Below are 72,089 nucleotides of genomic sequence, written 5' to 3'. Positions count from 1 at the left end.
TTTGTGTGGTTTCTTTATGGGAATCACAGAAAGTTGGTTGGACTTAGGAGGTATTCTTTCAGACCGTTTGGGCTAACTTATTCTCATTTTTGAGGGATAGTGTTGCGAACACTTGACCTTCCTTTTGGATTTTACATTTGCCTACGGGCGTTACTTTCAACTACTTTCCGTCACTGGAGGTTTACTCGTGACGTGGTTTGCTACTTACAGCGGGGGCTGTATTTATATTATACATTAGTTCTGTTATCTTTTGTTGGGAGTTTATTTCTTTCAGTCTTTGGTTCTATTATCAAAAAAAAAATATAATTCACGTTTTTCCGCTTAAACTTTCTTTTTGGTTACTAAAGTGACGCCACCGAAATCGGGGTGTTACATTGTGGTATCAGATCTTGTCGAGTCTTTCGGGAATCTTTGGGGAATAGGTCTTCTGTGCTAGGTTGTGTGACTCTGCAAAGAGTGAAAATTGATTGTCTGCAAGCGATTTTTCGCTTAGAATTGATTGAAGTTATTGCTTAATCATATTGTATAGCATGTTAGATGTTATCTTATGATGAGTACTAACTGTTTGATTAGTAGGATCCGGAGGAGGAAGATCCGAGGGGATGAAGCCATATGGTCCGAGTTTCTGATGATGATGATGATCTATGTTTCCTTTCTGTATTTTGATTACCTGTATCAGACTATTTGCTTGAGGGCGCTACGTCCTCTTTATGTGTTGTCTTTTTATTTGTAGACTTATGCGGTGGATCCGCCGACCAACTATGCATGTTATGTATGATCTGTGTGGTTCATATCATTATTCTCCGTAGTCTTAGGTTAGACGGTCGAAATGCCTGGGGATGAAAAGGGAACGCTTGAGTAATCCTTACTCTTGCGATCCCGACCTGACGAGATAGTAGTGTTGTTCCTTTGTTGTCATCAATTTTGTTAAAAACAACCTGATGTCCTAGCCGATGTTGTGACATCTGCCTTGGTGAAGGCCAGGACATCCGCCCCTGCTGGCATGCAAGTGGGTCCCTTATGGTTATGTTTTATGGTATGTTTTGTGCTTACTTGAAGGTCAAGTAACTGATTGTTGGGAGCCAATTGCGGGTTGTTTATTGTTGGAACAAATCTGTGATTAAAAGATTTGTTTCTATTTTATTTGTTGATCACTCATATCAGATCTTGGAAGATTCTCTACTGATATGAGTTGGATCAAAGTGTTCTTCAGCCCAAATAAACCCTAGCCGCCTCTGCTGAAGTATACATATATAGACAAAGACCTGAAGCAAAAAAAGATTGAGAGAATTACCTTGAAGATCAAGTGTTCTTAAGAGTGTAAGTTGTTCTTTGTCTTTGTTAGTTGTGAACTAGTCTTGCTCACTGATTCTATAAAGTGAGACTGAGTTATGTGTTGTGTTTGAGTGTCAAACAAACCTTGTGTTGATTGTTGTTACCAATCATTGTGGCAGTGATTGAGGAAAAGTGAGAGGGGCTCTCATACTTAGGTTGTGGTTCTAAGTAGAAGACCACTGGGTAGATTAGGTTAAGAACAATGAACTTGATGTGTTCATGTGTGTCTGTAATACCTAGATCTTGAGATAGTGGAATTCCTTTTCATTGGGCGAAAGCTAACCAGACGTAGGTGTAGTTTCACCGAACTTGGTTAACAACTTTCTGTGTCTTTTTTCTTTTAGTTGTTTTTGTGTTCATGCTTTTCAGTCATATGATGTTCTAATCGATTGTCCCAGCATCGTGCAGGACATTTGTTCTAAGGGATCTAGAATTTCAATTGGCATCAGAGCAGGCACCCCTGTTCTGTGTGGGTGAGCTCCAGGGAGATATTTTCTTGATCTCATGGACAATAAGGAGGGAGGATCGATCAACAGGTCACCAATCCTGGATGGCTCCAATTATGACAACTGGAAGGTTCGAATGATAGTCTTTCTCAAGTCTATTGATATCAAAACTTGGAAGGCTGTTGTCAAAGGCTGGAAGCATCCTATCAAAGCTCAAGCAGAAGGAAGTACATCTACTCCTGAAGAAAAACCTGAGGATGAATGGACAAGTGCTGAAGAAGAAGCTTCTCTGGCAAACTCAAAAGCAATGAATGCTATCTTCAATGCTGTGGACAAAAACATGTTTAGATTGATTAATACTTGCACTGTAGCCAAAGATGCTTGAGAGATTTTGAAAACAACACATGAAGGTACAACCAGGGTGAGGATGTCTAGACTCCAGATGCTTACTACTCGTTTTGAGAACTTGACAATGACAGAAGATGAGACAATTTCTGAATATCACATACGTGTGCGTGATCTGTCAAATGCTTCATTTGCTCTGGGAGAACCTATGTCAGATGAAAAGCTTGTGAGGAAAATGTTGAGGTCTGTAACCAGCAAGTTTGCAATGAAGGTCACTGCTATTGAAGAAGCTCAAGATATCAGCAGTTTGAAAGTGGATGAGCTGATTGGTTCTCTGCAGACTTATGAGTTAAAGTTGGGTGAAAAACCTGAAAAGAAGACCAAAAGCATTGCTTTTGTATCCAACACCACTGAAGGAGATGATGCTGATAGTGAAAGTGAGAATCTATCTGAAGCTCTGGCACTTCTTGCTAGAAAATTTAACAGAGCTCTAAGGAAGATAGACAGAAGGACTAGGCCAAATGTCCAGTACATTAAGTCAGACAACTCTAAATCCTACAATTCCTAGCGAAAGGTCAAAGAGGAGGACAAATCAGGCCAAAACAAGGGTGTTCAGTGTCATGAATGTGAGGGTTATGGTCACATAAGATCTGAGTGTGCAACCTACTTGAAGAAACAAAAGAAAGGCATGGTAGTGACATGGTCAGATGAAGATACTAAGGATGAGGAAGAGTTATCTGCCAACAAGGTTAATGCCTTCTCAAGGGCTGTCAATGACTCAGATTCCAGTGGTGATGAAATGACATTTGAGGATTTGGAAGAGACTTACAAACTCTTACATGTTAAATGGAAGGAAACTTGCAAACATCTGAAAGAGCAAGAAGATGAGATGGAACAAGTTAAGACTGAAAATGAAAACCTGAGGGAGACCATTGATAAACTGCAAGATGACTTGGATAAATGGAACTCAAAATTAAAGGATCTTGAAACTGTTGAAAAAGCCAAGCTTCTGTTAACTATAGCTGATCTTCAAGAGAAAGTAGCTACACTGACAGCCAAATTGGAAAATACCTACAAGTCAGTGCGTATGCTGAACAGTGGATCTAATATGCTTGAAGAGATCCTGGAAGAAACAAGCAAGCAAGGAAAGAGTGTTAAAGGCATTGGTTTCAGTTACAAGTCTGAGAATAGAGGAAATCAGAAAGCGTCAAGGAAGTTTGTAAGAGCTAAGGAAAACTCTGAGTTTAAAAACCCAGAGAACTATCGGATGTCAAGCCCGATGTCACAACATATGCATCAACATCCTACTACTCAGAAGGCTACTGCTCAAACTCCATGGAGATGTCATTATTGTGGTAGGTTTGGTCACATTAAGCCCTACTGCTTCAAGCTATATGGATATCCTCAGATCCAGAAGGTTCTCAAAACGTCTAAGAAAGCTTGGGTACCCAAAGGAGAAGTTTCATGTCTTATAGCACACACATCTTTTAGAGTCTCATCAAGTGAAGACTGGTATTTTGATAGTGGCTGCTCAAAACACATGACTGGGAATAAGGAGTATCTGGAAAATCTCAAGGAATACTCCAGTAAATCAGTCACCTTTGGAGATGGCGCTAAAGGAAAAATCAAAGGCATTGGGAAATTGGTAAACTCTGGATCTCCTAATCTGAACAACGTTCTTCTTGTCAAGGGATTGGCAGCAAATCTAATCAGTATAAGTCAGTTGTGTGATCAAGAGCTGAATGTGATGTTTAGCAAGACTGAATGCATGGTTACCACTAGTGATCAAGAGATTGTGATGACAGGTGTCAGGTCCAAAGACAATTGCTACATGTGGATTCCACAAGAGAAAGCCCAAGTGTCTAGATGTTTGATATCAAAGGTGGATGAGTTGAATCTATGGCACCAACGTCTAGGTCACATCAATCTCAAGAGTATGCAGAAAGTTATCTCTAAAGATGCTGTTCGAGGGCTACCAAAACTGAAAATAGAGGAAGAAAAGATATGTGGAGAATGCAAGATTGGAAAGCTGACCAAAACATCTCATGCAAAGCTTCAGCATCCAACTACAACAAAAGTCCTTGAACTTCTTCACATGGACTTGATGGGACCCATGCAGGTAGAAAGTCTAGGAGGTAAGAAATATGTTTATGTTTGTGTTGATGATTATTCCAGGTTCACTTGCATTGACTTCATGAAGGAAAAATCAGAAACCTTTGACATATTCAAAAAGCTATGCCTGAAACTTCAAACTGAGAAGAATTGCTCTATAGTAAGAATCAGAAGTGATCATGGAAGAGAGTTTGAGAACTCCAAATTCTCTAACTTCTGTGATTCAGAAGGAATAAGCCATGAATTCTCAGCTCCAATTACACCTCAGCAGAATGGAATTGTTGAAAGGAAAAATAGGACTCTCCAAGAATCCACCAGGGTTATGCTTCATGCAAGGAAGATTTCCAACAAGTTCTGGGCAGAAGCCATGAACACAGCCTATTACATTCACAATAGAGTAACCATTAGAGCTGGAACCACAGTCACTCTATATGAACTCTGGAAAGGAAGGAAGCCAACTGTGAAACACTTTCATATCTTTGGGAGCAAATGTTATATTCTGGCTGATCGTGAACAAAGAAGAAAGCTAGATCCTAAGAGTGATGAAGGAATTTTCATGGGATACTCTACAAACAGCAGAGCTTACAGAGTGTACAATTCTCGAACAAAGGTAATGATGGAATCTGTAAATGTCTCTATTGATGATCAACCAAATGAAAGAGAAGACACTGGTGCAACTGAAGATGATGATGGTCCACATGTCACAGCTGATGTCCCAACAATTGACCTCGACATTGAATTAGAAACCAGTTCTGATGAGCAAGATCACAAGATGACCTCTGCAAATAAAGCTCCATCGATCAGAATTCAAAAGAATCATCCTCAAGAGAATATTATTGGTGACCTCAAAGAAGGAGTTACTACCAGGGCTAGAAGCTATATTGCTCATGAATGTTTTATATCCAAGTTAGAACCCAAGAATGTCAAGGAGGCTCTGACAGATGAATACTGGATAAATGCTATGCAAGAAGAACTTGATCAATTCAGAAGAAATGAAGTATGGGATCTCATTCCTAGGCCTGAGGGAGTAAACATCATAGGAACCAAGTGGATTTTCAAGAACAAGTCAGATGAGAATGGTGTAGTAACTAGAAACAAAGCAAGACTGGTGGCTCAAGGATACACTCAGATTGAAGGAGTAGACTTTGATGAAACCTTTGCTCCAGTGGCTAGGTTGGAATCCATAAGACTTTTGCTTGGTGTTGCCTGTCTTTTGAAGTTCAGATTATTCCAAATGGATGTCAAAAGTGCCTTTCTAAATGGCTATCTGAATGAGGAAGTTTATGTTGAACAGCCAAAGGGATTCACAGATCCACATCATCCTAATCATGTCTACAAACTCAAGAAAGCCTTGTATGGATTAAAGCAGGCTCCTAGAGCTTGGTATGAACGTCTTACAGAGTTTCTGGTGAGCAATGGCTATTGCAAGGGAGGAATAGACAAGACATTATTTGTGAAAAATGAAAGAGGAAAACTCATGATTGCACAGATATATGTTGATGATATTGTGTTTGGTGGGATGTCGAACGCAATGGTGGAACATTTTGTCCAACAAATGAAGTCAGAGTTTGAGATGAGCTTAGTTGGTGAATTGAACTACTTTCTGGGACTTCAGATCAAGCAAATGGAAGATTCCATGTTTATTTCCCAGAGTAAGTATGCTAGGGGCATTGTCAAGAAGTTTGGACTTGAAAAATCTGGACATAAAAGGACTCCTGCTGCTACACATATCAAGCTGTCTAAAGACAATCAGGGAGAGGATGTTGATCAAAGCTTATATAGAAGCATGATTGGAAGTCTGTTGTACCTCACTGCTAGCAGACCTGACATTACCTTTGCTGTTGGTGCTTGTGCAAGATATCAAGCTGCTCCAAAGACCAGTCATCTCTTACAAGTGAAAAGAATCATTAAGTACATCAATGGTACTTGTGACTATGGGATTCTTTATACAAATGATACTAACTCTTCTCTTGTAGGGTATTGTGATGCAGATTGGGCAGGAAGTGCTGATGATAGAAAGAGTACATCTGGAGGGTGTTTCTTCTTTGGAAACAACTTAATCTCTTAGTTTAGCAAGAAGCAAAACTGCGTGTCGTTATCCACAGCTGAAGCTGAATATATAGCTGCTGGAAGCAGTTGTACTCAACTTATTTGGATGAAGCAGATGCTCAAGGAATATGAAGTTGAGCAAGATGTCATGACATTGTACTGTGACAATTTGAGTGCTATCAATATTGCCAAGAACCCTATTCAACATAGCAGAACCAAACACATAGATATCAGACATCACTTCATCAGGGAATTAGTGGAGGATAAAATTGTTACTTTGGAACATGTCCCCACAGAGGGACAATTGGCTGACATTTTTACCAAGCCCTTAGATGCTGCTACATTTGACAAATTAAGAGGAAATCTTGGGATCTGCCTCTTCGAAGGAGCATAGCAATTAAAGCCCCTTTTCTGTCTAACGGCTAGTTTCCTCGTAACTACCATTAACTGCCGTTGTGACATCATTGCTTCCTTCTCACTCAACTGCTATATAATCATCACCAATGGCTTCATCACAATCTCACAACAAGTTTCCAATCTTGCTCTAACAATCTCTGTTTCTCATCACTTACATTTTTCTCAATTTCTTGTATTTGTCTTTTTGCTTTACCATTTCATCATGTCTTCAAGCAAGAAAGAGTCTGTGAAGGGAAAGATAGAGAGAACTGTTGGTGGTGCTAGGGTTATGGGTTTGCACACAAGTTCTTCCACTCAATCCAAGAAGAACTCAAGAATTCCTTCCAAGAAGCACTACAAGTCTCGTGCAACCCCAATGCAAAACCCTAAAGCCCCTGTGCCTGAGGATGTTTCAAACACTTATGTCTCTGCAAATGATGAAGACGATGTCGCGACATCTTCTCATGGCTCCGATGAGACATTGTCTGATAAGCCTACCAAGGAAGTTTCACTCTCAAAGGATTCTTCCTCTTCATCCAAGAGTTCTGATTCCAAGGCTGCAAACTCAACAGATGTTTTGTCAGAGGAGTCGATGAAGACCTCTCCCATTGTTCATGATGTCTCTGATGATGAAGATTCAGAGGATGTGCCTCTGGCGAGTGTTGCTGCCAGAATGCTTAAACGAAGAAGAGCATCTGTTGAAGAAACCCCTGTTGTCCAGAAGAAGAAAGCCAAGATCACTACTGGGTCTTCAAAATCAAGGGCAACCGATGTGTCAAGGAAAGGCAAGCAGAAAGCTGTGGAATCGTCTGGGAAGAAAGCCAAGAAGACTACTGGGAAAAAGCAGAAAGTTTCCAGAATTGATTTGGAGACTGAATCAGATGTTGAAGGCGATGTCCTGGACATCACTACCTCTGAGAAGAAAATGTTCTCTGGTAAGCGTATTCCCTCAGATGTTCCTAATGTTCCTCTAGATAATGTGTCTATTCATGCTCCAGAAAATGCCTTCAAATGGAAATATGTCTATCAAAGGCGTGTTGCCAAAGAGAGGGAGATTGATTCTGATGTGTTAGCCTGCAAAGAGATCATTGCCTTGATTGCAAAAGCAGGGTTGAGGAAGACTGTGATGAACATAGGAAAATGCTATGACAAGCTTGTGAAGGAGTTTATTGTCAATCTCTCTGATGATGTTAATAATTCTGCCAGTCCTGAATTCAGGAAAGTGTTTGTCAGGGGTAAGTGTGTGAATTTCTCTCCTGCTATCATCAACCAAACTCTTGAAAGAAGTGTGGTTGAATTTGTTGAAGAAGAACTTTCTCTGGATACAATTGCTGAGGAATTGACTGCTGGAAGAGTAAAGAAGTGGCCTGCTAAGAAGCTTCTGTCAACTGGGGTTCTGAGTGTGAAGTATGCTATTTTGAATAGGATTGGAGTGGTGAATTGGGTTCCCTCTAACCATACTTCTGCTGTTTCTGCTATGCTTGCCAAGCTTATCTATCGCATTGGGACTGAAATTGCTTATGACTTTGGCAACTTTGTGTTTTCCCAAACCTTGAAGCATGCAGAGACATGTGCTGTGAAACTCCCCATCTCTTTTCCTTCTTTACTGACTGCTATCATTCTGAAACAACATCCTAATATCCTCACTGTTGATGATGTTCCTGTGCCCAAAGGCACTCCCATCACTTTGGACCAACGGTTGTTCCTGGAACCTCATGTCCTGGACATTGATCTGCCATCCAGTAGGACATCTGTTCCTGCCTCTATGTCTACCTCAGGAACTCACAGTGTCATTGCTGAACTTGAGGCCATTTCCAAGGAACTTCAAGAGACCATCAGGATTGCTGCTGCTAGGAAGATTAAGGTGGATGCTCTCATCCAAACTCTCAAGGGGGAAGCTGGTCAAGAGGGTGAGCATGCAGCTGATGCTGAGAAGGAAGGATCTGCAGAAAATGATGAGGAAAACTCCTCTTCTTCTGGTGTTTAGTGCATGTCCTAGTCTGTGTACTAGTTGACTTTTATTTGGCTGTGCTTAAATTCTTTCCACCTTTGCCAAATTTGTGCTAAAAAGGGGGAGTAGTAGTGTGTTGTTTGTTTCATTCTGTGTTGTAGTGTTTTTTTTTGAAGACTTGGTATTCTGGTTATGTGCTGTAATAAGTATGAAGCTTTGTGAAGACAAGTTCAGGAGATCTTCTATGTTCAAGTGCTTCAAGCTAGCTTCTGTTCAAGTGTTACCAAGTGTGGTTGTTTTAGTTTGTACTGCTATGCATATAGTTTCTATATACTTCAGGCAGTGTTTATTTGGATGCATCTTTTGAGGGGGAGTTCCTCCATGTTTTGGCTGTTGTGGATGCATTGGTTTGAGGGGGAGTATTTCTGCTGCTGACTCTGATGATTTTGATGTTTTTTTTCCCTCTCTGGTAGTGAAGTTGTTTTTAGACAAAATTTGACAAAGGGGGAGATTGTTGTTCCTTTGTTGTCATCAATTTTGTTAAAAACAACCTGATGTCCTAGCCGATGTTGTGACATCTGCCTTGGTGAAGGCCAGGACATCCGCCCCTGCTGGCATGCAAGTGGGTCCCTTATGGTTATGTTTTATGGTATGTTTTGTGCTTACTTGAAGGTCAAGTAACTGATTGTTGGGAGCCAATTGCGGGTTGTTTATTGTTGGAACAAATCTGTGATTAAAAGATTTGTTTCTATTTTATTTGTTGATCACTCATATCAGATCTTGGAAGATTCTCTACTGATATGAGTTGGATCAAAGTGTTCTTCAGCCCAAATAAACCCTAGCCGCCTCTGCTGAAGTATACATATATAGACAAAGACCTGAAGCAAAAAAAGATTGAGAGAATTACCTTGAAGATCAAGTGTTCTTAAGAGTGTAAGTTGTTCTTTGTCTTTGTTAGTTGTGAACTAGTCTTGTTCACTGATTCTATAAAGTGAGACTGAGTTCTGTGTTGTGTTTGAGTGTCAAACAAACCTTGTGTTGATTGTTGTTACCAATCACTGTGGCAGTGATTGAGGAAAAGTGAGAGGGGCTCTCATACTTAGGCTGTGGTTCTAAGTAGAAGACCACTGGGTAGATTAGGTTAAGAACAATGAACTTGATGTGTTCATGTGTGTCTGTAATACCTAGATCTTGAGATAGTGGAATTCCTTTTCATTGGGCGAAAGCTAACCAGACGTAGGTGTAGTTTCACCGAACTGGGTTAACAACTTTCTGTGTCTTGTTTCTTTTAGTTGTTTTTGTGTTCATGCTTTTCAGTCATATGATGTTCTAATCGATTATCCCAGCATCGTGCAGGACATTTTGTTCTAAGGGATCTAGAATTTCAAGTAATGAGTAAAAAAAAAACCTCCCAAAATTTCGTTGCGTGTTCACTCCTAGGTGATGGAGTAAGGTGAAGTCGTCACTTAAGGAGGGGGACGTGACAACACACATCCAGTTGATGAGGATGGTGTGAAGATTCCTAGAGATAAGATGAATGCTGATCAAAAGAAAACGTATAAGGATCATCACGGGGAAAGAACCATTCTACTCAATGCCATCTCATATGAAGAATATGAGAAGATTACTGATCGAGAATCTGCAAAGTCTATCTTTGATTCTCTAAAGATGACTCATGAAGGAAACGAAGAAGTCAAGGAGACAAAGGCTCTACCTCTAATCAGGAAGTATGAAGCTTTCATGATGGAACATGATGAATGTGTATAAGCCATGTTCTCTAGATTCCAGATGATTATTGATGGTATTAGAGTGCTTAACAAAGGCTACACCACTGCTGATCATGTCAAGAGGATCATCAGAGGCCTTCCTGAGAAGTGGATGCCCTTGGTGACTACCTTGAAGTTGTCCAAGGATCTGAACAAGATAAGTTTGGAGAAACTTATCGGCATCCTGAAGAGTCATGAGATATATCGTGCTGATCATTTACCTCAGAAGAAGTCAAAGTCCATAGCTCTAAAGTCAAGACCTGAAAAGGCCAAGGCGCTTCAAGCTGAACAAGAATCAGAAGAATCTTCTGAAGATTCTGATGAAGATGAGCTCTCATTGATTTTTCAGAAGGCTCAACCGCATCTAGAAGCAAAGGCAGAACAAGTACAAAGGATCAACAAAGGCCAAAGGAAGACAAGAATCTTCATCCGGTCAACACAAGTCCTCATCAAAAGAAGTCACTTGTTTCGAGTGCAAGGAGCCAGGACATTACAAGAGCGACTGTCCTAAGCTGAAGAAAGAAAAGAAGCCTAAGAAGCATTTCAAGTCTAAGAAAGGTCTCATGGTGACTTTTGATGCATCAGATTCAGAAGAAAAAGATTCTGATGGTGAAGTTGTTGAAGGACTCATGGCAGTTGTAAAAGACAAGGAAGCAAAATCAAAAGTTGAGTCAAAAGTTGAATCAAAAGTTGAGTCAGACTCTGAAGATAAAAATGAGATATCCTTGATTGCTTCACTGAAACACCAATCATGGTATCTGGACAGTGGATGCTCGCGACACATGACAAGCGAAAAGCGTATGTTCCAAGACCTAAAACTTAAACTTGGAGGTGAAGTTGGTTTTGGAGGCAACGAGAAGGGTAAGATCGTTGGTTCTGGAACCATAGGTGTTGGTAAGAGTTCATGCATTGATAATGTTCTCTTAGTGGATGGTTTAATGCATAATTTATTGTCAATAAGTCAATTAGGTGACAAGGGTTATGACATTATTTTCAATCAAAAGTCTTGCAGGGCTGTTAGTCAGACAGATGGCTATGTTCTATTTAACAGCAAGAGGCGGAACAACATCTATAAGATCAGATTATCTAAGTTGGAAACTCAGAAAGTAAAGGGTCTTCTTTCTGTTATTGAGGAGCAATGGGTATGACATAGACGGTTAGGGCATGCTAGCATGAGAAAGATTTCTCAGCTAAGTAAGCTTGACCTTGTCAGGGGCTTACCCAGTATGAAGTATTCTTCAGATGCTCTTTGTGAAGTGATGACCCTATTTTAGTGGTTTTTTAGAGTCATTTCTTTGTTTGTTTTGAGTATTTTTGTTGAGTCTCATGTAGTGTTTCATGCATTCTCATGCATTTTTATCTTTCTTTGTGTCTTTACATTGTTTTGGTAATTTTGTAGTTTTGTAGGGACTTTTCTTGCATTTTAAGTAAGTTTAGGGCTTGCATGTTTTTTCCTATGTTATTTGAGGGTCCTCTTTGCTAATAGGCTCTTGGAGCTTCTGGATATTTCCTTGGCTTGGTGGCTAAGTTGTCAGGTTTGAAATTGAAGGAGAAGGAAGGTCAAGAAGCTTGGAATTGAAAGAAGGCTTAAAGAGGCTTGAAGAGGAGTTAAGGGGAAGATAAAAAGGCTTTCCAGCGAGCTTAGAGCGCCTAGGCGTGCTCCATTGGCGCCAATTGCATTTTCCACGATTTCTGGAATTGGCGCCTAGGCATGCTCAATTGCCTAGGCGTCAATTGCCTTCCAGAGGCATGTTTTGGGCATGGAATTGGCGCTCAGGCGTTCTGAATTGGCGCCTGAGCGCCCAGACTCGTGTGTTTTGTCTATAAATAAGGTTTTAGCCAATTTCTTTGGATCACTTAGTCATTTTACTCATTTTGGATCAAGTTTAGAAGCTGAGGAGAACCTTGGGGCTTGTGAGAGGTTTCCATCTTGTTATTTTTCTCAGGTTCTTTACAATTCTTGTAGGGAATCACTAGCCATGAGTGGCTAGTTTATTTTTTGCTTTGGGTTTAAGTGATTCTATGAAACTCTAGTTATAATTCCTATCTCTATGTCTTTGCTCTTGATTCTACCTTGAATTTCAATTCCATTTGCATGCTTAGCTTGAATAAACTATACATTTCAGGATAAGTTTAACTCTGATACCTTAAACTCTGAGTGTATTCAGTTTATTGTTTAAGAATTGTTCATCAAAATCCAAGGTTTTGTCATCATAAAAAATGGGGAGATTGTAAGACCAAGATTTGGTAAGGTTGTACAACTCTATGTTTTGATGATAACAAGTTTATATTTGTGTATGAACAATTAGGGTACTCTAACGTTTGTCTTTTAAGTGTTTGACAAACATGTTCTGATTTTGATTCAAAGATATATTCATCCGAAGATAAAGACCAAAGAGTAACCGGTGAAACACTTCTACAATCACTACGTTCTCCTGGACGGTAGTAAATGCTTCAGATGTTCCGAAGATTAAAGCTCTGATGTGGGCTCTGAAAGTTTCAAGTGTTGAAGTTCTGAAGACCAGAAAGTTCTGAGTGAACAGTCCAGAAGTTGAAGACTTGAAGATTCTGAAGACCCAGAGAAAACTGGCTCTCAAGACCAAAGTGCTTCTAATTCTGAAGACCAGATGTTCTGAGTGAACGATCCAGAAGCAGAAGCTATGAAGGTCAGAGGATCCAAGCTTCCTCCTGACTCTGATCAACTTGCTTCAAAGGTTTTCGAAGCGTCTCCAAAGATCAGAAGTCAACTAGGATAAGGCAAAAGTCATTATCAATAGTACAAAAGCAGTATATACTATTATGTCGCCTTACCTAACGAGGTTCAGCCACACCAGGCTCTGGAATTTCCAGATTTTCCCTTCAACAGTTTGATTCTTCCAACGGATACACCTTTCACCTTAGAGTATTTAAGGGGTGAAGATAGAAGAAATTGACTGAGAAACTATTGTGCAATACAAGTGAAAACTACCAGCGAATACCTTAGTAATATTTCTTCTTTGTTCTTATTGTGTTTACTCCTGCTTGTTTAGAATCAACTCATTGTAAACCCAAACCTTCTACAAATCTGTTTGTATTTCCTTGAGAGACCAGTGAGGTCAGGATTCTTGAGAAGCCTAAGACTTGTGTGTCTTAGCGTTGCTAGTTCTTAGATTTATTAGTCACTGAGCAAGGTGTGCTAGTGCTGTTGTAACAATCTTTGATTAGTGGATTACCTTCATTCTACGAAGGAAGAAATCACCTTAACGAGCGGACTAGATTAGCTTGAGGGATTTATCAAGTGAACCAGGATAAAACACTTGTGTGCTTTTCTCATCTCTTTATCTCTTGCACTGTGTTCTTGAAACCAAGAAGAGTTGTTAAAATCTTAGAGGGAAAGTTTTTAAACGTAAAACCCTATTCAACCCCCCCCCCCTTTTCTAGTGATTTTCATACCTTCAAACTTCTCACTATGTTTTCGATTTCAATGGGTCCTTTTCAGTGGGGTTTACACTAGGTGTTTTGACTAGGCTTTTTAAGCTCGTTTTTTGTGCAATAGCATTTTTTGAGGTTTTTACTATAGTGGCAGGTTTTTACCAACTTTATGCTACTATGTTATTGTACTAATATTGAGAGGAGCTATTTCTCAACACTTTTATCTTTTTTTCAAAAAAATAGATTAATTTTTAGAAAATTTAAGAATAACATAGGCTTATTTGTGGTTTTGGTTATACTAATCACTTCTTTCATTTATTAAAATATATATTTGTTATAAGCTAATCGAAGTGGCTTTCTTAATAATCTAATTTCATATTTTTTAATAATAATATTTTTTTAAAGCTGAAACAAACATTTGAAAAAAATTTCAATTTTTTTTAACTAAAAAGTGATTATTTAAAAAAAAACCTAAAACAAACGCACACATAGAAAATAACTTCGAATCAAACCTTGATGTTACAAAACTTTCAAATAATAAACTAATTTTTATCTTTAACTTATTAATATATCATTCTCTTATTATAACTCTTTTCTCCGTCCTATCAAGTATCTCCGTCTCCGAGGGTTAGCTCAAGTGGTAAGAACTTGAGACATAAGGGTTGTGTGGGAAGAAGAGTGAAGGGTTCAAGGATCGAAACCTGAGGATAACTAATTTACTAACATTACTAAAAAGTAACATCTATAAACTATATAAAGGGAGAGTTTTTGCAGCATTGAGGGCAAATCAGTCATTCAATACAGTAATGCACATGAGTGAATATTTTTCTATGGACATATATGTAAATTTGAGAATAAATCAATCTTAACCATTGATTATTTTCTAGAAATGCAATCACAACCGTCTGTTTCATTCCCATCTCCACTCTTACGTTTCAGTCGTTTCAACTTTCAAGCAACACTTCCTCTCCTCTTGCGCTTCCGCTGTTTCAAGCTACACTCTCTTGAACTCCCAAACCTCACTCTTTTCCCTCACCACACACCCATTTTTGCTTTCACCCATCAATATTCTCCGCCATGACAGCTGAGCAGCCGCCTGAGCCGCTGATATGGTTTGCCACGATGTTGTCAGCCCGCTCAATTTTGCATCCTGAGGAGTAGTCATGCTTCAGAACACGTCTTCTCTGTTCTCCGCTAGGGTTTATTCGTTTCCATTCTGCTAGGTTTGGAGTCGCTAAATGGGTGAAGGTTGTCGTCCCCTGTGCGTCGTTCTGAATATGGCTTCCTTCACCGGGAAACATTTAGCAAGGCTTATCTTCTAAGCAAAATACGAAAGGTTTTATTTTTTTTGTTTTCTATTTCAATTTCAGATTCAAATTCTCTTCTCCCTCAAGGAATTGGTAAGATCAGTATGAATTGTAGCTAGATTTAGGGCATTCTTTCATTTCATTACGCTCTGTGCCTCTGTCCAATGCCTCTATCGTATAGTGGACATAATTATTCGTTTAGGCCATGCTTTGATATGTAATTTTTCCATATTTTCTGCCATTTCAATTTGTTATTGCCATTGATGTGTAAATAAGGTAGCTGCAGTGGTTTTCCATCTTCCTTGCTTTTGAAAGTTCTGTTGAGATATTCCTAAATGTGTCCAACTTTTTAATTTTTAATGAATTCTTACTTTTTCTTTAACGAAACCATCACTCTTACGCCTCTCTCTTTCTGTCTTGAAGTGTGGAAGAACAAGTAAGAATACAGTTCATTGGAATCCATCCATTTGTGACCCTTTGGCTGGGACAAGCACTTGGTGGAAAAGCTTTTGCGAAAGTAAGTGCTTCATGCTGTTTGTGATACCATATGTTGAAAGCCCTTTGTAGTTTCTATTTTCATTCTTTGCTTTTCATACCATATCTAGCAAGTTAGTTCATGATAATATTAATCTGTGGACAACATATAGTGGTAATAATAATGTCAACTTCATTATTATTTTTTTCTAACAATTTCTTTCAGGGAGGATGTTTCAGTGTTGTTAACACTCTTTCTATTTAACCTCTTCCAGCATTGATTGCCATTTTGAACTGTAAGTTTATTTCTCTTCTGTTGTTGTTTGTTTGTTTTTTATTTTAATTTCTCTTTCTCTAGCTGGGTAGTTTTTTTTTTAATTCCTTCTCTATGTGGCACTTGCATGTTGTTATTTCTACGAAATCAGGTTAAACATAACATCTCTATGACTATTATGTGAACTGGATCATTTTGAATTTTTCGTTTAGCCATTTGCAACTGTAATTTGTTTCTCTTTTGCTGCTATTGTAACATTTTTATTCAAATCACAAGGTTATACTTCTATATTGTGATGTCACAAATACTTCTCTTGAAGCATATAGGTGAGAAAATATAATTGGGGCCTTTAGGCTGCAGGCAGTGTTCTCATTTGATCAATTACTTGGAGGTCAGTAGCACTATCTCTAATTACTGAATTAGTACTAAATACTTTCTGTATTATCAATCTGTTTTTACATCAAAGTAAGAAGTGCATGGTCTAGGGAATCAATGGAGTGCCAAAAATTAAGAATGGTTATAATCCTGCCACTTGGATGTTGGAGGTTACGTTACAAGCACAAGAAGCAGCTCTTGGAGTTAACTTCGATGAAATATACACCAGAATCCCATATCCATGTCATTGGATATCCATAATGGAAAACTTGATTCAGATGTTTGGAAGCAAACACTGCTCTTTAAGTTTTTGTTATTTTCTATGGTATATATCTACTCCTGACATGTTACTTTAATGTTGTATTTGCAGGCAATGGAATTTCTCAAGTCACTTGAGGTATGACAGTCACTTTAATACTCAAACATGTTGTTATCTTGGAAGGTAATTTTACTGCTGCAACTTACTCTGACACACTATAAGAACCAATTGATCACAAACTCAATGTTTTAATCAGACTCACAAAGATATCTAATAAATAAGTTATATTAAAGGAGATGATTGTCTTCTAAAAAATATAGACATTAGTCACAGTATAACAAACTCAATTTTGATTTGGTTAGTACTAATATCAAACTCATCTTTTTGTTATTTTGATTTCCATTCTATTGTTTTCATGCTAATTCTTTGTTTTGGTTATGTAGCTCAGGATCCAGATGGTGTTCTATTGAAGGTTGAGATTTAATCTCCCTGTCACATTGATTTGATATTATTTAAAAAGGAAGAGCCTTTCAAAAAGGAGGTATTAGATTCATCGATTTTTATTTTGATTTCCATTTTATATTATTGTTTTAATGCTAATTATTTGTTTTGGTTATGAAGCCCAAGACCCAGGTCGCATCCAACAAGAAGAAACCCCAAACGCGGCGAATGTATGTATTTTAATATGAGATTTCGCTTGGTGAAACTTTTAACTTTTAGTATAATTTTGTGTAGAAGCCTCTTAATAAAAGTGAAGCAGTTGTTGCTTCTAATGTGCTGGATAATAGTTTTGCTTTTGATCCAACCCTCAACAAGATTGCCAGAAATGAGGGGGGCCTATATGGAGAATCAGAAAATCCTGCAACTAGGAATCAAGAAATAGACATCATGGGATCTTTTGACCAAGATTCACCACCAACCCAGAGAAAACTAGGCTGGAGGAAGCAGTAACACATGCATATACCGCTTTCAAAGTTTACTTGGTAGGTGTTTATTCTTTTGAAGGGGTTTACTTGATTAAATAGTTAATTGTTATCACATCTGAGGGGGGAATATACATGTTTATGAGAGGAGAAATAGGAATGTTGCAAATTGTAAGAAGGGAATGAAGGTGTGAAAAACGACTAGAAGGGGGGGTTGAATAGCGTTTTGAATATAAAAACTTTCCCCTTAAGATTTAAAGTAAATCTTTTCGGTTTCTCTAAGATAGATGGTGCAGCGGATAGAGATAGAGAGAAGAGAGAAGCACACAAGTATTTTATCCTGGTTCACTTGATAAATCCCTCAAGCTAATCCAGTCCACCCGTTAAGGTGATTTCTTCCTTCTTAGAATGAAGGCAATCCACTAATCAGATAATTGTTACAACTGCACTTGAAACCTACAAGTGACTAACAATACACTGACTTAGCTATCACTAAGATTCACTCTCTTAGTCTTCTCTAGGATCCGATCAACCTTGATCTCCTAAAGGAATCACCACTAAGATTCACTCTCTTAGTCTTCTTAAGGATACTGACCTACCCGGTCCCTTAAGGAAAATCAAACAACTGTTTGAAGTTGGTTTTTACAAAGGTTTGCTTCTAAATAAGCTGAGTGTAAACTAAATAAGAACAGATGAAGAAAGTAGAAGCTTGAATCTTTTCTTGTATTGCAGCTCTTGGTTTCTCTCTCTTAGACTTTCTTCCTTCAGCCTTTTATAGTCCAAGGTGCAAAGGATATTTCTGTTGAGAGAATATGACCGTTGGAGGGCATTTCTGGAACTTCCAGAACCTGCTGTGGCTGAACCTTGGTAGGTAGGCTTGTCAGAATAGTACACTGCTCTTGTACTTCTTGATAGAGACATTTGCCTTTAACCAATGACTTCTGATCAGAGTTATGCTTCGTGTTGGAACTTGTGAAGCTTGGTGATCAGAGTCAGAGGGATGCTTGGATCCTCTGACCTTCGTAACTTCTGCTTCTGGACCTTCAGAGCTTCTGGACCTTCAGAGCCTCTGGTCCCTCAGAGCTTCTGGTCTTCAGATCTTCTGATCCTCAGATCTTCTGATCCTCTGATCTTCTGATCCTCTGATCCTCAGATCCTCTGATCCTTCTGATCCTCTGATCCTCAGATCCTCTGATCTTCAGATCTTCTGATCCTCAGAACTTCTGACGAATATATCTTCTGGTGTCAGAATCAGAACCTGTTTGTCAAAACACTCAAGATAAACATTAGAGTATCATAATTGTTCATCCACAAATAAATACTTGTTATCATCAAAACATAGAGTTGTACCACATGACCAAATCTTGATCTTACAATCTCCCCCTTTTTGATGATGACAAAACCATGTATTTTGATGAACAACTCTAAACAAATAAACTGAATACACTCAGAGTATAAGGTATCAGAGTTAAAACTTATCCTGATGTGTATAGTTTATCTTGCTCCTTCTGAATCCAAGACTCGAGCTTGATTCTGAGCTAAGCTCCCCCTGAATCTAATACTTAATATCAACCACGTTAGAAGTATCTAGATTCTGAGCTATAAATAATATAGGAGTTGTCAAGATACTATAAGTTCTCCCCCTTTTTGTCATAAGCAAAAAGAATGAAGGTGGGAAAAAAATAGTAAGAGCATAAGACGAAATACTCCCCCTCAGAAGGAATACCAAGGGATACTTGGCTGCTGATTAGTGTATCTTCTGATGAGAGCAGAAGTGTGGTTCTGGTGACATCTCCGTTCTGGACAAAATTTCTTCTTCTGATGACGCAAGTCAGAAGTTGTAGTAGCATCTTCTGATGTTGTTGCTTCTGGTTCGTCAAGTTCTGAGTCTTTGTTTCTTTCTGAAACGGTCATGCTCATCTCTGCAAGCTTTTTCAGCTAGCTTTGACTTGTCAGAGTCAAGCTTATCATTAATTCTAACATGAATAGCGTTCAGAATATCAACAGAGGGGTTCTTATCAAAAACCAATGATTCCTTGACCAAATCTTACTCTACTGATGCTTCCAAGAACAACTTCACCTTCAGGTTCAAGTTTTGGATCTTGGGACATATGTCTTTCTTTGGAGTTTCGATGGACCTATTGAAGATATCTGCAACATATATAATCTTATCCCTAGGTACCCACTTTCTGGGTCCTTTCTTGTTAGTTAGCCCAGAAGTTCTGACAACTTTGGGTCTTTCAACAGGATAATATAAAGGAATTTGAGCATGATATTTTGACATAGAGAAAGTTCCTTTCTTAAGAGATGATGCAGCAACTTCAGAAGGTTTAGAATAGACAATGCCATATATTCCATTTCTGCTTACGCCATAGATCATTGAAGCCATTAAGCTTCTGTCTACGCTTTTAGCCAGGAATCTTTGAAAAGACTTTTCATACTTAGATTCATTTCTACAATCAGAGGCATCACATGCAACTACTTCTTCTAACTTAGCAATCTGGTTCTTAAGCACAGAGTTAGAATTTACCAAAGCATGATTATCATTTTTCAAATTAGAAATAATTATCTCATGTTCAGAAGGAGTCTTGGAAACAACAGATAAGTCCTTTTTCAACTTTTTATGCTTAGACAATAAAGAGTTATACTTATCCATGATATCAGACAAAGCATGTTTCAGTTCAGAGGTTGAGAAAGAAGCGAATACCTCATTTTCATCGTCTGAGGTAGGATCTCCTTCTGATGCTGAGTCAGATTCAACAGCATCCTTTGACTCTGCTCCTTTGTCTTTGACAATAGCCATGAGTCCTTGGACTTCACCATCAGAGTCAACATCCTCTGATTCTGATTCATCAAAAGTCACCATCAGACTTTTCTTTGGTTTGAAATGCTTCTTTGACTTTTCGTCCTTTGATGAACCTTTGTATTTGCTCTGCCTGTGCTTCCAGATGCAGTTGAACTTTCTGGATATCAGAGTCAGCTCATCTTCATCAGAATCTTCTGATGCTTCTTCAGATTCTTCTGCTCCAGCTTGGAGAGCTTTTGACTTCTCAGATTTAGCCTTCTCAGAGCGCTTCAGCTCATGACATTTCAGTATGCTGATGAGTTCTTCTAAACTCATATGCTCAACATCTCTTGTGAGCTCTATTGAAGTCACCAAGGGCATCCAGCTTTCAGGAAGACATCTGATGACCCTTATGACATGATCTTTAGTTGTGTAGCTCTTGTTGAGAGGTCGTATTCCAGCTACGAGCAACTGAAATCTGGAAAACATATCCTCAATGGATTCGTTAGGTTCCATGATGAAGGATTCATATTTCTGGATCAAGGACAGCGCCTTTGATTCTTTCACCTTCTTGTTTCCTTCATGTGTCATCTTTAAGGATTCAAGGATACACTTAGCGGAATCACGATCAGTAATTTTCTCATATTCTTCATATGAAATGGCACTTTGCAGAATAGCTCTTGATCGGTGATGATCTCTGAACTCCTTCTTTTGATCTTCACTCATCTTCTTCCTTGGGATCTTTACACCATGTACATCAACAGGAGGGGTGTAGCCATCAACAACAAAATCCCAAAGATCAGGATCAAAGCCAAGAAAGAAGCTTTTGATTCTGTCTTTCCAGAAATCAAATCTCTGACCATCAAAGATAGGTGGTCTTGCACTGTATTGATATTTGCTTGTAGTAGTGGTGGAATCCATGAGTTTTTCACACTGGCCCGGATCTACTGAACACTGTTAGGTGTGGTAATCAGAACTTGCGCTCTGATACCAATTGAAGGTGTGAAAAACGACTAGAAGGGGGGGTTGAATAGCGTTTTGAATATAAAAACTTTCCCCTTAAGATTTAAAGTAAATCTTTTCGGTTTCTCTAAGATAGATGGTGCAGCGGATAGAGATAGAGAGAAGAGAGAAGCACACATGTATTTTATCCTGGTTCACTTGATAAATCCCTCAAGCTAATCCAGTCCACCCGTTAAGGTGATTTCTTCCTTCTTAGAATGAAGGCAATCCACTAATCAGATAATTGTTACAACTGCACTTGAAACCTACAAGTGACTAACAATACACTGACTTAGCTATCACTAAGATTCACTCTCTTAGTCTTCTCTAGGATCCGATCAACCTTGATCTCCTAAAGGAATCACCACTAAGATTCACTCTCTTAGTCTTCTTAAGGATACTGACCTACCCGGTCCCTTAAGGAAAATCAAACAACTGTTTGAAGTTGGTTTTTACAAAGGTTTGCTTCTAAATAAGCTGAGTGTAAACTAAATAAGAACAGATGAAGAAAGTAGAAGCTTGAATCTTTTCTTGTATTGCAGCTCTTGGTTTCTCTCTCTTAGACTTTCTTCTTTTCTTCAGCCTTTTATAGTCCAAGGTGCAAAGGATATTTCTGTTGAGAGAATATGACCGTTGGAGGGCATTTCTGGAACTTCCAGAACCTGCTGTGGCTGAACCTTGGTAGGTAGGCTTGTCAGAATAGTACACTGCTCTTGTACTTCTTGATAGAGACATTTGCCTTTAACCAATGACTTCTGATCAGAGTTATGCTTCGTGTTGGAACTTGTGAAGCTTGGTGATCAGAGTCAGAGGGATGCTTGGATCCTCTGACCTTCGTAACTTCTGCTTCTGGACCTTCAGAGCTTCTGGACCTTCAGAGCCTCTGGTCCCTCAGAGCTTCTGGTCTTCAGATCTTCTGATCCTCAGATCTTCTGATCCTCTGATCTTCTGATCCTCTGATCCTCAGATCCTCTGATCCTTCTGATCCTCTGATCCTCAGATCCTCTGATCTTCAGATCTTCTGATCCTCAGAACTTCTGATGAATATATCTTCTGGTGTCAGAATCAGAACCTGTTTGTCAAAACACTCAAGATAAACATTAGAGTATCATAATTGTTCATCCACAAATAAATACTTGTTATCATCAAAACATAGAGTTGTACCACATGACCAAATCTTGATCTTACAGGGAATGGTAGTGGATGGTGTAACAGAATGTTATCATGGCAGCAAGGTATTGGAGAAGGCAATTGTACAATAAGTAGAGTAGCATAACATAATTCTGGGAGTAAATTGGTGGCTTAGGATAAGAGGGGAATGTGTGCGTGTATCAGCTGTGATTGTTTTCTCTTATTTATGCGTTATTTTTTTTCAGTAAAAAGGAGAGGGATAACTATAAAGATGGGGAGAACGACAAGGGGAAAGATAAAAATAGAGAGAAGGAGAGGGAGATAAATCAAGATAAAGAAAGGTCAAGAGATAAAGTAAGTAGAAAGACCCATGAGGAAGATCATGAATTAAGTAATGTTGATGATAAAGTTGACTGTCCTGAAAAGAGAGATGAGGAGGTTAGGTATGGCAGAGTCGTTGCTTTAGCTTGGCTCATTAATTTTTTTAATTTTTTTGCAATGTGAGATATGGTTTTGTTTCTATGTAATTAGTAGTATTTGCTCAAATTCAGGTGTTGGTTTAGTTGAATTAAAGGGATAGGGATAAGGCAAAGGAAAGAGAGAAAGAGAACCATACGGATAGAGAAAAGAAGACAGAAAGCTATAAAGATAGGGAGAAGGACAAGGGGAAAGATAAAATTAGAGAGAAGGAAAGGGAGATAAATCGATTAAAAGAAAGGTCAAGAGATAGAGTAAGTAGATAGACCCATGAGAAAGATCATAAATTGAGTAATGTTGATAAGTAGACTACCACTTTACTGTACCATTTTATGTTATGATTCCTTTGCTCTTTTTAAATGGTTCCTTTTCTCATAGGCTTATACCACATAGTACTGTTATGCCATACAAGAAAATGTATATATCCGCTTAGTCGCTTACAGTCTTTTACTAGAATTTGATATTCATACGCTTTTTATTTCTCGATATTGATCTTCTTTTGTTTGTTGACTTAAATTATAGAAGTTAGGTTGCTAAATGGGGCTTTCGTGCAGTGGAAGGACAAATAAGAATGCTTTTACTTTGCTTAGTACTTTCTATTTTGATATAATGTTTCAACTTATCCCCCTCCTAAGACTTTCTCCAAGGCATATACGCTGTGAAAGAATCTCTCCCCTGAAAATTGAGCATGTCCTTGGAAACATCTCTCATTGAGCATATCCCCCTCTTGATTCCCTAAGATATATCAGTTGTGAAAGAATCTCTGCCCTGGAATTTGAGCATGTCTCTGGAAACATCTCTCATTTTACTTTTGTGTGCTTGCAGAAGTTGTCAGTGATTGAATTGTGAAACTGTATTACTCCATGTGACCAAGTAAACTGCTTTATTTCTAATGCAGTCATCTTCTTTATGGTGGAAGCCTCTTAATTTATGCAAATAAATGATGTGGTTTATCTAGCTTTACACATTGAAGTTTGAATTTTAGATAGGTCACTAGAGATTTATGGAGCATTCTATCAAAAACTTCGATTTGAAAAAAATGCATATTGAATTAAAATTCACCTCATACCATGGGGAAGACAAGTTTCATCCTTGCCTTTATTTGCTTAGCTTCTTTGCTCTTAAATTTTGCAATTATCTTCGTTGGATACAAGATGAATGGTCAGGGCAGAGAAAAAGAAAAGTAGTTTGCAAAGCAAGACAGTTCTTACTCCTTTGAAGAACCCAGCATGACTTTGAGCTTATTAGTAATGAGATCAGTAAATAGGATTGCAGTGTTAATGATGATAAATAATAAAATTAACAACATCATGTTTATTTGTCATCTACATATTTTTCAGTGTTGACTTTTATATTTCAGATGCTTGAATAATATAATTTCATGAGTGTGCTCTTTGTATCAGATCCTTGATCGATGAACTTTGAGGTGGAGACATAAAAATGGTTTATAGATAAAAAGAACTTCATCTCATATCACCTTCAAAATCTATGATTATGACTTATGATATCTACATGATACCTTTAAAAGTCTTTCTATTAACTTACCCTCTCAATTGGAAAACGTCCAGCAAACTTAACAAGAAAAGCGTTTTTAAAGACAATGGGCATATTGTAACTCCCCTAGATAGTGATATTCTCATTCGTCATTACTTTCTAATTTCTATATTCCCAGCCCACACAGATTTTTATTACATTAAAAGAAAACCATGAAAAGATAAAGAAATCGTAAAAACATCGCATCATTGAAGTGTAATGGCTAAAACATAAACAACCAAAACTCCATTTATATGATATTTTAGATCTCCATAATGATGACACAAAAATAAAATATTTAATCAATGGGAAAAAAACATTTCTACTTCTACAATTCCATTTATATATGTGTTTTATTATTATACAAAAGCTATAAAATAAAATTACTTTTCTTTACATAAAGTTCATTTTGCACATCCACAAAATAAAAACAAACACATTTATAAAAAAAAACTTTCAAAACTTTCAAATTTCTGTTTTCATATATTTAAATTAATTTTGATCTTTTAATTCATAAATTATCTTTTAATAAACATAAAAAAAAATACATATTTTAAAAAATTTCACGCGATAAAAAAATATGAATATCCCCCGTGCATCGCACGGGTCAAAGGACTAGTTGCCTATATAAAAAAAGTAAATAAAAGATATTAAATAAGTAACTCCAAAGATATCCTAACACTATCATTTTGTGAAGGGGCCAAAGAAGAAAAATTACATTAAAGTGTAAGAACACCCGAATAATCCAACCTAAGAATATGCCTCAAACTCAAAGGGAGTTTTGTCATGAGTTAGAAAATTTGCTGACGCATTTCCTTCACTAAGAACTTATTAGAATTTGATCTCTTAAGGCCTTTGGGATAATCTTCTAATATTAAAAATAATATAAGAATAAAGATGAAATGTAATCCACACCTCTTAAGGTAGCTTTTAAGATAGAACTAGGTATCTCATATTCTAATATGGTATCAGAGTCTATCCTATATTCATTTAGGCTTTGTTTGGTTAGGAAAGAAAAGTGAGAGGAAGGAAAGGGAAAGAAAAGAGAGGAAAAGGAAAGATAGTGAAAGGAAAGAGAGATGATTTTTTATGTTGTTTGGTATGAAGGAAAAAGTGGAAGGAAAGAAAAGAAGTTTGTGACAAATTACTATTCTACCATTAACATATATTTTTAACAAATATTGTACAACTCTCATTTTAAAATATGTTTTCAAATTAAAAATATTCATTATTTTTAAAATCTAATAAAAAGGGAAGACAAGTATCCATTTTAGATTTAAGGCATACAAAGTAGAAGTTAACCAAAAAATAAATTAACGGTGAAAAAGGCATAGGTAGATAAGTGAATAATCAAAAGAATAAGGACACAATGGTCATTTACACAAGATCTGTCCATTTCCACTCTTTTCTTTCCAATTTGGACGGAAAGTATTTCATGGCGGGACGCACTAAAAAACATTCTTTTCCTCCCCTTTCTTTCCAAACCATGCAGGGGAATATGCATTGGTTTTTGTGTTTTCTTTCCACTCCTTTCCCTCCCCCTCAAACCAAACACACTGTTAGTGAAACCACCCTATATGAGTCACACGTAGATGATGCATATTCTGCGCTCCAGATGCCAAACCCTACGTAAGGATGTGTTAAGAAATCTCACATATACGACAAAGTTAACTCTTATATATAAAAAGACAGTCCTCACTTCTTAAGCTATCTTTTGGGGTAGAGTTAGGTTTCCCAAATTCTAATAAAGCTCTCAACTTTAAGAATATCCACCTACCAACTTCACCACTAAAACCCCTCAGCGAAGCCCCAACATCATTTCGGATCAAACCACCAAAATACGCAATGCCCGGTAAAATAATAGGAAGAAGCTTTCAGTTTAGGTACAGCACTCACAACAGCAACGAACAAACAATATAAAAAGAATAGAAGTTTCACTTACACTTTGATCCCTCTTAGACTTAAATTAATTAATCCAACCTCTTTCCGTTTTTGGGTTGGAACGCTATTGGGATTTGAGAGAGATTCAGCTAAGCTTCAATTAGAGGACCGGATGCAATATGTGACACATTGTAACCAATAAACAACATAAAATTAATCACACGAGACAACAGAAAGTGCTACCCGTAAGTCATTAGAGGTTCCACATATGTACATTCTGTAAGTTTCAATTTCTTGTTGAGAAACACTACCACCACGAGCTGCATAGTGATTACCATTCCATCTGTCGCGCAGCGAAAAAATAATCTCCCTGAGGATAGGTTCATGACCATTGAGAAGATTTCCCATGCTCAAAACCTTCCTCCAAGACTGGTTAGCTGTGGGAGGAACAAACATATTTGACAAGACTTCCCTCTCACGGTCCTTTACTACTTGTTTCTTGTCAAACTCCTACGCGGAAATGAAAGAAAGTGGAGATACATGTCAGTCCAATGCAGGGAAAGATTTTTTTAGCAAGGCATTTCAAGGCATCGAAACCTTTCACCTTTTCAATGTCTTCTGACAAGCCTGTTCCCATTGTTGGAATGTAGAAGCTGTAGTAATCACTGAAAATTTCTCTGGAGAGGCGTGGTGCTCGTACAAGCTTGCGATGAAGAGAAGCTGCAAGAGTAAGTAATTTCTCCACATTTTCGAAAACAACACTTAGTCTTCTTAAGTCTTCAATGGTCTCACTGTCTGCAGACAAGCGGTTTACTGTAACAAAATGGAAATGCGTTAAAAATTATTCTTTTTAGAGAGTAGAAAATTTAATGAATATCGAGATACCTTGCAAAGGCCTCAAAGCAGGTGCTATGGTAAGGTATAGTTGCTGCATCTTGGTATCCATCTGTTTCAATTCCCCGTAACTAGTCTGACTTAGTGTATCGGCTGCTGCTCTGAAGGCAGTACACACCATTTGCTCAAGCAATACATGTGGCTGTAAAGTTTCAAGATAATGAAGAACCTGGAAAATCGAGAATATGAAAATTATAGTAGATAACAAGATATACGTAGGAGAACAGCATGTCTAAAGCAATCCAAAAAAGCACAAGTAGTCAGTCTTCCTCTTCCTCCTTTATGCACAAATCTATAGTACCAATTTCCTTTAATAAATATTAATATCCTTTAAGAAAGTACAAGAACAATTTAACCTTTTAACCGTCTTCCGTGCATGGCCCTCCACTCACCAAATGACCAACCTTTAAGGCATAGCCTAGGTGAACACTTTACCCAAAAAGGCACATGTCAAGAAAGATGAGTTCGTGCAGAAAATGTTGACCACACTATGTTAGTCAGCTGCTATTTAAGAGATAGAGATTATCTTCCTTATTTATACTAGTGTACAATTGTTGACCTAATTCCCTATTTATACTACCTTTTAATCAATCAGATAGAGTGAAATACAAACTTTTTTCTACATCAGTTTATCCTCATGATTTTGATGGCTGCCCAAACAAACTGACAGAAATAACGCAATTGCGTGAGCTCTAAATCTGCTTAGTCTCAAAAACCAAGCTCTAATTTAAAGCTGAGGCTCTCACTTACCAGCCTAGCTTTTAGGACCAAGATCACTTCATCAAATTGACTTAAATATCAAGCTCAGTTCTACCTCAATGGATCATCATACTCAATGATCGTCTTTTTAGTTGTAATTAATCATTTATGATCTACGATATATTTTCCCTTTTATAGGACTATATTTTCCCTTTTATGGAACATTACTTCACCCGAATAATTAAGAGTTCTTGATTTGGATGCATCTTGTCCTACTTAGTGCCTCTCTCCTTGTTACTAGCAAGCACAGGTCAAATTTATTTCAACAAGAAAGTGAAGATGATTACCGCTAAATAATGATACAAAAAAAAAAACAGCAACCAAAGCATTATCCAGCTAAGGGCAGCTATATGGATCACCTGACAACATTGCGCTCGATCACAAACAAATAATTGTGGGATATTATAGACCATGAGGTCCCTTTCAAAAATATTTTCCAATGATCTTTTTGGCCTCTCTTGACCCCTCTTCACAGGACTAAGAACCATGTTATCAACTCTTCTCACCAGCGCCTCCAGAGGTCTTCTTTATACATGTCTGAACCATCGTAACCTCCTCTTATACGATTATTGTATATCTTGTCCTTTCTAGTGTGTCCACTCATCCATCTTAACATTCTCATTTATGTTGCTCCAACATTTTCCTCATGTTGTCTCGTTAAATCACAACATTCACTACCATAGAGGATAGCAAGTCTTGCAGTTTGGTAAAACTTTTCTTTGCGTTTGGTAGGTACTTTGCGGTCACAAATAACTCTTGATGCTTTACTCCACTTTAACCACTCAGCTTGAATTCTTTATGTAACATCTTTGTGAAATTCCCCATTATTTTGTATAATAGATCCCAAGTACTTAAACTGTGAAACATGTGGTATGATATCGTTCCCAATTTTTAGTTCCAAAAACTTCTAACATCTGTCTTACACTCTTACTAAAATTGCAATGCATGAATTCTGTCTTACTCCTGCTACTTGATAACCCTTAGATTCCTAAGTCTTTCTCCAAATCTCAAGTTTAGAATTAACCACTTCGATTGTTCTTCAAATAGAACTATCACCTGCAAACATCATGCAGTTAGGAATGCTTCTTTTGTATACTGTGGTAAGCATATCCATAACCAGATTAAACATGTACAGACTCAAGGTTGAGCCTGGATGTAAACCTATCCTTATAAGTTCTAAGGAAGTCAATAGTCGCGCCACCACGAGTTTCCACACTTGTAGTTTCCCCTGTTATACATGTCTTGTATAGCTTGAGCATAAGCCACTCGAACACTTTTCTTTTCCATAACCTTCCACAACACTTCCCTTAGCACACGATCTTGTTTTTTCCAAGTCAATAAAAACCCTATGCAAATCTCTTTGTTTTACGTTGGTACCTTCCCATCATCCTTTGTAGGAGGTAGATCTTCTATTGTAGACCTTTCTAGCATAAAATCAAATTGATTCTCTGTTATCCTAGTCTCTTCCCTTAGCCTATGTTCAATCATCTTTGTCCCTTAATTTCATAGTGTGGTTCATATGTTTTATACCTCTAAAGCTACCGCAATTAATATCCCCCTTGTTTTTTTATATATAGGGACCAAGGTACTTCTACTCCTCGCATCTTACATTTGTTTACATCTCAAAATCTCAAACATGGGGAGCCAGAGCCAACCAATAGGTCTCCTATACATTTCCAAACTTCAATGGGAATATCATCAAGACTCACTGTTTTTCCATTATCCATGCGTTTAAGAGCTTCTATTACTTTTCCATCTCGAATTCCACGAGAAACTGGCCATGTCTTTAATATGGATCAAACCGCTAAATCAAGATAAATTCTGAAATGTCCATAGGGGGGGGGGTGTCTTCTTCTTTTCATTAAGACCATCAATTGATCCTGAAATTCTGGCAGGTATAACACAGATGTTCTACCAGATGTCTAAAACATTTTGTACAACATTACTGACAGCACAACAGATAAAGCAACAAGGTAATCAACTGGAAAACAATAAAAAGACACAGGAAATTGTTCACCCAGTTTGGTGCAATATCACCTACGTCTGCAGGGTTGATAATCCACTATTATAGAGAAATTGTACATAAAAGGTTTCACAGGAACTGCCCCAGTTCAACTACCTCTTCTACCTATCTCTACCCGTGGAGTATTACTTAGGTCTCCCCTTAAGTATGAACTCGATGAAAACCCTAATACAATGATATGTTCTCTACCACGAGACTAGGTCTTGAGTTCTTCATATATAGTCCTCCAGGCCTTGTCTTCATTGGGCTTGAAAGATCACACGGTCCATACACAAATCAAGAAGTTGCTAAAAGAAAACAACTAAGTAACAAATCTGCAGAGGATCCTCGACCAATCAATAATTAAGCAGATTTCAAGTTCCATAAATATCTTCAAATTAAACCCCCTTAACCGGGTTTAAATACACCACAGAATATTCCTTGACGGCGCACAGAAGCTTCCAGCAAAAACCTAACTTGAATACGAAGCTTCACAGATAGCTTAAAAACCAACTAACAGCAGATACTCCAGGACAGATGTCATAGGCAAGATGTTACAACATCGGGTCCGACAAGTTGGCCCACACATACTTAGCTAAAATGCAGACAACCAAACAAATGAACAACAGATCCATCTAAAATGAAATTGGATGAAATGACGACAAAGTTTAAATGGTTTAATTGTATCGTCAACATGAGAACCAACCCAAGTAACAAAAATCATGCTATTCTAGTTCTAGTGTGAATTTCGCAGAGGCCATAACAATCTATTTCACCAAACAAAAAGCCTTTTTTCCCAATAGGTGGAGTTGGCTGCATGAACACTGTGATCACCTATTGCAAATCATTTCTAATGATAAAACCTACCTATGTTGCATTAAGTAGCTGATCCCAAGCCCACAATGAGAGGAAGCTTATGTTAGACAATCAACAGTCAAAATATAAAAACTTTTGTCGAATTTTTCACAATATGAATCAACACGGTGAAAACAAGAAAATTTAAATTTCTTACAAAAATAAGTACCTTTTCTCCTTCTCTATTTGGGTCAAGAAGAGGCTTCTGTTCAGAAGCAGGAAGAGAAGGTGCGCTATCCCAAATCTTTCTCCACAAATTTCCATGCTCAGACATTCTCTTAGAAAGCCGCCCTCGTGGAGGCCAATCATCTTTTGACTTATTAATGTCAAGAGCACTGGATGATGATGATCCTGCGACCTCAGAGTCATTATCCGCTTCCCAATCCCCGGGAGAATGCCACCTAATAAAATCTTCAAAAGTAGCATCTGGATTTGCAGCTTTAAATGATGACATATCTAATAGCATCAAAGACATTATTGGTCTGTCACACGCCTTATATTGAAGAATCTTGGCATACATCATTAACAAACAACAATGAATCAAAAAAGAAAAAATAAGCTCATTTGTATAGTCCGTGTGTATCAGACTCCCCTAATACAAGCATAAGTAATCTAATGTCACAGCACTCAATAATTTTTATAGAAATCTCTTTTAACATAAAAATTCACTTTTAGGATTAACAGTTTCATTTTGCAAATCTTAACCCTTAAGAGTCTGTTTTACGGTTTCAGTTTAGAATAACTACATTTTGGAGTAAAATTAATTGTTTAAGATGAATTGTGTTTGGGTAGCTATTTTCTATTAGATAAAAATATGTTTACAAGGGACTTAACTTACGTTTAACAAAAGAGATAACTCTTTACTACTTACGTTTAACAAAAGAGACAACTCTTTACTTTTCCATTAAGAAGAATCCATTCTAAGTGTGAGTCCCATAATATATATCTAATTTACACCTCAAAAGTAATTCTATCTTACTATCCAAACAAAAGGAAATTTTTTAAAATTTACTTTTACAATTGCATTTCAAAACATAAATTCATTCTCTCAAACTTAATTATAATAAACCTAAGTTTATTAAACTTAATTTTACAAAACTTTAAACTAATGAACCATTAATTACTCACAAGTCATAATTGACAACTAGGTAGAAAATATCATTCCCTTTTAGTAAATGGCGTAGCTCATTTAATCTGGCACCTATTATAAAGCATCACGACCTTTTCGTACATGCTTCAGTATTTACTTTATTTTTTAATATCTGCTTCCAGAAATCAGAATTGACAAGATTTTATCATAGGAAAAAAAAAACAAATTTGAGACGTGATTAATAATTATCTGGTGCTAGTAAAAAATGTTATAAGCTATAACCTGAGTTTAAGATATCCCTTTCCAGCTGAGCAGAAAAATTCTGCAAAAAAAGGGCAATGCTAAGTAACAAATTAATAAATGAAATGTATAAATTCTACTGAGAGCTTTTATTAGAGTTCTAGAATGGCAAGCAATATATTCATAAATTAACCATATTCAAATGATAGTGAAGATCCAAAAGTACAAGGAATGTCCATTTAGTGACAATTCACAACATTGTTTCTGTAATATCCATATCCTAAAGTCTTTAAAAGTCTGACTGAACTAACAGTTTTTATATTTTATTAACAATATTAAACTGAAAAAAAGGGAATGTAATACAACGATAATAGTATTTATAAATGTGCATTAGAAACAGCTTAGTCTCTTTATTTAACTTTGTCACCTGTAAGAGGTCTGGATTATCGAAAGAATTTATCCCCTTCTCATATCAAAGAGTATATTAAATAATTTTTAATCCATGAAAAGCTGTGTAAACTTTCTGCCAGATGTCAAAGAGCTACAAAATCAGCTACAATAACAGTTCCACATTTCGACCTATCACTGAGAATGGTAGTCGATCAAGAAAGCCAAAAAAAAAAACAAAAAAACTGTGCACATGAAGGTGTATGAATACTACATAGGGCTGGTGGAAAATAAGGACCAAATGAACTTGTTAGGGTCAAATATGGATGAAAGATATCACCCTTCCTCAAGCAAAACAAAACTACTTCCACAGCAGCAATGTAATTATAGCTTTATCAATTACAAAATATCAACTCGTGGTCATGTCAGCCAGACTACTCAAGTTTGTAAAAACTATTATATACCAAAACACAGAGAGGCTAATGCATCACAAGCAAAGATAATCGATACTTGTCAAGTGAGCTGACAACTAAGAGGCTACATACCTGCACCTATACTACTGCAACACCATTGAAAACCTTACATTTAACCTCAATTAACTATTGAATATAACCTTGTTTTCAGCCACTCCCCTATGTGTAATGTTTGAGAGGTCTACATGGTCTAAGGCTCTTAGATTTTATGGTCAATGATAATGATTAAATGCATTGCATAAAAGGTTGAGCTTACAAACGAATCACCAAAGGCTTCAACAGCCTGGAGCCGCTCCTCGTGCATGTCTTCTGTCATAAGAGGTGCTTCCTGTAATATAGAAAACAAGATCCAAAACCATTATATTCTACAACATTGATATAGTAGTGCTGCTGCATAATGACAATGCCAAATGATGCGTGGTTGTTGGAGAAACCTGTGTGTATGGGGCATGCATACTTTGATATGACTTGAGAAGCATCATAGAATCAACGATACCAGCTGAACCTCTCCTGGTGAAGTCTGAAGATTTTTTATCATTAAACAGGTTTACATCTTCAGGCTCTCTGCTAACAGTGGATTTTTCGTCCCTGAATAGTGTAAATCATTAGCAGTTGAAAAGATGTAGCATTAACAAAGTTACATAATGTCAATGCTAGATAATACTTGAACCATTAATGTTCTTAATAGCAGAAAGCCTGAAAGAGACGCAAAAGCTACATATCATGAAAAGCACAACAGGTAAATGTAGAAGGACATAAGATTATCTTCTAGTATCAAATTTAGCAAAGGACACAAAAGGCACATAGAGATAATGCCTCATATGATCTCCACACCTTCAATATATCATTTTAATTCCATTATGTACCAAAGGAAGGGCAGCCTTGGCGCAACGGTTGTTGCCATGTGACTGAGCTTACGGTTCAAGTCCTGGAAACAGCCTCTTCCCTCTTGTGTAAAAAACAAGGTAAGGCTGCGGACAATAGACCAAATGGTCAGACCCCGCGCATGCGGGAGCTTTGTGCACTTGGCTGCCCTTTATGTACCATAGACCAAAAGCCGATTGTTAAAGGTAACATCCAAATGTGGGTTTGTCTGAATTTGTTTATAAGGGCCGATTGTTAAAAGTAACATCCAAACGTGGTTTTGTCTGAATTTGTTTATAAGGTGAACAGCTTTCTTGTCAATCCCAGATCTCGGTCAAAAATGGGATAGCGGGATGGCCGGGATAGTGAATTTTTGTCTATTGTGTTATATATATACACCAGGGTTGTTAATGGCATATAGCGTAGTGTAGCGGCAAGCCCAAAAAACGCTATTTCGAGCGCTATTGCGGCGCTATAGCGGAAAATAGCGCAAATAGCGGTGAATAGTGGAGTAGCGGTGAACCCCCAGGCCGCTACGCTATAGGCTATTGCGCCGCTATAGCGCGCTATTAACAAGCCTGATATACACTAAAATCAATGATAATATTACTTGAAATTCATAACATATTCATACTTGCATAGTAGCAAACTAGCAATATAAGTCTTGAGAGAGCAAGGGCGAAGAGAGCAGGGGAAGTGAGGAGAGGGTTGAACTCTTCTTCCCATCTAGGATTTTTTTTCAAAGCGAAAACCTGGAAATTCCCCTAACAAACACCCCCAACGTTTAAAACTGGAGAGCATTTTTTTAAATGTCAGACACTTGTCCTGACGGGATTACGCGGGAAATGCCGAGAAATGGGCCCGGGTCCCAGCAGGGATGGCTGGGACTGTGGTGGTCATCCCATTACTTGGCCGAGATGGGATGGGACATCAGAATCTCACAGGATCTCGCTGGGATTGGCAACCTAGGTGAACAGAATTGTGGGAGCCAAAAAGGGGTATTACATTCAAAATTAGAAGCAATTTTTTTAAAACCAGACCAATAATTAAACCAATGAAGGCACTATTACTTCACAGTTCAATAGTCTGTCCATGATTGAATCAGTAATAATTTGATGGGCCTTTAAAATATGTATACCAGAGAAGATTTGAGAACAGGAAGGGAATTATCATGAGTAAAAAGGAAGACGAGGCAGGGTTTGACAAACTACACATGTGACAGCCGGGAATTGGGGAAGGAAATTCTGTAATGACGAGAGAGAGAGAGAGAGAGAGAGAGAGAGAGAGAGAATAAAGAGTTTGTGGAAGGGAAAGAGGGGAAAGTAGAATTCTGAGGAAGGTGGCATAGGCCTGGGTGGGCATATATGTACATATTGAATAAAAATTTGGTTTAACAGTGACTCAATGATAGGTTCAAGCAGGTTTATTCAAGAAGAAGGGCTCAAGGGTAAATAATAGTTAGTAAGGGGACTTAATTGTAATAAGCTGTTAGGTTGTTAGCTGACAGCTGGCAGCAGCTGTGAGCAGTTACAGTTAGTTACAGTTGTTAGTTACAACTGAAGAGTATAAATAGATAGATTACTTGTTGAGGAAGGCATTGAAGTTAGAGTTTCATTCTGATTGTGGTATCAGAGAGAGATCGTGGGATCTCTAGGTTGAACCCTAACTTTTTGTTCTTCCCCAATTTTTCCAGTTTTCCCCAATTTCTCTGTAAATCCCTAATTCCCCTATCATAGCTCAATTGAGCAATTGCAATTGTACTCTCTTCTCAGTTCAATAACAGACCCTGAATTTACCAGTGTTATCACTGGTATCAGAGCACCATCTTGGTGCCTGAGGGTGAAGCTCACGCGATTCTGCAAACTCTGAATGGTCTCGACCCGAACCATGTCTAGAGGCGAGGGAAGCTGGAACCAGGAACGTGAGGAATTGCGACAAGAAACTAAAGGATTGCGCGCGCGATTGGAGTTGAATGAGGCGCGAACGAAGGTAGCAGAGGATCTCATCGCTTCCCTGCGTACTAGGCTGGAATCTCGTGAACGAGGATTCTCAGATGATGATGAATGCGAAGGCAGAAGGAGCAGAGAGAATATGTGGAATCAAGCTCCCATCAAGAATCGATGGAGGAAGTTGGAAATTCCCATTTTCTCTAGAACTGATGCGGTTGGGTGGACTCAGAAGCTTGAGAGATATTTTGCACTGAGAGAAGTGACTGAGGAAGAAAGGATGCAAGCAACCATGGTGGCTTTGGAGGGACAGGCTCTCAGTTGGTACCAGTGGTGGGAGCGTTGCAATCCATCACCTTCATGGCAAGCCTTTAAGCTAGTCGTGGTAAGAAGATTCCAACCCTCTATGGTTCAAAATCCTTTTGAATTACTGTTATCTTTGAAGCAAGTAGGATCTGTAGATGATTATGTTGAAGAATTTGAAAAATATGCTAGGGCTTTGAAAGAGATTGACCATGATTTTGTGAGAGGAATTTTCTTAAGTGGACTCAAAGAAGAGATTAAGGCTGAAGTGAGGCTGTTTGAATTGAATACTCTTGCTGAGGTTATTCAGAAGTCTTTGTTGATTGAACAAAAGAATCTGGTGGTGACTAAGAAAAGTGGGGGTTTTGTAAGGTCTGTAGGTTCTTATAGAAACAACAACTACAGTAAAACTGTCACAATAGAACCTCATAACACTGGAGAGCATAAGCAGGAAAATTCTGTAGGAACTACCAGAACTGGGCCAGTTCCAGGAGCTGGCAGGACAAGGGTGGAAGGCTATATGCCTTTGACTGTGGCTGAAATGAAGGAAAAGAGGGAGAAAAACCTTTGTTTCAGGTGTGATGGACCTTTTACTAGAGACCATAAATGCAAGAACAGGCAACTTAGGATGTTGCTCTTGGAAGAAGATGAGGATATGGAGGGGGGAGAATTTGAAGATGCTTTATCTGGAGAATTTATTAGAGTAGAGTACACATTACTCTGATTAAAGAGCTACTACAGCCAAGCAAGCACTCAAAGATCCTAAGTGGTTGGCAGCCATGAAGGCTGAGTATGATGCATTACTAGCTAATGACACCTGGACATTAGTTCCCCTACCTAAGGATAGGACACCAATAGGATGCAAGTGGGTTTTTAGAGTGAAAGAGAATGCAGATGGCTCTATTAACAGATATAAAGCAAGGCTTGTAGCCAAAGGCTATCATCAAGTGAAGGGCTTCGATTAATCTAAGACATTTTCTCATGTGGTCAAACCCATTACTATTAGGCTAATCCTCTCTCTTGCAATCACTAAACAATGGCATATTCATCAACTTGATGTCAATAATGCCTTTCTCAATGGTGCACTTCAGGAGGAGGTGTACATGACACAACCTTCTGGTTTTCAGAATGCAGATAAGACACTTGTTTGCAAGTTGAACAAAGCTCTCTATGGCCTAAAACAGGCCCCTCGAGCCTGGTTTGAAAGGTTAAAGTCAGCTCTTGTGAAGTATGGCTTTAAACCTAGTAGATGTGACCCTTCTTTGTTCACTTTCAATAATGCAACTTGTTGCATCTACATCCTAGTCTATGTAGATGATATTATAATTACAGGCAACTCTTTGCCTCTTGTGCAGAAAGTGATTGAGAATCTCAATTCTGAGTTCTCTTTGAAGCAGTTAGGACAGCTAGATTATTTCCTTGGTGTTCAGGTGCATCACCTTCAGGACAGGTCCTTATTGTTGACACAAACAAAATACATCACAGATCTACTTGAAAGGGCAGATATGGGGGAAGCAAAGTGTTAAGCAAAATTAAGCAAATATGGAGCAGATTACTTTGCTGATCCTACCCTCTACAGATCCATTGTAGGAGCACTTCAATATGACACCTTAACCAGACCTGAGATAAGCTTTGCTGTGAACAAAGTTTGTCAATTTATTAGTCATTGGAAGATCATTGAAAGGCTGTTAAGATAATATTAAGGTATCTTAAGGGTACACTTCATCATGGGCTGCATCTTAAGCCTTGTTCTCTACATTCCCCTGTTTCCCTAGTGGCTTTTTGTGATGCTGATTGGGCATCAGATCCTGATGACAGAAGGTCTACCTCAGGATCATGTGTTTTCTTTGGTCCTAATCTTGTGTCTTGGAGCTCCGAGAAGCAAACCTTGGTGGATCGTTCTAGCACTGAAGCAGAATACAGAAACCTGGCCAACACTTCTGCTGAGCTGTTGTGGATTCAGTCACTCTTACCGGAGTTGCAGATTCCATTTTCTCCTCCTAAAGTCTTTTGTGACAACATGGGTGCTATGCTATGGCTTTGACCCATAATCTAGTTCTCCACACCCGAACCAAACACATGGAGCTTGATATCTTCTTTGTGAGGGAAAAAGTTCTCAACAAATCTCTCTTTCTGCATCATATTCCTTCAGTTGATCAGCTGGCAGATCTCTTTACTAAGGCTCTTTCACCTCTTCGTTTTGAAACTCTTCATGACAAACTCAATGTGATTGAGAAATCCATTTCTCACCCACCTTGAGTTTGCGGGGGCCTATTAGAGTAGAGTAAACATTACTCTGATTAAAGAGTTAGTAGTGTAGTTAGTATTTCTGAGTTAGTTACATTCTGTTAGAATGAGTTGTTATTACAGCTGTCACATAACTGATTCTGTTAGAGTTGATAGCTTGCTTAACAAGCCTTGTATCCTCTATAAATACTGAGATCACTCATTGTAATCTTTAGCTTTTCAATAATGAAATTCAGTTACATATCTTAGAGAGTTTAACAGAATTTAATTCTCTGCAGTTGTCCCTCTGTTCAATGAGTGGTTTTACTTCCCACAAGTCTTGGAAAATGCAGGGAATTATCAAGGACCAAGCAGTGGTGGTTCTCATAGATTGTGGGGCCTCACATAGTTTCATTTCTAAGAAACTGGTTGGAGAGATGTTTTTACCAGTGGAAAACACACCAGCATACATAGTGGAAGTTGGTGATGGCTATAAGATTGGATGTAAGGGGAAGTGTTCTAATCTGAAGTTGATGATACAATCTTTAGAAGTCATTCAAGATTTTTACCTTTTTGGCCTCAATGGGATAGATTTGGTACTTGGTCTAGATTGGTTAGCTAGCCTGGGGGTATTAAAGCTAATTTCAACAAGATGAGGTTGTCACTAAAGAAGGATGGACAATGGTTTACCTTGGAAGGAGATCCTGCTTTGACAAAATCTGAGTTGTCTTATGGAGCTCTCATGCAGATCTTGATGGAGGAAGGGGAAGGCTTGTTGGTTCACTGTGAACAAAAAGCCAAAACAGGACAGGGTGAGAGAAGTATTCCAACAGATTTAGCTACTGTTTTGGCCAAATTTGACTCAGTTTTCCAGGACCCTCAGGGCTTACCTCCAAGAAGAAGGCATGATCATGCCATACAAATGCCCTCACTACCAAATGAAATAAAAACATTGGTGGCAGAAATGTTAGAAGGGGGGGGGGGGGGGGGGTTATAAGGCCTAGTATTAGCCCTCCCTATCATTTTGGTGAAGAAAAGGGATGGGGAGTGGAGATTTTGTGTTGATTTCAGGGCTCTTAATAAGATTGCTATTCCAAATAAGTTTCCAATTCCTATTATAGAGGAACTTTTGGATGAAAGTGGGGTTATAAGGCCTAGTATTAGCCCTCCCTATCATTTTGGTGAAGAAAAAGGATGGGGAGTGGAGATTTTGTGTTGATTTCAGGGCTCTTAATAAGATTGCTATTCCAAATAAGTTTCCAATTCCTATTATAGAGGAACTTCTGGATGAAATTGGTGGAGCTAAGGTGTTTTCCAAACTGGACCTGAAATCAGGGTACCATCAAATAACGATGAAGGAAGAGGACAAAGAAAAGACAGCTTTTCGTACACATGAGGGACATTATGAGTTTCTTGTGATGCCATTTGGGCTCACAAATGCTCCCTCCACATTCCAAGCCCTTATGAATGAAGTCCTTAAACCTTATTTGAGGAAATTTTCCTTCGTGTTCTTTGATAATACTCTGGTTTATAGCCTAGATTTGTCAGCTCATTCTGAACATTTACAGCTGGTCTTATCTTTGTTAGAGAAGAACTCTCTCAAGGCGAATAGGAAAAAATGCACTTTTGGCAAGACAAGCTTAGAGTATTTGGGTCATACTATTTCAGGGGCTGGAGTGGCAGCAGAACAGTCCAAGGTGGAAGCGATTAAAGATTGGCCAATCCCTAGAGATATTAAGGGCTTGAGGGGATTCCTAGGGCTCACTGAATATTACAGGAAATTTTGTGCAAAACTATGGCAAAATTGCCAGGCCCTTGACTGATTTGTTAAAAAAAGAGGGTTCAAATGGACACCAGCAGCAACTGAGGCTTTTGATCAGCTGAAAACAGCTATGATCAACCTACCATTACTGGCAGTCCCTGATTTTTCTAAACAATTTGTGGTGGAAACAGATGCTTCAAGCATAGGACTTGGAGCTGTTCTCATGCAAGAGTGCAGACCACTAGCTTTTTGGAGTAAAGGCCTTTCTCCAAGAGCACAACAGAAATCTGTGTATGAGAGAGAACTCATGGCACTTGTCCAAGCCATACAAAAGTGGAGGCACAACCTCATGGGCAGACATTTTGTCATAAATACAGATCAAAGGAGTTGGAAATTCTTGAATGATCAGAGGTTGTTTACAGATGAGCAGTTTAAATTGGCAGTGAAATTGGTGGGGTTGGATTTTGAGATTCAATACAAGCCTGCAAGTGAGAATTCTGTAGCTGATGCACTTTCTAGAAAAATGATGTACTCAACTATTTCTATCATTTCTGCAGCTGATAGGGAAGAATGGGATTCAGAGCTCCACCAAGATCCTAAGATTGCTAAGTTGATTCAAGAACTTATCATTTCCCCTCCTTCCCACAGTGAGTATAGTTTTAAAAAGGGATTTATGTATTACAAAGATAGGCCGGTCTTACCAAAGAACTCTAATAGGATCCCTATGATTCTATCTGAATGTCATGCAACACCAATGGGTGGTCATTCTGGCCATTTCAGAACCTACAAGAAGATAGCCAGTTTTCTCTATTGGGAAGGCATGAAGGCTGGCATAAGGAACTTTGTAGAGGAATGTGATATTTGCCAAAGGAACAAATATTCTACCTTAGCTCCTGGGGGGCTGCTGCAACCATTGTCTATTCCTACTGAAGTTTGGATGCATATCTCCATGGATTATGTTGGGGGGCTGCTGCAACCATTGCCTATTCCTACTGAAGTTTGGATGGATATCTCCATGGATTTTGTTGGGGGGCTGCCGAAGGTTAGAGGAAAAGATACCATTTTGGTGGTAGTGGACAGGCTTTCTAAGTTTGCTCATTTCTTTGCACTAGGACACCCTTTTACAGTCAAAGATGTTGCTTTGATTTTCATCAAAGAAGTCGTTAAGCTACATTGATTCCCAACTACCATCATTTCTGATAGGGATCCCTTGTTTCTCAGACAATTTTGGAAGGAGATTTTCAGGTTGGCTGGCACTCAACTGAAATTAAGCACCTCATAGCATCCACAAACTGATGGCCAAACTGAGGTGGTCAACAGGTGCTTGGAGACCTATCTGAGGTGTTTTTGTGGTCCTAAACCCAAGCAATGGCTGGACTGGTTATCCTGGGCCGAATTTTGGTTTAACACCAATTTTCATGGTTCGGCTGGAATGTCTCCATTTAGAGCTTTATATGGAAGGGACCCTCCTATTCTTTTGAAGGCAGGAGCTATTCCTTCAAGGGTGGAGGAAGTCAATCAGCTGTTTTTGCACAGAGATGCTATCTTGGAAGAGTTGAAAGGGAATTTAACTAAGGCTCAGAATCAGATGAAAGTGCAGGCTGACAAACATAGAAGAAATGTGGAGTTCAAGGAAGGGGATTGGGTGTATCTTAAGCTGCAACCTTACAAACTAAAGTCGCTAGCTTCTAGACCCTTTGCTAAGTTAGCCCCAGGTTCTAAGGGCCTTGTCAAATTCTGATTCGAGTTGGGCCAGTAGCTTACAAGCTGGAGCTGCCACCACATGCTAGAATTCATGGAGTTTTTCATGTATCTCTCTTTAAGAAAGCTCTGAAGCCAGACCAGCAACCTCATTCCCTACCTCCTATGCTCAATGAAGAGCTGGAATTAGAAGTAACACCTACTGAAGTCATAGCTACCAGGGAGGATGCTTTTGGCCACTTAGAAGTGCTTGTGAACTGGGACACTTTACCATCTTGTGATAATTCTTGGGAGCCAGCTGCCAAGATCCAGGAACTCTTTCCTTCTTTTCCCCTTGAGGACAAGGTCAAACTTTTAGGGGGAAGTATTGATAGGTTCAAGCAGGTTTATTCAAGAAGAAGGGCTCAAGGGTAAATAATAGTTAGAAAGGGGACTTAATTGTAATAAGCTGTTAGGTTGTTAGCTAACAGCTAGCAGCAGCTGTGAGCAGTTACAGTTGTTAGTTACAACTGAAGAGTATAAATAGATAGATTACTTGTTGAGGAAGGCATTGAAGTTAGTGTTTCATTCTGATTGTGGAATCAGAGAGAGATCGTGGGATCTCTAGGTTGAACCCTAACTTTGTGTTCTTCCCCAATTTTCCCAGTTTTCCCCAATTTCTCTGTAAATCCCTAATTCCCCTATCACAGCTCAATTGAGCAATTGCAATTGTACTCTCTTCTCAGTTCAATAACAGTCCCTGAATTTACCAGTGTTATCACTGAATTTGGTTTAACAATGACTGTTAGTAGTTAATAGGTAACATAAAACTGGAAGAAATAGCCACAAGAGAGTGAGTTGTTATCTAATAAGAATTAAGCAGCTAGATTCAGATAATAGCAACCGAGCAGGTTCTCACTTGCTAAGTTCACCTGTCAACTTTCCCAGAAAAACCCTCACTGAGTGTCTGTTTATTGAACGAGTCATTCCCAATCACACTTTCTTCCTGCTATTCAATCAAGACGAGATTACATTTCCAATCCAAATAACACTATTAAAAAATAAGTACAGCAATGCAGCAGTTGACCTAACCACTAAAAACGAGGGAAGAAATGGTTTGTAACCTCAGTCATAGAATCTATATGATCCAAACTTCCAATACAATCTTGAAAGTCTTCATTTAGCTGACACTTCTTCTCGATGCATATTGCTAGCTGAATAGCAAAGAGGAAATTGCATCACCTCTTAGCTTTACACTATGTATTTATATCAGAAAAAAAAAATTATATAGACCAAAACATTCAAGCTCACTGTAATATTTTTTTATAACTTATCCAGGGTCTACCAGTAGTTTAATTAACATACATGCCCTGTGATGGGTGTGATTAAGGTAGAGGAAGTACAAATCAAATTATCAATAACTATATTTCAGACTTAATACACTAATTTATGATGATAAGAGAGAACAAGTCATTTGAAATTGAAAGAAATGATGAGTTCAGAATGTTTTATTCTCACTTAAAGCTAAAAAGTGAGTTGAGAATGTTCTATAAAACAGAAACAAAAAACAATGTCTAAAATTAATTTTATATAGTATATTAAGTTTTGACCAAACACAAATATCGAATATATAAAGCAAACAAGCACATGATGAGTAAAAGTCAGAAAAGATCATTTCAAGACAAACAAATTACCATCTGAAGTTTCTGGTTAATCAAACAAGTTGAAAGGTCAATTGTTCCATTGGCTGGCATCCTGGGTAATGGTTGTGACTCTTCCCAACACCACCTAACCTCTCGAACAAACTCTATCCATAGCACAGCAATAGCTAACAAAAGAGAATACAATCAAGTGATAGGAATAAAAATTATACAGTGCAGGTGACATCTCAGAAAATCAATTCTCCATAGGTGATTAATTTGTTCCTACCCGCTCATCAGGTTTAGGTTATACACCAAAGAAACCCTAATTATTTTGGGTAAATACCTCGTATATTGCAGTTTCCAAACCAAAGAGAATGTAAACAAAATTGTGCAAAGAGAGATTCAAGTGGTGCGCCTTTTATAGCTCGAGAAGTCTTATGTCTGTCATCAGCAAATTTTGACAATTGTACACCTGCAGACATGATATCACTGATTATGGCAAAATAATGTATAATATGAACACTAAATTCTAATAAGCAAATGTACTAGCATACCTTGCTAAGAACCACAAGGATACTTTAAAATTAGAATCTATTCAGTAAGCAGGTAGAAAACAGACCTTAATTTCAGATGTGCTAAATAAGAATGAATGAAGGCTTAATTCCACTTTGGGCCCCTGATCTTTCAAAAATGAGCGATCGGGGCCCCCCGTATTTAAATGTAGCGGTCAGCCACCCTAACGTTTCAAAAACGTGCGATCGGGGCCCTTCTGTTAAGTTCCGTTAGTTTGACCAAACAGAGCAGTGATGTGGATTTTCTTTTTTATTTTAAGATTAAAATTTTTACCCAGAAATTTCCCACTCAATACACAAACCCAATTCCCCCAAATTTTACCCTAATTTCACCTCAATCCTAACTTAGCAAGCAAGAGAAGAAAAATCGAGAGGTCCCTGTAGTTCATTCATTTATCTATAGTGAATTAATTAATTAAGGTTTCACTAATCAAAATAATTAATCTGGTCAATTAGCAATTAGGCAGACAAATTTGAGCTCTCTCCTTCTTGAAAACCCTAGAACTCACCATCTCTCTCACCTAGCCACCGCCGCCCTTCATCCATGGCTGCGCCGCCACCACTACCTTCGACGAAGATCAATCGGCTCCATAACCACTCGCAACTAAACCCCCACTGCACCCCAATCCACAAACCCAGTCCAACAATCTTCTCCACATAACCTAAACACCAGAACCCATAAATCCCCAGATGCAGATCCATTGTCCAAGGGAGGAAAGGATGGGAAGGGAAGTTCAGATCTTTCTCCTCCTGATTTCGATTCCATGGCGTGAGAGAAAGAAGAAATTGAAACGCTGTTGAGGCGGCTCACCACCATCACCATAACGACATCCCCACCGTCCCTTACACCCCACTCCGCTGCAAGTCATGCTCCTCCCTTCTCAACCCCTTCTGCATCGTCGACTTCAACGCCAAGATATGGATCTGCCCCTTCTGCTTCTCCCGCAACACTTTCTATCCTCACTGCGCCCAAATCCAGAGGAGAGAGCGAGAGCGAGATCGAGAGAGAGAGAGCGAGAGAGAGATGCAGAGGAGAGAGCGAGACCGAGAGAGCGAGCGAGTCTGAGAGATTTGGGGTTGTGGGGTGGGGTGATGTTGGGGTGAGGTTGAGGAAGCCATAGAAGGAGGAAGGAGGAAGAAGAAAGAAGAAGAAAGAAAAAGAAGCGTGAAAGAGGGAGAGAGAGGTTCGAGTGTGAGAGAGAGAACTGAGAGGGGTAATTTTTGGGTAAAACAATAATCTTAAAATAAAAAAGAAAATCCACGTCACTGCTCCGTTTGGTCAAACTAACGGAACTTAACATAAGGGCCCCGATCGCACGTTTTTGAAACGTTGGGGTGGCTGACCGCTACATTTAAATACGGGGGGCCCCGATCGCTCATTTTTGAAAGATCAGGGGCCCAAAGTGGAATTAAACCATGAATGAATAAAGGAAAACAGAAGTCTACAAAAGGATGGAAATGTTAGCCAATTTAATATCATTTGCATGCGAGACAAGGGTGAATGTTTCTCTCAAGAACTTGAAAGTAGTCCTCGTGATTTTTCTACCTGCCACTAAAACTACTTTCACATCCTTTTAATGAAAAGCAATAATCAATCACTCAACAATGACATGTCACATCACATATTTCATCAACTGATCTTGATCTTCAAGCAATGATATTTTTTCACTGTCCAAAAATGATGTGTTCCAAAAGGGCAAATGTAAATAACATTACACTGGAAGCCATTTATTCACTCTTTAGCACCCCCAAGGCACTCGTACCTTGATCCATTACATTCGCAGATTATTGAACATATTAGATGTATATGCAGAATCTAACGATTACATTAATGAACTACAAATAATGCGAGTACCAAAACCAAAAATGGAAGACAGAATATAGGAGAGCTACATACCCTCAATAAACAATTCTTTCAGCACACGATCTCTAACTGCTGGTGAAGGTATGACCATTGATGATTTCAAATTATCAGAACCTGGATTTTCAACTGCTACAAGCAAGGAGGGAAAATGTTGAAGCACATTCTAAAATTGAATAGCATTACTAGCTATTAAATATGGCATAGAATGCACCAAAATAAATTTCAAACCTGAAACAAAATCTTCTATAAATTGGGCCTCAAATGACATTTCCAATGCATCAACAAGAAGATGCAACTGGGATGCAAATCCAATCCGATTCCCCTTGGGACCTTCAGGCCTATATGAATAAAAATATTAACAAATAGAAAATTAACTCTCAAATTATTTAAGATGCATAAGTCAAACTTTGATTATTAGTTTTAGTTATATCTAAAATAAATAACAAATTAAATCTACTTATTGCCACCACAGCACTAGCTTTAAAAAACAAAAAAAGTCTTGATGTTTTTGTTAATTATGCAATTATAGAAGGACCTTCAGAAATGCTTCAAAAAGAGGAAACTAAAAGAAAGCGATTACTTAGAAATAGAACCTAGCTAACCAATATAAAAAGCATTCCGCTTGATACTGAAGAAAATGAAAATACCCGGTAAATTGTATATGTAAGATGCATAAGTCAAACTTTGATTATTAGTTTTAGTTATATCTAAAATAAATAACAAAATAAATCTACTTATTGCCACCACAGTACTAGCTTTAAAAAAGTCTTGATGTTTTTGTTAATTATGCAATTATAGAAGGACCTTCAGAAATGCTTAAAAAAGAGGAAACTAAAAGAAAGCGATTACTTAGAAATAGAACCTAGCTAACCAATATACAAAGCATTCCGCTTGATACTGAAGAAAATGAAAATACCCGGTAAATTGTATATGTAAAGTGACCAGTGATATGAACCATTTACTGAACTGATGAGTATTTTATTATACATTGCATAATTTAAGTAGCAGATAATCATTAGTCATTACTAACATAATCCGTATCTTTAGCAACCATTCATCATGAGAACTTTGGTCTTCATTATACAGGTAAAAAATCTTAATACGTGAAGTAAACCTTAAAGAGATCAACCACTTCTCTGCTTCATGAGGGGAAGCATTTTCCAATTCAGCCATTTCCATAGAACTTTCAACCATCTTCTCTGACCATATTGTGATCAATTCAAAACCTGCATGCAGCCTTTGCATAAATTAGACAGAACTGGCATTTATATTACAGAGCTTCACGAAAATAATCAAACTTGGAGAGCTTTTATTAAAAATAATCTAAAATAACGAAAAAATATACTCTCTCATGAAAGAAATTTCTCGAGGGATAAATAAAAGCAAGGGAATTTGGGGCAAAGATCTGCCTGGGTGGTGAGGAATGCATGGATAGGCCATGAGACTTGAATATCAGAAAACTATTTTCTAATCATGTCAAGAAGATTAAACACAGGTTATATATGCCTATTCCAGGGGTTTGATGAAAAGATACAGAAAGAACCAAAAAACAAACATATTGTCTTCATTGATCTAGAACATGCCCATAAGGTTCAATAACTTCAGCATGCTGAAAAATACTTTGCTTCTTTTTTATTTTTGTTTATAGTGAATTCAAAATTTAAGAAAAATGGTCCAGAGAAGTTATATGAAAAAAAGATATCAAAATGAAGAATAAATTATCATCCTGCAGTTAGTTGTCCATATATTGTTATTAATTAATTGATAGTAGAATAGTAGATATTTATTATTCAATAATTCCTTAGATATGCAATGAAAGTCATATTGATGGCTTCTGTCTCTACCTCCCAGCAAGGTGGCCCTGCAAGCCTAAAGCAACATAAGTCATCTTTCCAACATAGTGTTTTATGTATCTAAAACTGTTTAATCATGCATGTAAAAGACCCCCAATTTTCCATAATTCAAAATTATAGCCAATGCCAACTGGGCTTCTACATGCCTGCATGTAGATATAAATATAAATATATGCATGTATATATAAAGATGTTTTCCAGTCGTAAAACTTGTTCCATCTAATGAAAGTATACGCGCAAGAACCTAAAGCTATCTCTGCCTACAAGTTCCTACATCCACGAAATTACCTTTGACAGGATCTTCTGCAGAATACCACTCACTCCAAGAACAATCATCATCCCACTGTTTCCCATTGGACATTTCCCCAGTAAGGTTTTCTCCAGATTTGGTAATTTTTTCACCAAAACCTTTCATATAGTCATCATCATAGGGAAGTGTTCTGAATGTTAGCTTCATTGCAAATCGGACTTTAAAATCATGAACGGATAGATCCAATGTGGAGTACGCCTTCAGCATCAAATTGAAAGTAATTAGTACAGGTGGAATTTTAAGGGAAACAGCAGACAATTAGTCAAAATTTTGCATTGAACTACTAGGTTTAACATGAATTAAAGGGAAAAGGATACTATTTATGCAAAGAGTCTAAGCAACATATGTAGGTAAAATATGTGAAAATATAGAAAAGGATAAAAAATAATATATCACAGACATAACTTTCTTCGAAAGCTGACAACAAATTACCAATCATTTTCATGCAAATTAAAAATGGATGTATTCCAACAGCAGAAAATTAAACAAGCCTTAAATTTTAACAACCTAAGCCAGGAACTTACAAACTTCGATACAAATAATTCGTACAGCCCCTCCAAATGCATAAGTTTTATTGGAACTTGACTGCCAATTCGATCTGCTTCAAACCTTCTAGTAAATACAGTACCCATGCTCTGAATTCCAATATAAGCTTTCCGAGAAGGATCATGAACTGGAACAAATGCTGGCCATAAACTACGAAGAAAATATTATGAGAAACCAAACCCCATTATAGTTACCAAAATTTCACTAAACGGGACATTTCAACGATCTATTAAAAAATTTGTAAACCACAACATTTTGCTAGAAGTATAATATAAAAGCAGTCATATGTTTTCACCCAAAAGCTTAAGCTTTTGGGTTGGTTCATGACATGATATCAAAGCCTCTATGACCAAGTGGTAAGAGTTCGTCAGTTTGATCCTTGTTGCCCCAACTTTTATAATGTAAGTTGAATTCCAACACAAGGTAGATGGTTCTGTGCAACGCTCACGCTTCAAGCCCAATGGACTCTTGTGTGAGGAGGCGTGTTAGAAGTAGTATAAAATCATTCATGTGTCTTCAACCACCAGCTTAAAATTTTGGAATAGTTGATTCAGGACAAATTGATCCAACAACATAACAAGTTCTCCATTAAAAACTAAGAGGCATGGCACACTCAAACATCAAAGAGAACAAGCAGTATATAGTTACCGTTTACAATCAGACATGAAAAATGTAATAAAAATGTGCTGATGAACATAAGTTATTGTAAATTTCACAACACATAAAAGGTAGCATTTTATAGAAGTGTTTGTTGGAATATAAAAAGATATCTTATAAGATCTTGATCATATCTTTAGACTTTAGAGTAATTTAGGGCAATTCAGATCTTTCTTCAGAATTGATATCTTTATTTCCATATTTATATTGACTTGCTACCTTATTTAATTAGCATGAGGAATTTTAGTTAGTTTCTCTATTTGAGTACAATTAGAAATCTACCATTAGTACAAGTATGGGTAAGGCTTTTGTCTTTTATAAGATCACACCTAATATATCATATCAATACAATTTTATTTCGTGTTCCATTTTTGTCCTTTTCATGCCGTGAAGACTAAACCCTATAATTTCATCAATGTTTAAGCGGGCAAGATATAACATGAGTTTTATAACTTTATTCTATATAACAAAGCATGGGATTAAAAGTGGTACATTTTAGTTCCAACAAAAGGGATGAAACCAAGAAGAATATCACAAAATAAAATGATTGCATTCTATTTTATACATGCTCCAAACAATGCCTGCCCCATAAGAATAGGGAAGAATGGTCACCTTGAACAATTTGACAAAGCAATTGCAACAGCACTCAAGAGCTTGCTAGCCTCTGGCGGATCAAGAACCACACCACTTGCACTCTGAGGAGCAATCACCTAGGAAAATACATGAGAAGAAGTGTTTCCTTAACCTTAGTGAAACCAGTAAAATTCCAGTACAAGGAAAGACACGTCATTAAGCCATACCAAAAACTCCTTTACACCGAAACATAACTGCACATCATGCAAATCAAAATTCCAGTCCGCAGGTTTGCCTGCATCAATTAGATGCCAAGATAGATTAAACTACAACAAAAATTCATGAATTCCAACCTCAACCTACTAAGCATTTACCATCTAATAAAAAAACGGGTTATAAAAGTACCATCAGGTTTGGTCTCAAAATAGTACTCCATGCAGTAACTTTTCATGGCATACTTCAATTCAGATTTCACCTTGTACAAATTACCAGAATACTCCAAGTGAACTGCCCCTTTTTCCTGGGATAGAGAAACAGGATTTTTCATTCAGGTCCAAGATGAAATTGGCATGAAGTTTTCATTCTTACAAGTTTCAACCCCAACCTTTTCCACCATTACCAAGTTATGCCAAATTCATTCACTTCCAATGCTTACCAATAAATTTTTTGGACCATCAGACGTCCAAAGCCGACAAACAGCTTCAATTTCAGAAATAAACCTATGAAAAAACAAACCATTAACAACAAAAATTAAACCAATTAAATCTTCTTTGGCAGTAATGTGAATCTGGAATACACAGACACACCGTTCCCAGGAAGAAGCGAGGGTGAAATCATCAAAATGCTCAGGCTGCATCAATCAACATGTGAACGAATTAGCACATCTCAAATTAATTTTGATTCGATCTTTTTTTGTTTCGAAAACATACAGTTTCTTCTTCTTCTTCATCTTCCACTTCGGTGTGTTCGTCGTCGTCAGTAGCATCAGCAGCTGGGATCTTCTTGCTTGCGGAGGAGGACGCCATCGAATGAATCCAACACACGAGGACGCTCACGCGATTCGTATCATCACTGATCAATGTGTACGTGATATTGGCTATTAACTTTTTTTTTTATTATCAAATCGAAACGATTCGATATTTCACTTTCACCTTTTTCTTTTGGCTTAATACATCAGAAGGTCCCTGTAATTGTAAAGGGAATCAAATCCAGGGCCTAGAAAATTTTTGCATCAAATTGGGTCCCTAGAAAATTTTTTTTAATTCAATTAAGGACAAAGTGCGTCTGATGCTGAAGTGGCTTCAATTTTAGCCTACTTAGCTTTTCCACGTGGCATTTGGAATTATTTTTTAATTGAAAAATTCTAAAAGTTAATTTTTTAATTCCAACTCATTTTTTAATTATTCAAAAAATATTTAATTAATTATTCATCATTTTTTATTCATCATTCATCATTCTGATTGAACTTCTCAGTTCTCATCTTCCTCCCTTCTCTCCCACCATACCCACCCTCAACCTCACCCCACCCCCAACCCAACCCAACCCAACTCAACCCAAACGAAACCCCAACCCCCCACCCCCAACCCTGCAAACCCTCAGTGTAGGTCGCGCTCCACCGCTGCTTCCTTGTCACCACCGCCCCTCATGTCCCTCTCTATAAATCATATGTGGTCGTCCTGGGCTTGTGGTGGCTTGCGGTGGTGAATGGGTTTGCTGGGTTCGTCATCCTTTTCTGTCGCCCCCATCACGCTCTTCCTCTCTCTGATTCCTACTGTTCCGATGATCTCAAAGCCCTCAGGGAACGCTGCTTGGAAGCAACATCGTTCCTCTTCTTGTGATTCGATGGATCTGAGGGATAGTGGTGGGTTCTGGGTTTGGGGTGGCGTGAAGAGGTTGGTGATGGTGGTGGGTGGTTTCTGGGTTTCTGGTTGATGGTGGTGGTAGGTTCTGGGTGGCGTGGAGGTGGGTGGGTTCTGGGTTTAGTCTAGCTCAGAATTCCTTCTTTGATTCTAACATAGATGTGTTGCTTTGAGGAGATGAGAAACAGAGGAACGACAAAGGTGATTAGGAAGAAAAGGACCAGTGCTAGTGTGATTCAGAGGGGAAAATGGAGATGGTGGTTATGGTGATGATGGTGGCCGCCGGCTAGGAGAGAGGGGGAGACTTCTCTGTGTTCTTAATCTCTCTTCAGTTAGGGTTTAATTTGGGGAAGATTGAAATTGGTTATAGGGATTATTAGATTAGATTAGGTTAGATTATTAGATTAGTTTATTAGTTAGATTATTAGTTTGTTTAGTTAAGGATTATTAGATTAGGTTATTTATTAAGTTTTTTAATTTTTTTTTCTGATTACTTAACTGAGATGGAATTAAAAATAATTTTTAATTATTTTTTTAAATTAAAAAATAATAATAAAAGCCACGTGGAAATGCTGACTGGGATAAAATTGAGAGCTGGCACACTTTGGCCTTAATTGAATTAAAAAAATTTTTCTAGGGACCCAATTTGATGCAAAAATTTTCTAGGCCCTGGATTTGATTCCCTTTACAATTACAGGGGCCTTCTGATGTATTAAGCCTTTTCTTTTCCACTAAAATCAAAACATGACAAGCATTCTTTAGGCTTTGTTTGGTTTGGAAAGAAAAGAAAAGAAAAGAAAGGAAAGGAAAAGAAATGTTAAAGAAAGGAAAAATAAATGAATGTGGGGTGATTTCTTAGGTTGTTTGGTTTAAGAGAAGGGGAAAGAAAAAGTGAGTGGAAATAAAAGTTTGTATTTATGCAATGACAAAAATACCCTGATCTCTCTTTTATTTTTAAAATATGTAAATAATCTTTTACTTTCTCATTCAAACTGAAAATAAAGGAAAAAAATTTATGTTACAAAAAAAACTAAAAATAAAGGAAACAACATTTATTAAAAGAAACGGAAACTGCACTAGATAATACGTATTACATTTTAAAAAAATTCATTTGAAAAAATGTATATGATATAACATTTATGATAACATACGTAAGCTTTTTTTTTTTTTTTACATATCATCAATATAATGGATGAAAAGTTAGTTTCCGATTTTTTTAAATCATAGGCAATATAATGTATAATAAATTGAAGGGTATTATAGTCGTTTGAATAAAATTGTTAAACTTTTCCAGATTTCCGTCCAAATTGGGAGGAAAGTTTTTTGGGGTAGGCCCCACTAAGATTCTTCTTTCCTTCCCCTCTTTCTTCTAATCCAAAGGAGGGAAAGTTTCTTGATTTTTGTGCTTTCTTTCCTTCTTCAATCCTTTCTCTTTCTTTCCTCCAAACCAAACAACCCCTTAGATCCAAACTTCAAATAAAAATATTTGGTGTACTAGTGGTATCTTAAGTTAAACTATTGTGATAACTCGTGCAACCCACGGAATTTTATGTTGGAATTTTTTAATAAATTAATAATTTTTTTTCATATATATGTAATTTTTAAATTATAAATGTGAAAATACTAGAGATCAAGGACCAGTATAGCATAGAAGCAAAAGTGCAAGGACTCATTTGTAATAGTTAGTAGTTAGTTCATTCCAGCTGTCAAAGTTTGTTAGGATAGTTATAACTACTGTTAGTTAAGAGTTTACTTTATAAATAGAGTTTAGCATAAACACTTTGTATTCTAAATATTCATTTTCAATAGATTCAATACAATTTCAGTTTCTTCTTCTTCCTTGAGCTTCCTCTGAAAGCTAGGTTGAGATTTCTGTTATGGTATCAAGAGCATAATCATCACAAAGCTTCCGCAATCTGCAACAATGGTGAATTGTAAGGCCCTATTTTAGTTTGTTTTGTTTTTTTGAGAAAGATTGAATAAAATGAGGGTTTTGTTCAAGTTTGGAAATTGGCAGATCTCGACAGTCAATTTGTGTGAATTTTTAAAGGGTCTTAACAACCTCATTTGGGAAAACTTCCTTAATGAGAGTTGTAGCCCTTTAAGTGTAGAAAATTCTCGAAGTGGAATCAGGTCATTCCGATATCGGTACCTCGAGATATTGTAGTTTTAGTGACGATGGTTTTGGCTGTACAGTACCAGCGGGTTAATTGGAGAATTTTCCTTTTAATTCCTGTTTTAATCTTGTTTTTATTAAAAAGTGGTTTGGTTTTCTCATAAGTCAGACCGGTTTAAGTGAGTAATTAGTTGGGTTCAGGGTTTTTACTTGTTTGGGCTTAGAAAGAAAAAAAAATTCAAAACCCTAGCCCGTGCATGTGTAGCCGCGGGTTCAATAGGGTTTGGGGGAAAGAGTTTTTCTCATTCACACAAAATCTGAATTAGAAACCCTTGGGCAGCACCTCCATCACGTTAAAACAGAAGAGAGAAAGGAGAGGAGAAGAGAGGAGCCGCCACCTTCCACCCTTACCGCCGGCCGCCGTCGTGAAGGGGAGCAAGAGAGAGTGAGATCACGAGAGAGAGGGAGAGGATTCGAGAAGGAGAAAGAGGGAGGGAACTTGGACAGAAAGGAAAAGCCTCTTCAAAACTTCATCCTTTTCTTCTTTCATCAAGGTTTTAGCAAGGTAAGGGCTGGTCCTAGGATTGGGTAGGTTGTTAGGGAATTGTTGCCATGATTTGTTGTGAAAAGTTTTGTTGTTGGAGGGTTTTTGCATGAGGGTTTGGTTATGGGATATGTAACACCCCGATTTCCAGGTGCCACTTTAGTAACCAAAAATAAACTCTACGCGGAAAACAGGTAATTTTTTTTTTCCGTTTGATTCCTTTTAAATCAATCAATAGGAAATAAAGACATAGCCCAACCACTAAACTAACCAATATACATCAAATATAAACATGTACAGCCTCAACTGCACTTCCACGTCACGCGCACTCGCAGTGACTCCAAAGCAGTGTGCCCGTAGGCAAATGTATACAGACCCAGAAGTGTAAGTGAGGAAAATTATAATTACAAACTACTAGGAGAAAGTCGGCCTCAAAATGGCCTAAGCAAAGACCCCTATGGTCCGACTGACTCACTGTGATCCCTCAGTAAGAGAACCACACAAAAGTCATGCGTCGGGAACCTACCCTGTCCCAAAAGCAAAACGAATCAGAGCTCTACACAAAATATGACGCCTGCCTAAACCTACCATCCCAGTACCGAGTCCACGGCGAACTGAAGTCGGCAAGTTGAAGCTCAGCTCCATGCGTCGTAAAGCTCCTTTCGTCAGACGTCCACGCTCGTCAGTCCGGTCCTCCATGACCCTTCCCCGGTACGTCACCCGATGACCCACAAGATAGATCACCCAAGCGGTGGGGGCATGACGGTCCACCAACTCATACCTGATCCCCCTCCGAGGGAGAGACCATCGAAATCCAATCCACCGTCGACATCTGGCAGCAGGCCGACCGCCCAAACACAACATGCAACCAAAGCCAAGGCGCTAGGGTCAACTCACGGAAATAAGTAGATATACATTCAACATGTGATATGGGGTATAGATATATATGTTGATATATATATATAAACAATCCTAGCATGTTATGGCTCTAACAATGCTTCAATAAATCAAACAGCACACGATTCCAGTCAGAATGAATGTATGCGTGAAATGCACAATATGATCCGGATTGTGACGCGTTCCCGTTCGCCACAAGTGAAGCATTCCCGTTCTTCACTATGGATGAACCATTCCCGTTATTCATCCTTGGTGAACCATTCCCGTTATTCACCGTATGATGAACCATTCCCGTTATTCATCATTAAATGCAGTGGTGAACCATTCCCGTTATTCACCATGAGATGCACAGGTGAACCATTCCCGTTATTCACCCGATTGATGCAATATGGTTAGCCAAACATCGAATCGTCCTCACCACATAAGTGTTTAGCTCAAACCCAAACTCGAAACAACCCAAGAGTTAGTGTCGGTCAATACAACACAACTCGGAGTAAGTGTCGGTCAATACAACACAACTCCACCAACAAGAATACACAAGGGTCTAGTGTCGGTCAATACAACACAGCCCAAACAACAAGAGCACTAAGTGTCGGTCAATACAACACAACCCCAACAACAAAACCCAAAATCAAAGCCAGAGTCAGTGTCGGTCAATACAACACGACTCGGAGTTAGTGTCGGTCAATACAACACAACTCCCACCACAAAACCCACAAACAAAGCCCAGAGTCTGTGCCGGTCAATACAACACGACTCGAACAACACTACCAGGAGTACTAGAGTACTCGGTGACTTTCAATCATCACCATAGCTCACCTTAGTGGCTTCCCCAATTCCAAAACTCTCCAAACCCACAACCAAAGTCGACTTTTCCCCGTCTTTTGCAATCATTTTCTCCTTTAGGTTCCCTATAATTATTCGTTTAGTAAAAACGTTCGAATTGGATTAGTCAGGTTATGAGTTTATTTCTCAAAGTCTAAGTCTCCCAAAGTCTCTAGTTTTTCAAATTCTAATCTTTCTAAGTTTCCAAAAACCCTCCAAAAGAAGTTTCCCGGGGAAAGTCTAAGTATTCAACCGAATCCCAACAAATGGCTAAGTCTCAAATCCCACATTTGAACTTGCCTAGGGTTGTTCATCCAACCCGAAATATCAAAGATCACCAGATCAATGAATCTCCACTCCGAAGTCGCGTCAAAACGCACAATACAACAATATCACAATATCACAAGTTATGTAAAACATCATAACAACAACTCATCATCATAAACAACATCAGATAAAGCATAAGTCGAGTTTATCGACGCCTATCATGCAATCATAGCTAAATAGCAAGTTGCCCTAACCTTCGGCGCTTTCCTTACTAAGTTGCGACTCAAATCAAATCCAGTCATATCTTTGCTTTCCCGTGTTGGCTCACTTCCGTTTGTTCTTTGGCTTCGTCGTCAAGCGCTTCCGTCCTTCTTACCCTTCACATGTTCACATACTAAACCTTAGCCTCTAAAGTCACATCTAAAGTTCCAGAACAAACTTAGCCAATCTTTCTAGCTCACTTAGGCTAAATGCACAAACTTTATGTTTCAAGGACTAAAGTCCAAAGATAAAATATTTGTGAGTTTTAAAGAAAGGTCCTTAAAAAAAACCCATTTTGCAAACCAGTCCTCAACTTTTAAGTAATTCAACCATAGTCCCTTGATAAGCACATAATCACGAAAAGGTCCTCATATAAAGGTAAGTTATTTTTCAACCCTCAATCTTTAATAAATTTATCAAACAGACCCCAATACTTTTAAAACTCCAGTTTAACCCAAAACTTCTCAGCCTCTTGTGTTTAAGCCCAAAGTTTTGTCACCATAAACTTAACTTATGATTTTCACTAAATAAAAACAAGTTTCAGAATTGATTTTCCAAACCCAAAACACATGTCATAGGCTCGGCCACGACTACATAAATATGTATAAATTTTCCTTTTTCCCCAAATCACTTCCAAAGCCATTTTTAACATTTAAAAATAACTAATCAAGGCTTAAATTAAAATCATTAAAATCCAAAAATCACTTAACTAAAAAAAACAACTTTTTAGAAAACTAATCAGTGAAATCTATAGATCCGGTGATAGGGAACAACAATTGTAAAAGCACTTTGGATGAAAGTCATTTTTGAAAAAGCATAACAAATCAAAACTCAATCTTTACCCATTAAAAACATGATAAAAAGGAGAAGAGGTTTTACCATGAAAATGCCTTAGAGGTGGTGGTGGTTTGTGCCTTGCGTGGGTGAAGAGAGAACCAAGGTGGTGGCTTGATCATGAAGGAAAAAGGCACAGTTGTGTGTGGGCGCTGCCACAAAGAAAATGAACGAGATGAGGTTGGTGATGAGAACAAGATGAAAGGAACAAGGATTATAAATTGCTGCAGAAACCAATTGAAAATGAGAGTAAAGAGAGTGGTGAGGAAAATAAGACGTGAATAAGAGAAAAAGAGGGACTACGGTGTGCGCATTCTGCCAGGGAAAGAAATTTGGAATGAACAAAGTAGAAACATGTGGTAAAATGAATGGATTGGCCAACATGAAAGACGTGGAGCAAGAAAAGCCAAGTAAAAAGGATGAGATATTTATTAATCGGTACAGATTGATTTAGACACTGAATGATTTAACTCATAGAGTTAAGATAAAAATATAAGGGTGATATATTATTATCTCAAAAATTATGAGGAACTCTATGAAACGATAAAATATAAATTTGAATCACTTTGAGCAAAATAAAATGATCCATGAATCAAGAAATGAGTAGAAACTAAGCTAAAGAATAATTGTGAGACAATTAGAACAAATATGACGTTGTCATATTATGCAATTAATCTAAGTATCGATCCAAGAAAGGGCGATACTTGCATCGGGTTCATTTAAGTGAGAAAATGGCTTGAACGTAGTATGAGTTGAAATATGTCGCAAAACTACTTTTTGCGTTTGACGTCGGATGAAGAAACTTCCTTCTGAAGAAAGATTGGAAACGTCAAAACAAATCTGGCAACGTGGACGGAAACTTCGTTAGAAGTCCCGAATAGAAAAAGTCTTCATCCAGCGCTTGAATCTAGGGTTTCGAAGCAAAGAAATTAGCGTCGTCGGACTTCCGAAAAGTGAATACTATCGTGCGTACAGTCCAGAGTTCCGAAATGAAATGCTGATCGAAGGAAAAATAAAGAGAACCTTTAAATTTTCCAAGGATTCGAAATCTCACGTAAAACGTTGCTCTAAAGCGAAATTAGCCTATTCTGGACACGCTCGCCATAAGGCAGGTGTGCAGACGACTCGCACTAATTCCTACAGCGACTACGCAACATTCCTCAAGCAATTCCTGAACTTTCTTCTTCATTAATCTTTCACAAACAGCAAACTCCTGTCACGCTTACACTGATTCTACGCGTGAGTCGGAAATTAACTTGTTCGGCAAATCCAGGTCTTACAGGATAGCTTGCTGGACTTTTATGATCATGATGCTTGCTGGATTTTGCCATGAGATACCATGTGTTATTGTTTCACTATTTGCTATTCTTGCCTTAGACCTTGATGCTTTGTGAAGATCCCATGCAATACTTGCTAAGTTTGACATGAAATTTATTTGTCCAACGTGATGATTGAGATGTGTTAGGTTCTGAAATCTTTTCTTAGGGTGATTACACAAGAATATATGACGTTTTTTTGCTGGAAAATGGCTTTGAAACTTTGCACTTGCATCTTCAAAATTTTAATTAAGGGCAGAAGTGACCCTTCCAGTTTTCTGTACTGGACAGCGGACTTCATGGCCCGATATCACCTGTTTCTGGTCTTCAGATGAAAATGTGGTAAACAAGGAAGTTATAGATCTTCGAATTAGCTTTCAAGGCGTATAAAGAACAAAATATTTGGTTTAGTAATGAGGCCTGGAGATCGGTTTTAGTGACTGATACGCCTGCTGTTTTCCCTGTACCGGACAGCGAACTTCAGAGCCTAATATCACCAAGTTCTGGGTTTCAAAAGAAAAAGTGTTAAACTAGAAAGTCGTAGATTTTCGAAATAGCTTTCCAGGCATGTATAGTATGTCATATTCGGTTGAGAATTGAGTTCGGGAGATCGTTGTTAGTGATCGCTGTTCCTGCTGTTTTTTTTTTAGAAAATGAATATGACAGTTATTTCATAAAACTTGAATCTACTAGTTTTTGGGTTGGATGTTTTCTGAATTTGGAATATCTAATTTACTTGTATGGTATTGATGAATTTTGTTACTGGCTGGATTATTCTGTAAAAAAGGTCACTCATCCAGCTGTAATTCCTTTTGGTGCTGTGATTTTTATTGTCATTTAAGTTGTATAAGTTTTGTGAAAATGTTAAGACTCTAGGGTGACTCAATAGAGCCTTTAACAAAGAGAAATGAGAACTTAATCGCTTGCAAGTAAAATGTGAATAATTGGACATAGGTCTAGTGAAGACTATGGGCCATGAGAACGATGGTACCGTTAGAGACAAACAGTTACTTGCACGCGAGGGTGTTTTGTGGGTTGTACGGTGTGTCCCCACGTGATTGGTGGACTGCGGTCACCTTGTGATTCTATGGACGGACGGTGTGTCTGGCGGACGGTGTGTCCCCCCACATGAATGAGGGTTGTGCGGTGTGTCCCCTCCGAGAATTGTTCATCTGCGGATGATCGTGATTATGGCCATTGGTGTTGAGGTGGTTGTGTGAATGGTGAGGTCGCTAGCCTAACTGAACTTAGGTGACTGACTGAGATATAACTTAAAGATTATGCTTATTATACCTTGTTATTTATGAGAGTACATGTATATGTGAATGTTTTTATGAGAATATGAGACCTGACCCTTGCGCTACTTGTTTATGCGTTTATTTGGGGGGGGGGGGTAGATGGTCATGAAGATAACGGCGACGACTCATTCTTGGAAGCTGATACTCTGTGACGAGCCACTACCGGATGACGACTACACTTTAGATAAAGAGGAAGAAGATAAAGAGAAAGAGGCCAAGGATTTGGGTTGGGTTGAGAGACATCCATTTTCTCTTTGGGTTGAGAGTACCGAGTTCGGGAAGCATTGAGCAATTATTTTGTTTTCATTTGGATAGTTAAAGTTGATGTAATTTACCTTGGTTTTAGACGTATGTTTCATACGTATTTTATTTAATTCAAAAGTTTTGAGATGATGTTTACTTCCGCGAGATTTGTAAAGGTTAATCTTTCAAGAGTTTCGCAATTAATGAATCTTTTATCATTAATTAAAGGTTAATTAATTAATCGGCGAAAATTCTTTGAGAAAATACACGTGATCGGTTACTGGGTGACACTCGAGAAATCGGGGCGTTACATTGTGGTATCAGAGCTCCGGTTGAGAAACCAGAGCACTAAGGGTTTTGGGCTTACGAGTTTCCGAACTCGTTGATGTTTTTGTTTTTGATAAAGATGTTTACAAAGCTTCGCGGTGAGATTGGGTTACTTGTGTGCTAAGATGTTTGCTTGACTGTGAGATTGTCTGAAATTAGTATCATTGCCGTGATACTTGAGTCTTTAATGGTGTTATTTGATTATGGTGCTACACACTCATTCATTGCTGAGGAGTGTGTGAAAAAGTTAGGATTGCTAACTGCTGATTTACCATTCGATTTGGTGGTGTCGACCCCTGCCGCCGATCGATTAGTTACGCGCACGACATGCTTGCAATGTCCGTTGATTTATGAGGATCGGAAGTTCTTTGCGAACCTCGTCTGTTTAGGGCTTAAAGAGCTCGATGTGATTCTGGGAATGGACTGGTTGGCACAGTATCACTTTTTGTTGGATTGTGCTAATAAGGTCGTAGTCTTTCCGGATTCTGGCGTTACGGATTACTTGAATTCGTACAATTTGGGAAGGGGTTCACCAGCATTCGTGAACTCTATCGTAGCTGAGGCGAAGAACAATGGCGACGTACGCAACATTTTGGTGGTGCAAGATTTTGTGGATGTGTTTCCAGAGGATGTGTCTGGATTACCGCCAGTAAGAGAAACAGAGTTCTCTATTGATATTATGCCCGGTACAGGACCGATATCAATGGCGCCTTATCGGATGGCACCAGCAGAGTTGGCGGACTTAGCAAAACAGTTGGAGGATCTCACTTCCAAAGTATTTATCCGACTAAGTGTGTCGCCATGGGGAGCACCGGTGTTGCTGGTGAAGAAGAAGGACGGAAGGTCCAGATTGTGTGTGGATTACCGACAACTCAACAAGGTGACAGTGAAGAATCGTTACCCGATGCCTCAGATAGATGATTTGATGGATCAACTTCGGGGAGCTGTTGTTTTCTCGAAGATAGACCTGAAGTCAGGGTATCACCAGATCCGTGTCAAGGAGGCTGACATACAGAAGACCGCATTCAGAACTCGATACGGGCATTATGAGTATCTCGTGATGCCGTTTGGAGTTACAAATGCACCCGCAGTGTTTATGGACTACATGAACAGAGTGTTCAGGCCATTCCTGGACAAGTTCGTGGTGGTGTTCATTGACGATATTTTGATTTACTCTAAGAGTAGGGAAGAACACGAAGAGCATTTGCGTCAAGTGCTAGGAGTGTTACGAGGGAAGGAGCTATATGCTAACGACTCGAAATGTGAGTTCTGGATGGAAGAGGTGAAGTTCCTAGGTCATGTCATGTCAAGACAGGGTGTGGCTGTTGACCCCAGCAAGATTGAATCGATCATGTCTTGGGAACAACCTAAGACAGCAAGCGACATCAGGAGTTTTGTTGGACTTTCTGGCTACTATAGACGCTTCGTGAAGGATTATGCAAAGTTGACTTCACCATTGACCCAGTTGACAAAGAAGAATCAACCTTTTGCATGGACGGAGAAATGTGAAAAGAGTTTTCAGAAAATGAAGAAGCGACTGACTACTGCACCGATACTAGCCTTACCCAAGGAAGGAGAACCTTATGACGTTTATTGTGACGCTTCACATAATGGGTTGGGTTGTGTAATGATGCAGGAGAAGAAAGTGATTGCTTATGCCTCGCGACAACTGAAGATTCATGAGAAGAACTATCCTACGCATGATTTGGAGTTGGCTACTATAGTATACGCTCTCAAGATTTGGAGGCATTACCTGTATGGCAGTACGTTCACGATCTACAGTGATCACAAGAGTCTGAAGTATTTGTTCGATCAGAAAGATTTGAACATGAGACAGCGAAGATTGATGGAATTTCTGCAGGACTACGAGTTTGACCTACAGTACCATCCGAGGAAAACCAATGTTGTAGCTGACGCTCTTAGTCGAAAGGCTATGCATGTTTCCTCGTTGATGGTCAAGGAGTTAGAACTGCTGGAGGCGTTCCGAGATCTGAGTTTGGATGTGAAGATAGCTCTAGGGAAGCTTAGCTTCGGGATGATGACGGTGTCGAGTGGACTCTTGGATGAGATCAAATCAAAGCAAGAGACCGATGAAGGATTACTTGAGTGGCGCGAACTAGTTACTCAAGGGAAGGCACCAGAGTTTGCTATCGGAAACGATAACATACTGCGTTGCAAGGGACGAGTTTGTGTACCCAATGACGCAGCTATGAGGAGGTTGATCTTGGATGAAGGTCACAAGAGCTAGTTGAGCATTCATCCGGGGATGAACAAGATGTACCAAGACCTGAAACTTCATTTCTGCTGGCCCGGGATGAAGAAGCAAGTAGCCGAGTATGCGTCGAAATGTTTGACTTGTCAGAAGGCTAAGGTGGAACATCAGAAGCCAGCAGGAAAACTACAGTCGTTGGAGGTTCCAGAGTGGAAATGGGATAGCATCTCTATGGACTTCGTGACGGGGTTACCCCTAACACGAAGGAGATTTGATGCAATTTAGGTAGTGGTTGATCGACTGACGAAGACCGCTCACTTCGTGCCAATCAATCTGAACTACAAGGTGGAGAGACTAGCAGAAATCTACATTGCAGAGATTGTTCGTCTGCATGGGATACCATCTAGTATTGTGTCGGACAGAGACCCGAGGTTTACCTCACGTTTCTGGGGAGCTTCGCAACAAGCTTTGGGAACCAAGCTGAGATTGAGTTCCGCTTATCATCCACAGACGGATGGGCAAACCGAAAGAACTATTCAATCCTTGGAGGATTTGCTAAGAGCTTGTGTGCTAGATCATAAAGGAAGCTGGGATGAGTTGTTACCGCTGATTGAGTTCACCTACAATAACAGCTTTCATGCGAGCATCGGGATGACACCTTATGAAGCTTTGTATGGTCGGAGGTGTCGGACGCCTTTGTGCTGGCATCAAGATGGGGAGAACTTAGTGATTGGACCCGAGCTGGTTCAGCAAACCACTGAAGAAGTAAAGCGAATTCAAGAAAAGATGAGGATCTCACAGAGCCGTTAGAAGAGTTACGCTGACAATCGAAGGAAAGAGCTGGAATTTCAAGCTTGAGATCATGTCTTCTTACGGGTTACCCCGATGACAGGTGTCGGAAGGGCGATCAAGTCTAAGAAGCTTACTCCAAAGTTCATTGGACCGTACCAGATAACGGAACGAGTTGGGCCAGTGGCATATAGGATTGTTTGCCGCCTTTCCTATCCAATATCCATGATGTACTCCATGTGTCAGAGTTGCAGAAGTACATGGCTGACGATTCTCACGTTCTTGAACCTGACGACATTCAGCTAAAGGATGATCTGACGATGGTGATGCCGCCCATCAAGATTGTCGACAAGAGTACCAAACGTCTGAGGAACAAAGAGGTGTCCTTGGTGAAGGTCGTTTGGAATCAAGCGATAGGCGATGCCACATGGGAACTAGAGAATAAGATGCGGGAGTCACATCCCGATTTGTTTGTAAACCCTTAAGTTTCGAGGGCGAAACTATTTTTAAGGGGGGTGGCATTGTAAGGCCCTATTTTAGTTTGTTTTGTTTTTTTGAGAAAGATTGAATAAAATGAGGGTTTTGTTCAAGTTTGGAAATTGCCAGATCTCGACTGTCAACTTGTGTGAATTTTTAGAGGGTCTTAACGACCTCATTTGGGAAAACTTCCTTCATGAGAGTTGTATCCCTTTAAGTGTAGAAAATTCTCAAAGTAGAATCAGGTCATTCCGATATCGGTACCTTGAGATATTGTAGTTTTAGTGACGATGGTTTTGGCTGTACAGTACCAGCGGGTTAATTGGAGAATTTTCCTTTTAATTCCTGTTTTAATATTGTTTTTATTAAAAAGTGCTTTGGTTTTCTCATAAGTCAGACCGGTTTAAGTGAGTAATTAGTTGGGTTCAGGATTCTTACTTGTTTGGGCTTAGAAAGAAAAAAATTTCAAAACCCTAGCCCATGCTTGTGTAGCCGCGGGTTCAATAGGGTTTGGGGGAAGGAGTTTTTCTCATTCACACAAAATCTGAATTAGAAACCCTTGGGCAGCACCTCCATCACGTTAAAACAGAAGAGAGAAAGGAGAGGAGAGGAGAGGATCCGCCACCTTCCACCCTTACCGCCGGCCGCCGTCGTGAAGGGGAGCAAGAGAGAGTGAGATCACGAGAGAGAGGGAGAGGATTCGAGAAGGAGAAAGAGGGAGGGAACTTGGACAGCAAGGAAAAGCCTCTTCAAAACTTCATCATTTTCTTCTTTCATCAAGGTTTTAGCAAGGTAAGGGTTGGTCCTAGGATTGGGTAGGTTGTTAGGGAAGTGTTGCCATGATTTGTTGTGAAAAGTTTTGTTGTTGGAGGGTTTTTGCATGAGGGTTTGGTTATGGGATAGCTAGCTAGACTTTTATGATCATGATGCTTGCTGGATTTTGCCATGAGATACCATGTGTTATTGTTTCACTATTTGCTATTCTTGCCTTAGACCTTGATGCTTTGTGAAGATCCCATGCAATACTTGCTAAGTTTGACATGAAATTTATTTGTCCAACGTGATGATTGAGATGTGTTAGGTTCTGAAATCTTTTCTTAGGGTGATTACACAAGAATATATGACGTTTTGTTGCTGGAAAATGGCTTTGAAACTTTGCACTTGCATCTTCAAAATTTTAATTTAGGGCAGAAGTGACCCTTCCAGTTTTCTGTACTGGACAGCGGACTTCATGGCCCGATATCACCTGTTTCTGGTCTTCAGATGAAAATGTGGTAAACTAGGAAGTTATATGTTCTGGGAATGAACATTGAAGATAGGGATGGTACCTAGAGAGTGGAAAATTGTGCTAGAGAGAATGAGAATGAGAGAGAGAATGCTGAATTTCATGTGTTATTTCAACAAATGAGCAAAAGTCCCCTACAATTGGTAACTACCTCCTATTTATAGAGTTTGGGCACTACCTATTGGGCCGATTGGGCCTCCGAGGCTGAGGCCCAACTTAAGGCCAGGCCCTCGCCTCGGGGCGGGCTACACACCGGGCGTTGCCCCTCTAGGGGCTCGCCCAGTCCACTAGTCCACAAGACACCGAGCTCGAAGTATGAGAGCTAAGTGTGTCTTTTAAATGCCTTTACATGTATCCTATAGTACACTGGGATCTAAGCTGCCAACATGGCTTGAGAAAAAATAAGTAAACTACGTCGCCAACATGGCGTAAGCAAAAGGAAACAAGCATTTTTGGTCTTGGCGAACAACCCAAACCGGCAAGTCCACAAGTCCACAAGTCTACAAGTCCACAAGCGGCGAGAATGATCGCTCCGTACTGGCGATTGGTTGGAGTAGGTGAGCGACCGTTCGCCGGCGAGAAAGGTGGCAGGCATTGATCATGTACTGATCACCCAAGCGTTGGCTGGCAATGTCCCTGGCGAGTGACTAAACTTTAATGCTGGTATTACTTGTCAGGCGATGGCGTTTGGTTTCTATGGCGGCGAGGCCTTTCGCGCTTCCTCTTATTTCAAAAAACCTTTCAAATTCTTAACTACTCCACGTGACGCGTCAGTTACACCTGTTTTCCTCTTTCTCCGGAACCGTCACTTCACTTTTCATAACTGTCCCATCGTGCGCAGTAACCCCCATCACACGCGTTCCACTTCCCCAAAAACCATCATGACTTCCAATCTTCCACACGTGTCCAACACGCGTCACCTTTCCAACTTCTCCCCCTGCCTGTAAAAACCCTTTTTCCCTACAATCATCCCTTTCCGAGACCGCTTTTTACCTCCCTTATTGCCTACCAAGCTCCTTCTTCCAACTTCCGCTCCGGTGCCGTTGCCTATCACCCTTTCCGCTACCCACTCTTCACATCCTTCTCCGGTGAGTCCTCCTTCCCTTATCTCTGTGTAACACCCCGATTTCCAGGTGTCACTTTAGTAACCAAAAATAATCTTTACGCGGAAAACAGGTAATTTTTTTTTTTGATTGTTTCCTTTTAATAAAAGCAATAAAGAAATAAAGACAAAGCCCAACAACTAAACTAACCGATATACATCAAATATAAACATGTACAGCCTCAGCTGCACTTCCACGTCACACACACTCGCAGTGACTCCAAAGTAGTGTGCCCGTAGGCAAATATTTACAGATCCAGAAGTGTGAGTGAGAAAAAGTATAATTACAAACCACTAGGAGAAAGTCGGCCTCAAAATGGCCTAAGCAAAGACCCCTATGGTCCGACTGACTCACTGTGATCCCTCCGTAAGAGAACCACACAAGAAGCCATGCATCGGGAACCTTCCCTGTCCCAAAAGCAAAACGAATCAGAGCTATTACAGTAACAACCAACTCCAAAAGACTCTAACCACCCATACCCCACACTACTATCATCGACCCTCCCTCGATCAGACATGAAGTCCGGGTCCTCGTCGAAAGCTTCAGCAATAGTTGTTCCGCTCCGGGTCTTTCCCGCACAACGCATCATCACGAACCGGCTGACAGACGCCTGGCAGCAGGCCGACCGCCCAAACACAAACATACAAACAAAGCCAAGGCGCTAGGGTCAACTTACAGAATACAATAGATATACAATCAACTTGTGATAAAGGGGATATATACATATGTTGTATATATATACATATAAGTTATGTATTGCCTACTCTAAGGTATATACATAGCATGTTCTCGAATCTCCTACACAGTTCAATCATTAATACCTAACGATGTTCATCGACATCAAATCATCATAATCTCAACATATGAAGTTAGGTGATAAGGTTAGTCAAACAATGTATCGTCCTCCCAACACACACGTATCCAACTAAACCAATGTTCCCTGTCGTTGCCCTAGGGTAAACGACGATGATATCTCACGCTTCCATGAAGTCTCACGCTTCAATGGGGTCTTACGCTTTCACGAAGTCTCACGCTTCAGTGAAATCTCACACATTCACGAAGTCTCACGCTTCAGTGAAGTTTCGCGCCTTCACGAAGTCTCACGCTTCAGTGAAGTTGCACGCCTCCGCAAAGTCTCCCGCTTCAGCAAAGGTGTACGCCTCCGCAAAATCTCCCGTTTCAGCGAAGGTTCCCGTCTCCACGAGGTCTCCCGCCTCAGTGAAGTTTCTGCTTTCACGAAGTATCACGCCTCAGTGAAGCTTACTCACTTTCACGAAGTCTCACGCTTCAGTGAAGTTCCATGCTTTCACGAAGTCTCACGCCTCAGAGAAGCTCCGAAGGTATATATTGTACCCGAAGGTATATAGATATACTGTACCCGAAGGTATATAGATATACTGTACCCGAAGGTATATACTGTACCCGAAGGTATATAGATATACTGTACCCGAAGGTATATACTGTACCCGAAGGTATATAGATATACTGTACCCGAAGGTATATGTCGATTCGGCGACAAAAGATAATTAATTATGAAAGGAGTGCGATCACCCTTGATGACTTCTTGAGTCATCTGACTCATCAAATCTCGATGGTCAAAAACTGCTCCGACCCAAACTCAAAACAACCCAAGAGTTAGTGTCGGTCAATACAACACAACTCCACCAACAAGAATACACGAGGGTCTAGTGTCGGTCAATACAACACAGCCCAAACAAAACCCAGAGTCTGTGCCGGTCAATACAACACGACTCGAACAACACTACCAGGAGTACTAGAGTACTCGGTGACTTTCAATCATCACCATAGCCCACCTTGATGGCTTTCCCAATTCCAAACTCTCCAAACCCACAACATAAGTCGACTTTTCCCCGCCTTTCATAAATAATTTTCCCCTTCAGTTCTCCTATGCTTAACGTTAATAAAAATGATTTCAATTCAAATTAGTCAAATTATGAGTTTATTTCTCAAAGTCTAAGTTTCCCATGTCTTTATTTTTCGAAAGCTCTATCATTCTAAGTTTCCAAAAATCAACCACCCAAAATACATTTCCCGGGGAAAGTCTAGGAATTCCAACGAATCCCAACAAATGGCTAAGTCTCAAACCCCACATTCGGACTTGCCTAGGGTTGTTCATCCAACCCGAAATGTCAAAGATCACCAGATCAATGAATCTCCACTCCGAAGTTGCGTCAAAACGCTCAATCCAACACAACATCAACATCAAAAGTTATGAAAACATTCATAACAATAAACCATCATCATAATCAATATCATAGCAAAGCATAAGTCGAATTTATCGACGCCTATCATGAAATCATAGCTAATATATATGTAAGTTGCCCTAACCTCGAGCTGTTCCAGCTTCGCAAACAAAGTTCTCCTCAAACAATTGCTCTGAGTCTTCCAAAGTTCCCTCAACTGAACCTCGGAGAAAAACAAAGCAGAAACCAAACAAAATCGATTAGTTCGATCGCAAAACAATACATAAACGATAGACAAAGCATTAAAGCTTCAGAATATGACAATCAGGTACGAAAAGACAAGTTTTCGAAACCGAAAAACTCCCCCCTAAAGGAAATAGTCCACGGCCTCAAAGGAAAAAAGGCTTCGGCTCTTTTTCTTTGATAAAATCAATTCACAAGGTAGTTTTAGGGTAAAACTAAGGCAAAGAAACTGTCAGAACAATTTTCGGACAATCGGGTCGAAATACGACTACGCAGGGGCATTTTGGTCCAAAATAAAGGCTCAAAACTTCAAAGTTATCAGTTCTGAAAACAAATTTGACAGCAACGATCCTCATGACATCCGTGACAACAAATCCTAAAGGCACGAAGTCAGATTATAGCTTTACGACAATAAAGTTTCGAAATGTGAGACAAAAAGGGTTTTGAGTCAATTTTTCAGATCCTGGACAACTGAATCGCAATCAGAGTTTACTGACAGAGGTTTTAGACTCAGGGGAACATAAGGAACATAACCCAACCAAGAAATCGAAGAAATCGAACCATTTTAGAAAAAGCTCAAAACTGTGAGCACAGAAACGACTTCAGAAACTCAGCAGAAACAGAAATCAGAGGCAGGATTCATGATAGTTACCTCGATACCTAGAAGTAGGGACGAACTGCACGAAGATTGGTCAAGATTTCGCGAAAATTACTCTTCTCCCTTGCTCTCCAAACTCGCGGCCCTTTGAGGAAAGAAATGAGAGGATTTTGCTTTTTCGCGCTATTTATAGGCGGGTGAAATCGCGGGAAAATGAAAATTTCGCGATTCCGATTTTTGCAGCACGTTCACCAAGGAATTCTAAGAGAGATTCTGGCGTCAGAAATCCAGAACTCAAAACAAATATCTATGATATGGGAAAAACGATATCGAAAATCTCAAAAGCGGTGTAAGTTAAATCTGTCCCGAAAAACTACTTTTTGCTGTGATCGCCGGACGACAAAACTTCCTTCTGAAGAAAGATTGGAAACGTCGAAACAAATCTGGCAACGCAGACGGAATCTTCGTTAGAAGTCCCAAATAGAAAAAGTCTTCATCCATTGCTCGAAAATAGGGTTTCGAAGCAAAGAAATTAGCGTCGGCGGACATCCGAAAAGTGAAACCTATCGTGCGTACAGTCCAGAGTTCCGAAATGAAACGCTGGTCGATGGAAAAATAAAGAGAATCTTTAAATTTTCCGAGAGTTCAAATTCTCACTCAAAACGTTGCTTTAAGAGCGAAATAGCCTATTCTGGACACGCTCGCCATAAGGCAGGTGTGCAGACGACTCGCACTAACTCCGAAAACAACTACGCAACATTCCTCAAGCAATTCCTGAACTTTCTTCTTCATTAATCTTTCTCAAATGTCAAACTCTTGTCACGCTTACACTGATTCTACGTGTGAGTCGGAAACTTAACTTGTTCTGAAAATCCAGGTCTTACACTCTGCATCATATCTCTACTCATCTTTTTCCCCTTTTCCTCATTTGATTATAGAAGATGGCTTCAAACCCTAACTCCCCTAATCACACCTCCTCTTCTTCTGGGAGTGATCCTGACTCTACCGCAGCCGGCGGCCTCCGTTTAGAGGTCCCGGAGATCCCTCAATACCCTGCCCCTTCCAGTCCAAATAGCGCCCTCACACGAGGCCATTGACCAACCTTCCGTTTTCCAGGATAGGGAGACTATCGTGGAATTCGTAAGTAGCCTTGGCGGTTTGTCTGATGATGACGAAATAAACGCCAAACTTCGGATTTGGCCCTGTAGTGCTGAAGACCGCCCCTGGCTTCACAGGGCCGACGGCGATGTAAAGGGATCTCATTTCTTTTTTGCCTATGAGTATATGTTTGGCGAGCTTGGAGTCAGACTTCCTTTTTCGCCCTTCATTCAGACCGTTCTCCGTGATATCAACGCGGCTCCTTGCCAACTTCACCCCAATGCCTGGGCCTTCATCCGGTGCTTTGAGATCTTGTGCGCCGCTGTTGGCACCGCCCCATCCCCCACCAGCTTCTTTTACCTCTACGATGTTGACCCCAAGTCCATCAAAAATAAAGGGTGGATTTCTTTAAAGGCCCGGGCTGGCCGTAAATGCTTGAATCCTCATAAAAGTAACGCCAAGTCTTCTTTTGCCCAAAGATACTTCCGCGTGGCGGTTCACCCCGCCTATCCAGAGGCCTTCACCCTTAGGGACGGGACTGCCCTTTTTCCCCTTTACTTGACGGAGAAGCCTAATGGGATTACCGATCCTTCAGAAGAATCTTTGTCTGCCAACGACAAAGCCCTTTTGAATCTCCTCGCCCCACTTCCTGTTCTTGACTGCTCAACAGTCCTTGAGGGTGCTCGCGTCTCAAGGACACCCAAATATCTAGGTCACTTATAGTTTACTTTTATCATTTCTATTTTCTTTCCTATCCCTTATGTTGCTACTGACCCCCTTTTTTTCTTATTTATTGTTGCTCGCGTCTCAGCATGTGAACTCTCAGCTTAAGTCTGGCAAAACTGTGCCTTGGAAGTGTCACTACTGTGGTAGGAATGGTCATATAAAGCCCTACTGCTTCAAGTTATATGGCTATCATCAGGTGCACAATAATATCGAGTCTTCAAAGCCTATTCAGATGAAGCAGCTATGGAAGCCCAAGGGTGAAATCAAATGTCAGGTAGCCTACACATCTTTCAGAGCATCATCAAAGGAAGACTGGTATTTTGATAGTGGCTGCTCAAAGCACATGATAGGGAATAAGAGTTTTTTACAAGACATCCGAAGTCACTCAACCAACTATGTTACCTTTGGAGATGGAGATAAAGGAAAGATCAAGGGAGTAGGAAAGCTTGTTAGCACAGAATCTCCTAGCTTGAATAATGTGTTACTTGTCAATGGTTTAACTGCAAATTTGATCAGCATAAGCCAACTGTGTGACCAAGGGTATGATGTGAAGTTCAATAAAATAGAATGTGTCGTGACCACTGATGATGACAAAATTGTGATGAGAGGAATCAGATCAAAAGACAACTGTTATATGTGGACATCAGAAGAAAAAGCTCATGTTTCTAGATGTTTGTTAACCAAAGAAGATGAGGTGAATGTATGGCACCAAAGACTAGGACATCTCAACTACAGGAGCATGCAAAAAGTTATTGCTGATGAAGCAATAAGAGGGCTGCCTAGTTTGAGCTTGGGAGAAGGAAAGCTATGTGGAGAATGTCAGATTGGTAAGCAAA

The 72,089-nt window shown here is 39.0% G+C and overlaps 1 protein-coding gene and 1 long non-coding RNA gene across 5 annotated transcripts; both read right to left on the bottom strand.

The window, feature by feature from the left end:
* Nucleotides 1-26,243: 26,243 nt before the first annotated feature.
* On the bottom strand, nt 26,244-50,854 carry LOC130722215 (uncharacterized). Of its 3 annotated transcripts, none has more exons than XM_057572872.1 (22): nt 50,661-50,854; nt 50,538-50,581; nt 50,387-50,450; nt 50,137-50,251; nt 49,959-50,026; nt 49,771-49,868; nt 48,480-48,651; nt 47,934-48,153; nt 46,907-47,018; nt 46,021-46,130; nt 45,826-45,921; nt 43,700-43,828; nt 43,408-43,541; nt 42,838-42,927; nt 42,646-42,722; nt 33,367-33,520; nt 33,189-33,260; nt 32,115-32,154; nt 30,912-31,198; nt 27,118-27,295; nt 26,837-27,045; nt 26,244-26,742 (listed from the first exon to the last, which is right to left on the bottom strand). In XM_057572872.1, the coding sequence occupies exons 1-22, from the start codon at nt 50,754-50,756 to the stop codon at nt 26,446-26,448; spliced, it is 2,862 nt and encodes a 953-aa protein (XP_057428855.1). In that variant the 5' UTR covers nt 50,757-50,854; the 3' UTR covers nt 26,244-26,445. The 3 variants fall into 3 exon arrangements, with proteins under 3 accessions (XP_057428855.1, XP_057428856.1, XP_057428857.1); XM_057572873.1 differs by having other exon boundaries at nt 42,646-42,719; nt 50,661-50,852; XM_057572874.1 differs by having other exon boundaries at nt 45,826-45,918; nt 50,661-50,852.
* A 2,444-nt stretch (nt 50,855-53,298) lies between these two features.
* On the bottom strand, nt 53,299-57,631 carry LOC130726666 (uncharacterized). 2 transcript variants are annotated; one of them, XR_009014938.1, is made up of 3 exons: nt 57,380-57,631; nt 56,494-56,616; nt 53,299-53,506 (listed from the first exon to the last, which is right to left on the bottom strand). It is a non-coding gene; the product is annotated as an uncharacterized LOC130726666 (long non-coding RNA). The 2 variants fall into 2 exon arrangements; XR_009014937.1 differs by lacking the exon at nt 53,299-53,506 and adding an exon at nt 54,439-55,082.
* Nucleotides 57,632-72,089: the final 14,458 nt, after the last annotated feature.

The sequence above is a fragment of the Lotus japonicus genome, chromosome 6 (genome assembly GCF_012489685.1).
Source record: "Lotus japonicus ecotype B-129 chromosome 6, LjGifu_v1.2".
Lineage (NCBI taxonomy): Eukaryota > Viridiplantae > Streptophyta > Magnoliopsida > Fabales > Fabaceae > Lotus > Lotus japonicus.
Note: the sequence above shows the minus strand (reverse complement) of the source record. Positions and strands in the feature narration are given on the sequence as shown.

Excerpts from the sequence above, each read along its gene's own strand:
- LOC130722215 (XM_057572872.1), bottom strand. The coding sequence starts at position 50,756 with ATGGCGTCCTCCTCCGCAAGCAAGAAGATCCCAGCTGCTGATGCTACT. Across the intron at positions 46,131-46,906 it reads AAGTGGTTGATCTCTTTAAG|GCCTGAAGGTCCCAAGGGGA; the intron begins GTTTACTTCACG and ends TTATTCATATAG. Across the intron at positions 42,928-43,407 it reads TTAACCAGAAACTTCAGATG|CTAGCAATATGCATCGAGAA; the intron begins GTAATTTGTTTG and ends TTTGCTATTCAG.